Below are 72,089 nucleotides of genomic sequence, written 5' to 3' on the forward strand. Positions count from 1 at the left end.
AGAGTTTTATAGTCCATGCACATTAGATTTGGGTTTATCATTTATGTCTAAAGATGATGTGATAACCCTATGGTTATAGTAATTGCAAGGTGTATTCGTGATTGAAATTTGAAAGTGCGAAGTGTTGATTTGAGATTTGGAATCAAGGTACGTTTAGGTGGCTAGATACCTTTGAAAGTGATTGGCTTGAATAGCATATTTCATATGATTTTAATGATGATTAAATTAAATTGATTTAAATGTTGATTTATGAAATAATTTGAGAATTCATGTTTTGAAATAAAGATGTTGAGAATGGATTTTAATATCATGTTTGAATGGTTTGAATTATTAAAAGGTTTGTTTTAAAAGTATATTGAATTAAATAAAAATAAGTTTGAGTTATTTTATTATAAAGGTTGGTTTTTTTTTTCTAAACAGGAATTTCATAAGAATTATTGAATTATCCATTAAAGCTTTACAAGCATGTTTATGTAATCCTACTATGCGGATTTGGTTGATAAGATAATGGACTTTGTATGACCTAGTCTTTCCTCAAGGATAACCTTTCAATATAAAGATATATATTAAACTTGGGGGTGTGCACACTTAGGAGAGGAAATTGGAATAAAGGAATGGATTTTCAATGCTATGAAAACTATATTGATATTTATTGAATTTTGAGTATTGAGTTATTAGATTTATTTTGAGAATCTTGAGAATTTGTTTTGAATTATGAGGTTTGGAATTATTGAAATAAATATTGAAATTTCATGATTGATTTTAAAGGCATGTTTGCTAATAAATTGAGTTTACTTATCTTGCACTTGTCGTACTTAGCATATTTTCGCTAATTCGTATTTCTTATTTGTTTTGGTTCGCCCTGTTTACCTTAATGGTAAACATTGTTGACTATTTCAGGTGGAGTCATGTTTGAGCATATGGGAGTCCCAAGATTTGCTTCACCTAGATTAGGGAATGTTGGTTTTTGTCTTTATTTTGAGTACTCATAACAATTGTTACTATTTTTATAAGTATTAATAAAGAAAGAGTTTGTTTCCGTTGCAAAGATTTGGTTTTGTTTAGTAGTTTGAGTAGCCTTGCGTAATCACGCGGCGGTAATACGCCTAAATTTATCTCTATGGTATAATTATATGTATTATATTGGTATTTCTGTAGAGGGAGATTTGGGGGTGTTACATTACTACCACCGTGATAAAAACTAAGATATTTTATCAAAGACACATAATTCAAATCATTTTTATTGAATTGAAAATATTTTTTTTGAACTTAAATTATTTTTATTGATATGAAATTAACTTTACTGATTAAACACTTTTTTTTAAAATGATTCTCAATTATATTTTTTCTTTGAAATTATTGATTTTTGTTGATTAAAAATTATTTTTATTGAATTGAACTTATTTCTATTGAACTAAAATCATTTTTATTGATATTTCTTAAGGCGAAGAGAATGACCTTCACCTTACAAAACTATAGAGTAAAAAAGAAAAATTCAATTTAGTAAAAATAATTTCAGTTTAATTAAAATCATTTTTAATCTGTGAAAAAATCCAGGCACTGAACAAATATACTTAGGGAATTAGTAAAAATAATTTCAGTTCAGCAAAAATAATTTCAGATCAATAAAAATAGTTTCCATTCAATAAAATAATTACAATGCCACAAGTATAAGGGATAGAACAGAGCCTTAATCTATTCCAAATTTCCAATTTTTCCATCTAACAAATTTATTTTATTTATTTATTTTTGTATTTTTTTACATGAAGATCCATATAACAAAAAAAAAAAAATAACAAAACAAAACACACTAGACAACAATAACTGATTAGGGGATTTTTATCCACCAATCACCGTCTGACAAGTGGACCAACCAGGTTCCGCCACGGGTCCTTCACGAAGGCCAATAGGAGCCTGCCACGTGTCAATCACAGATACGTCCTCTACGGACCAATCAAGGCACGCCACGTGTCCACCCATGCCAAATGGGAAAACCGGCCATCAAGGCCCAATCCAGTCTAGAGGCCCGATCAGCCCTAGGTTTACCTTAAACCTAGAGAGTAGCACGCTTCTCAAGGCTATAAATACTTAATTAATCCTCATTAGTTAGGGAATCGAGAAATCAAGAAATCAAGCAGAGAAGAACAGAGATATTACGGAACACCAACAACCGGCTAATCTCGCTAACGACGCAGATTACCAACACTAAGCACTCTCACCTAGAGAGATCTTGTTACTTTAATTTCCGTATTAATTACTCCTTAACCAGGTACTAACTTGACCGTTGGAGGCGGAGCTCTCAGGAGTCTCCGTTATTTTGCAGGTACAGGCGTCCGGTTCCAGTCTCGGAATTGTAACTCTCCCGCAGGACATCAGAAAACCCCGAAACATTTGGCGCCGTCTGTGGGGAGAGTACTTCAGAGATGGCATCCAAGTCTGTACCGACTCCAGAAGAGAGGCGTCCCCTAGACGACCCTCAAGTTCAGTCGGACCATGATACCGAAAGTGAATTTGAAGTTGAAACTCATACAGCTCCAGACGGGACCCTAAGGGCCCGACGTACCCGTCATACCGAAAGGAGGGAACGGGAGCATCTTCAAACAGGAAGCGAGCCAGCAGGCGCACCGCTTGCTCGGCAACAGCCGACTGATGGGTCTGCTCCCATCACAAGGAACGAACTCATGACCTTCATGAGGGACTTCAAGGGAGAGATTCAAGAGTTGATCAACAAAAAACCGCCTGCTTCAGTCAAAGAGCAGTCGGCCAAGAAACCTTCCACTTCACTGAAGAGGAAGCCAGTTCAAGGGCGAGAGGCGACTCCTCATCCTAAATCCAAGAAGCGGGAGCCACCTGCTCTTGATTTCACAAAACTCCGTTATCCTACGGGAAATAGGAAACCGGTTCGTCATATTCAGGCGGACGGGTCAAAGCAAACGTTCACAGATGCTCGGCTCCTGCTAGAGCAGAAGAAGAGTGACCGATTATCAGAGTCGGCTTCTACTTCAAATTTTCAAGACAGTTTGCGAAATGCCTCGATGAGGCATACTCAGTCGTACCATGAGAGTCAGTCAGGCGGCACCTCCCGTCAGTCCGGCTTTCATAGTGCCCAGGCGGTACCAAACTTACCATTTGTGCCGCAACAACAGTATTTTATGCAGCCACCTCCATTTGGTGGACCTGCAGCAAAAAACGTCCAACCTATGGACTGGCAGCTACGGCTGCTTAGACTTGGTGAACAGCCGTCGGCCTTCTCCAAGGAAATTACTGAAGCCGCTCAGCCGGCCAAAGTAAAAAATGTTCTAGTAGGCGCCTATGACGGCACTACTAACCCAGAAGACCATCTGATGGCATTCACCAACCTGATGTACCTTCAAGGGTTGGATGATCCCACTTGGTGCAAGTGTTTCCCAGCGACTCTCAAGGGAATTGCACAGCAATGGTTCGGCAACCTGCCGACTGGTTGTGTAAACAGCTTCAGGACGCTTGCTTACTTATTTGCCTCCAACTTCGCTATGAACATCCCTGCGAAGAAAACGACCCTTGATTTGGGAACAATTCAGCAGGGCGAGAAGGAGGGGCTTCGTTCTTACATCAGGCGGTTCAACCTGATGAGAATACAGATTCAAGGGTTACCGGATGAGGTAGCTTATACTGACTTTTTTAGAGGTCTCAAAGACGGGTCTACCTTCAAATTTGATTTAGTTCGAAAAAGGGTGGCGACTCTTCAAGAGGCCTTGATTGAAGCAGAAGCCTATATACAGGCGACTGATCTGTGTACGATAAAACAGTCGGACGGGAAGAGGTTCGACAAAAGAGAGGGACGACAGAAACAGTCGTCCAACAAAGATGAGAAAAGAAAAGAGGTCTGGGCGGCTGATTCCTCTAAACAGCCGGCTCAGAAAAAGAAGAAAGAATTCAAACCATACTCCCCAAAGTATGTGTTTAACAAGGATAACCAGTTTATCCTAAAAGAAATAAAGGGTCGGTTCTCAATTGAGAAGCCGCTCCCCATGAAGGGTTCTGCAAACAACCGGAACCAAGACAAAATCTGTGCTTATCATGATGACGTTGGTCATCACACCAATGACTGCATCAGTCTCATGCGGTACCTAGACCGCTTGGCTGAGCAAGGTGATCTTGACACTTATGTCAAGAAATCTACGGGGAACACTTCCTCAAAAAAGCAGTCGGCCAAAAAGAATCAACAGGCCGACAGTTCTGATACAGATGATGCAGTCGTCTACACCATTGCAGGCGGCTTCTCAGGAGGCGGCCCCACTATTAGGGGCAACAAAGATAATATAAGGCGGTTAGATGTAAATTCCGTTCACCAAGAACGGCCGTCCAAATATACATTTCCTGAGATTGTCATCACTGAAGAGGATCTAGGAGGGGTAAGGGGGCCGCATGACGACCCTCTCGTTATTGAATGTAAAGTGGCCAACCAGAGAGTTGGCCGAATCCTCATAGATACCGGGAGCTCCTCAGATCTCATCAGCAGCAAATGTCTGTCAAAACTGAAATATCAGACGGACTGCATACATCCGGCCTCCCACCCTTTAATAGGGTTTGGAGGAGGAGTCGTCCACCCACTGGGACGAGTAGATTTACCCATTCGCCTGGGCGAAAAAGGGGAAGGACGACACATGGTAGTCCGGTTCCTAGTAGTAGAGGAACTCTCGGCCTACAACATGATTCTGGGTCGACCAACCCTGAATAATTCCAAGGCTGTTATAATCCCGTCACTTATGCTGCTTAAGTTTGAAAGGGATAATGGAACAGTCGGCTCCCTAAGGGGAGATCAGAGGATTGCCCGAGAGTGCTATCTCTCGGATGTCAAGCCCACTGTTATGGCCACTGGGTCAAGTGGAGAAAAAACAGACCTTGACAATGTCAAGGAGAGTGCGCCTGTTCAAGAAACAGGCGACAAAAAGAGAAAGGCGTCCCAGACAGAGTCCGCAAGAAAAGGAAGAAAATAGCAATCATTGGCAGAGGAGCGGCCGGATGAGTTCCGCCCTCAGCCGGCTGGTGAGCATGCGGACCTGATATTAGACGACTCACGTCCTGACCGAACAGTCAAAGTTGGGACGACTGCTCTGAGAAACCTTGGTGACGACTTTCACAACCTGTTGAAAGAATACAAGGACATCTTTGCATTTGAAGTCCATGAAATGCCAGGCATTAGTCCTGATCTGGCGGTACATAAACTCGCTGTGGATCCGAAAAAGAAGCCGGTACGGCAAAAGAAGCGGAACCATGGTGAAGAAAGAAGTCAGGCGGCAGCCGCCGAAGTTAAAAAATTACTTGATGCAGGGTTCATTCGGCAATGTTACTTCCCAGACAGGGTTGCAAATGTGGTGCTTGTTAAAAAGCCGAATGGCACCTGGCGAATGTGTGTAGACTACACAGACTTAAACAAGGCGTGCCCTAAAGACAGTTACCCTCTGCCTAAAATTGATAACCTGGTCGACTCAACAGCCGGCCATGCCTTGATGAGTTTCATGGACGCCTATTCTGGTTTCCATCAAATTCCCTTATGGAAGAAAGATTAGGAGAAGACGGCCTTCGTCACTGATCAGGGGTTATACTGTTACACGGTCATGCCGTTTGGTCTTAAGAATGCCCCGGCTACCTTCCAACGAATGATAAACACAGTGTTCTTTGATCAGATTGGGAGAAACGTCGAGGCATATATTGATGATATGATTGTCAAGACTAAACTTCAGAAAGATCATCTGGCGGACCTCCGAGAAACTTTCGCCACACTCAGGCGGCACCATGTCATGCTCAATCCCAAGAAATGTGTATTTGGAGTTGAGTCTGGGAAATTTCTCGGATTCCTTATCAATCAGAGAGGAATAGAGGCGAACCCTGAGAAGGTACAGGCGGTCATTGACATGCAGTCGCCTCGTACCGTCCGAGAGGTTCAGAAGTTAACAGGTTGTCTGGCGGCCTTGGGGAGATTCCTAAGCCGATCAGGCGACAAATGCCTATACTTTTTCCAGGCAATTAAGAAAAAGGCAAGGTTCGAATGGGGGCCGGATGCTGAGGCCGCCTTCCAGAAATTAAAGGTTCACTTGCATTCCTTGCCGAGGCTGGTCAGCCCTTTGCCCAAAGAAGATCTCTACATGTACCTGGCCGTCTCTGATCATGCGTTAAGCGCTGTGCTCCTTGCTGAAAGGGACGGCTGTCAGCTCCCGGTCTACTTTGTCAGTCACGTACTGAAAAATGCCGAGTTGAGGTATCCCCTAGTGGAGAAATTTGGTCTTGCACTCTTCATGGCTGTTAAAAAATTGAAGCCCTACTTTTTGGCACATGCAGTCGTCGTGTATACCGACCAACCAATCAAGCGGCCCCTTACCATCATGGAGTCGTCAGGACGAATGATCAAATGGGCCATAGAAATACAGAGCCTCGAAGTTACTTTCGAGCCTAGAAAAGCAGTGAAGGGGCAAGCCTTTGCTGACTTTATTGTAGAAATGACTCGTCCTCCTGACTCTCAAGTTCCAGACCAAGTCTGGAAGGTATATGTGGATGGAAGCTCTACTTCAAATGGTTGTGGAGCAGGCGTCGTATGTCAATCTCCAGAGGGCGACAGGTTCGAGTATGCTCTACGCTTCAGTTTTCAGGCTTCAAACAATGAGGCAGAATATGAAGCTTTACTAGCCGGGATCCGCATGTGCAAGGCGGCAGGGGCAAGAAAAATAGACGCCTATTCTGATTCACAATTGATAGTGAGTCAGTACAATGGCGAATACGAAGCAACCCATCCGGCCATGATCAAGTATTTACAGGCGGTCCGACAAGCAGTCGGCTCCCTTGAGGATTTCCATCTGATCCAAGTGCCGAGATCAGAAAACAACCAGGCAGATGCACTGTCAAAATTAGCATCATCCGCCTCCTCAGATACTCCTCGAACTGTTTTTTGGGAAGTAATGGAGAAGAGAAGCATCGAGGAAAACCCTATTGGAATCCTAGACAGAAGCTCAACCTGGATGGATTCAATCAGGGCATATTTGACAAACGGTACACTGCCGGATGATCCTCAACAAGCGGCAACACTGAAAAAACGAGCCTCCTGTTTTGAAATGATACAGGGAGAACTTCACAAGAGGGGGTACCTTCAACCATTCTTAAAGTGTGTTACTCCTGAAAAGGGACGAGAGATACTAGATGATCTTCACTCTGGTTTCTGTGCTTCCCATATAGGTGGTAGGATGCTTGCTCAAAGGGCAAGGCGGCAGGGCTACTTTTGGCCTACTTTGAAAGCAGATGCAATGGAGATGGTGAAAAAATGTGACAAGTGCCAAAGGTTTGGCAAATTAATTCACCGTCCGGCTACTGACCTCACTACCATTCACAGCCCACTACCGTTTGCTAAGTGGGGCATGGACATTCTGGGTCCATATACGCCTGCTACAGGCGGCAGAAGGTATATACTTGTTGCCGTTGACTACTTCACTAAATGGGTAGAGGCGGAGGCTGTAAAGGGAATCAAGACGAAAGATGTAATTTCATTCATTTGGAAAAACGTCATCACTCGGTTCGGGGTTCCCATGTCTATGGTTTTTGATAATGGTCCCCAATTTGAGACGCCTGTTCTCAAAAGCTGGTTGGGAGACCAAGGAATTGCACATTACTTTGCATCTGTCGGTCGTCCACAAGCAAACGGCCAGGTAGAAGCCTTTAATAAAATCATCTCAGACGGTCTCAAGAAAAAGATTGAACGAGCAGGCGGCCTATGGGCGGACGAACTACCACATGTTCTCTGGGCCATTAGGACGACTGAAAAAGGGGCGACTGGAGAAACTCCATTCCTCCTAACTTATGGTGCAGAAGCTGTTCTTCCAATAGAACACTACGAGCCGACTCTTCGAGTAATGCTGTATAACGAAGAGGCAAACTGGGAAGCCATGCGCCTGGCATTAGACTCACTTCCTGAAAAGAGGGGCAATGCTGTTTTGCGCCATGAGATCTATCGCCTGAGGATGACTAGATCATACAACAAAAAAGTACACAGGCGTCCACTCAAAGTAGGGGACTTTGTACTTAGAAAAATGGAAGCAGTAGGTAGGGCTAATGAGTCTGGCAAACTAACTCCCAACTGGGAAGGACCCTACCGAATCTATGAGGAAGTCAGGGACGGTACCTACCGTCTGGAAACACCAGACGGACAACCGTTGCCTCGAACTTGGAATGTAGATAACCTTAAAAAATATTTCTTCTGAGAGATGTAAAGTAAAGAGCTACTTAATAAAGTTTGCACTTACTATTTAATTGTATTACGAGGGGCATGCCGTCTGTACCTTTACAGTCGGCTACTCTCCATTGAGTTTTTCACTCTATCTTCAGAGGGGCATGCCGTCTGTTCCTTTACAATCGGCTACTCTCCATTGAGTTTTTCACTCTATCTTCAGAGGGGCATGCCGTCTGTTCCTTTACAGTCGGCTACTCTCCATTGAGTATTTTACTCACAATACTTAGCTAAAAAGATTAGGGCCTGGCCGACCCTGTGCCTAACAGGCGGCTACCCTTCTTTTACTTAGCACCTACGTTCACCAAGAACTTACCAAGGCCACCGGCCGAATGATCAGACCAGGCGCCAAGCCAACTGATCAAATCTACAAAACTAATACGACCTGTCCCAACATCATAGCAGGCGTCCGACGGCATCCCTCCGGATGAAATTCGTCGCAGAGAGCAGCTCCCTTTTGGGTGGAACATTGTTCTATAAACTAATTACACGGCACCTATACGACTGTCCCCAAGGGCAACCACGTAGCCGTTTTTGAGACAAGGATAACTCTATCACTAACCAAACCAGTGGTAGCAGTTGACATCTGAGTCAGATGACCGCCTGTATTACTTGGGATAAATGCAGGGGGTACCTATTGAGTTAATAGCCAACAAACATTGGCGAATCAAGGGGTCTAGCCGGCCTACGCCGCCTGGCACCTCTACTTCTCAAACAAAAGTGACGGCGACTGAGTAACTCCAACGTTAACTCATAGTCACTCCTTCAAATTTGGTATAAAACCTAAAAAGTTTGAGTCGTCCGCCTGTTTCAAACAAACAAGGGCACTCAAACCCCTATAAGGGCACTCAAACCCCTATTCCTACTAGGTAACCTATTGAGTTAATAGCCAACAAACATTGGCGAATCAAGGGGTCTAGCCGGCCTACGCCGCCTGGTACCTCTACTACTCAATCTAGATTGTGACGAAGACTAAGTAACTCCTAGGTTAATAGTCACTCAAACTTAGTATGGAGCCTAAAAGGTATGAGTCGTCCACCTGTTTTTAATAAACAAGGGCTCTCAACCAATACTCTTGCTAGGTTAACAAATTACGAGTTAAAAGCCAACATTGGCAATAAAGGGAAACAACCGGCACCCGCCGCTTGTTATCTTACTTAATTCCTTGGCAACTAGGAAATACTATTTACTTGGTCAGACCAATTGAATAAATAGTTCGAATACCGATTGAATAAATGGCCGACTGATCATCTACCCTGGAAACAGACCACCAGTCGTCCAGGGGCATAGGCGGCATACTTACTATTTGTACCTGTCTTAACGTTCGGCCATACACAACAGTCGGTCTAGTGAACAAAGGGATATTAGATATGGAATACTTAGACAAATTTGAACCAAAATAAAAATTTGATTAAAAATGAGCCGGTCATTAAAGACCAGCAGAATATTCAAAACCCCGGCCCCCTGGCCGGGTAATTACAAAGCAAACGGCACGCAGGCCGTGGAAAAAATACTTAAAGCTTAAGAAGGGGGCAGTTCAGTATCAGCAGCTGCCGCCTGGTCAGCACTCTTCTTGCTGGACTCGGCTTTAGCTGCACCCTCTTTTGATGCCTTACCCCCAAGTGGCACAAGCGCCACAACCGGCTCTTCCTCCTCCAACGCACCTTCCAATGCCTCTTCTTCAGCAGCCGCCAGGATCTGTTGATTATATGTTTCCGAACACTAGCGGTACGTTCTTTCCCATGAGGCAAAGTCGGCACTGGGGAATAGTCGTTCCCAGGTCATGCGCTGGATTTGAGCGGAGTCTTCCACCATCTCCCGGACGAGCTCTTTCTTCTCTTGCTCGGCCTTTTCCGAGAGCTCTTGGGTAAGACTCTTCTCTTGGTTCACCAGGCGTTCTTTTACGTTGGCCAAAGATTTCTCCATGGCTTCGTAAGAGTGCATTTTTTGGCGAAGAGGTTTCAGCTCGGCCTTAAGGTTTGTGACGGTCGCCTCCAGCTTGTCAACCTTCTTTTGGGCCGCCTCTAACTGAGCCCGAACAGCGGCGGTAGCCTGCGCCTGATAATAAAGAAGATCAATGGTCAGTACTTCATTTTGGGCAATTTGAAACATTGCCTTATCACAGCTGGAGGCGGCCATAGCTTTTGCGGCCTTTACCTCTTTGTTTTTCCGATCAATCTGCTTGCGAAGGCTGTTGACTCGGAGCAGGGCCTAAGTACAAAGAAAAACAGGCGTCAGCTTCTAAACAAAAAAGATAACAGGCGTCCTGGAACTCAAAAACTCAAAAATATGCTAAGTATACCTCAGCAAGGACCCCTGAAATCCCATCAAGGTCAAGGGTGCCGGCACCCCTGACCGCCTCCCTTTCAGATGGAGGAACTACTTTAACCATGGACTTGGCTACCTCAACCAAGTCAAGCCCGTGAGGGCCGGCTGCATTAAGCGAAAGGAAAAAACAAGTTAGACCTAGTCAAGAAGGAAGCAAGTGTGAGTTTTTACAAGTGATTGTCCATACTTCTAGGCGGCCCCGCCGGGGTTTTAGAAGAAGTGGCCGGCTGCTTCTCAGCCGCCACTGTTTTCCTGGAAGACCCAGGAGAGCTTGCAACAGTCGTCCTCCGGGCCTTGGGGTCCGGCTGTTGCGAGGAAGAAGCCCTTGGAGTGCCAGACTGAAAACAAAAAGAGTTAGTATATGCATAAGACAACTAAAAGAGGAAGAGTTTTCGAAGCTTACCAAGGGTGCCCCCTTGTTGGGGGAGTCGGCATAAGACTGTTGCATGAGCGAGGCCCGCAACATGGCCGCCGCAGTCTTGGATGCTGTTATTTTACTCATGGCGTCAGCTGCAAGAAATAAACAGCAAAGTTAGTAAAAATCCTAAGTAAACAAGGCGTGAAAAAACAGAGTATTTGTCAGGCCGGCTACCTCTAGAGCACCGACTGCTGAGGCCACAGGCGGCCAAAAAGTACTCGTCATAGAGCCACTTGAAGCTCGGGACGCAGTTTAGGGGTACTTGCTCTCGTACCCCTGAAGTAGGGTTCACCCTAGTCTCTACTTTGAAGAGTCCTTTGTCTAGGATCTCTCTTTTAGCCTTTGGGGGAACAGGCGGCATGCTGCGGCCGCCTGCGAGAAGAGGCGGATCCCTATTCCACTTGTTAAAACGTTGGTTCAGCTCCGTGTCTGAACCCTCAATGATAAGGAAGGTGTTCCGCCAATCCTTCCATTTGTTCGCCTTACCTCTCGTCATGAGGTAACCCCTATGGCTTGTTAATTGGTACCAGCCGGTACCTCCCGACTTAGGGGTCCGGCTGAGATAGTTCATGTGGGCGAAAGCCTCAAAGCTTGGCTCCACCCCGTACATTTCGCACCCGGCCACATAGCCGAGTACGTTTACCCAAGAGTTGGGGGCTAACTGCCATAACCCCAGATCATACCCATCTAAAATCCGCTGAACAGCCGGATGTAATGGGAAGCGCAGTCCAGCTTTGATGGCCGACACATAGCAGCCAAAGCAGCCGTCACCATAGCTAGTACCAGCCGGCCAGACGACAGTGTCTTCTGGATCCGGCACGAACAGTAAAAATTCCGGGCCCATTCTGTGGTTGGCAATAAAGCTCGCCACGTTGTCTTGCATGGTTGCGATCCGGCCCCGGGGTACCATGCAGTAGTAGGGGGCGTTTTCCTCTCTGTAAGAGGCGGACGGCTCCGCCCAATTGTCCCCCTTCTCAACTGCATGAGAAAGTCTCGCCTCTTGTAGGCGGCTATGTCTTTCTTCTGAGCCTGGAGAACTGTGGCCAGAAGAGCTGAACTCGGACTCGTCCTCTGACGAGTCCGAAGAGGACGACTCCTCCCCTCTCCCAGAGGGGCCCGCCTCCTCTCCCTTAGAAGAGGCAGGAGGAAAATTAGACATGTCAACGGTAAGATGGGAAGGGACCACCTTGGCCCCTCTCTCAGAACTGTCGGCTTGGCAGTCGCCTCGTTTCAATTCTACATCTGGCGCCTGGTCAGATGTTTCACTAAGGAGCACCCTTTGGGAGGAGCCGTCTGAGTTTGATATCATAGCAGTCTGTTTCGTTCTGGCCATCACGTTCTGCATAGACACAGATACAGTCGGACTTTGTATAAAGGGCAAAGATGGGTCCAGAAAAGGGCAGGCGACACTCCTAGTCCTAGATTCAGCCGTCCCCGGTGACCGGCTGATCACTAACTTAGGTCGTGTCGTGTGCTTCCGTGGTGCCATTTCAAAAAATAAAAAGATAATTAAGAGTAAGAGAACTGAGTTACCTGAACGAGTGACGGTTGATGAAGTCTTGGAAGTCCGGTGCAGTCGGCTTGTCAGAACGGGCGGTAGGCAGAAAAGGTTCGAAATGTCAGAGCAAGTTCAGGGGTCCGAGTGTTCTCGCAAAGTTCTCAAATGTGAAAATGACCGAAGTCAGCACTTCCTTTTATAGGCAAAGTGAGAAGGCGAAAGGTCGCTTCCAAATTCAAAATTTGGGCGGGAAAATCTCTCGGCCGTTTGCAAGGTGACACCTGTAGCAGGTCGTCGCCTGTCACCGTGCGACACCTGTCACAGGCGACACGTGACCAGTCACGTGCCACCTGTGAGGGGCAAATGATTAGGGGATTTTTATCCACCAATCACCGTCTGACAAGTGGACCAACCAGGTTCCGCCACGGGTCCTTCACGAAGGCCAATAGGAGCCTGCCACGTGTCAATCACAGATACGTCCTCTACGGACCAATCAAGGCACGCCACGTGTCCACCCATGCCAAATGGGAAAACCGGCCATCAAGGCCCAATCCAGTCTAGAGGCCCGATCAGCCCTAGGTTTACCTTAAACCTAGAGAGTGGCACGCTTCTCAAGGCTATAAATACTTAATTAATCCTCATTAGTTAGGGAATCGAGAAATCAAGAAATCAAGCAGAGAAGAACAGAGATATTACGGAACACCAACAACCGGCTAATCTCGCTAACGACGCAGATTACCAACACTAAGCACTCTCACCTAGAGAGATCTTGTTACTTTAATTTCCGTATTAATTACTCCTTAACCAAGTACTAACTTGACCGTTGGAGGCGGAGCTCTCAGGAGTCTCCGTTATTTTGCAGGTACAGGCGTCCGGTTCCAGTCTCGGAATTGTAACTCTCCCGCAGGACATCAGAAAACCCCGAAACAATAACTACATTAAGTAACAAAACCCCAGGAAGGACCAATGCGAGCACGCTTCACAGAAGCTAACTTGTTGGACTCCACATAAAGAGACAAAGTTGGACATCGCTTTTAGCCGACATGATCGATACTGCAACCTACAAACACCCTATCACAAAACATCTTACCTGTCATCCGAAGACCAGAATAAGAAATAGTCCATTATTGATTTAAGCGAGACGAAACCTTGATTCTTGATGGTAAAAATAAGGAACTTGGAACTCAGGTACCCGAAGACTACCCACAAATCCTAGAACAATTGTCCTTTTTGGCAAACTAACTTGAAATATTTTGGTCGAGATCAACTCTTCTAAAACATGATTTACAACTACATCGGCTGTTGACAATTGAGAAGAAACACTCAATACCTTTTAAGAGGGAACCGCTTGGTGCTTCGAGCCACGAAAAGGAGAAATCGAAGGAATAGAGATATCTGCTTCCCTGGATTTCTCACCTAGGGGGACCTATGTCAGATTTGACTTTTACTTATGACAAACCGTACCTGAAACGTCGTCACTGATATAGACCTCGAATGATAAAAGTTAAACACATCACCATGCATAAGACGCTGCAAATTAGATGATGTAATCTGAAGAGATGAACCAAAACAACCACGGGATCGAAACCGATGCGGGTGCAAACCATTATCTGGTTGTATTGACTTCGAAGTAGAATCAATGTCCAAATCATTATAAAATTTTTTTGTCGGATTAACCCCACTAACAGGTTTTTTAACATCTCATGTTATCCCCATTGGACAACACTTTGGAAATGACCTTCATATCACAAACCCATTGGTTGTTTGAAGAAGCAACTTCCCCTAAAGTGTAATCTACAGAAGAGACATAACCCAAAGAACTCTCAACCTCCTGTAATCCTTTTAATACTTCCATATGCTATTAACTGCCTTAAAAAGGTCAGATTTGGCGGATAGAAGATAACCTAACCCCTTAAAAGTCAAGACTTTCCTAAATAAGCCTTTGGTATGACAGGAATCATACCTCAACACAAACATACATAATTTACTTTAGCATCGAATTTCAGGGCACACGCAACCAAATTGAGATTTAAATTTAAGGCTAAAGATAGAAACATAGCAAAAGCTTCCAGGGTCTCAAACTCCTATAATCCTTTTAATACTTCCATATTCTATTAACTGCTTTAAAAAGGTCAAATTTGGCGGATAGAAGATAATATAACCCCTTAAAAGCCAAGACTCTTCTATATAAGCCTTTGGTATAATAGGAATCATATACCTCAACACAAACTTACATAATTTAATTTCAGTATCAAATTCTTGTAACTTCAGGGCACACGCAGTCAAATTGAGATTTAAAGCCAAGGCTAAAGATCGAAACATAGCAAAAGGTTCCAGGTACATTGACAAACTAAAACATAACACTTTACTCGCTAAATCGTACTTGGAAAAAGCAAGTTTAAACTTGTGTTCCTAAAATAAGGAGTTACCTTCCTCCTTGAAAACTTTAGAACGGACTAATACATCATCAAGACAAACCAAGGAATCTGAAAAACAAACAATATACTTGTCATTTAACTTAGCAAGAAGATGGTTTTTGGCAAAAACACGACACAAATCCATCCACTTCTCAATTGAAAAAAGTACACCTATAGGGTAAACAACCCTCACTAGTCACCACCTACTTACAAAACCAGCCACACACAAGGCCAGCAAGGGTGCCAAAAAAACTCAAGGAAGGGCAACAAACAACCACCCAAGATTAAAAAAAAAAAAATAATAAAAAAAAAAAAAAAAAAAAAAAACTACTGTAAAAGCCAACCAAATTTAATAAAATCAAACTTTAATTAACAAAGCAAAGTAGAACGATAGAACCTTTGATCTAACAAATTTACTTTTCACTCAATACCATCATCAAATCACCTCCCCAAAATTTCATTAACGATCTTTTCAGATTATTTGACATTTCCTCAAACAAAGGTGGAAGAGAGAGAAATTGTGTTGTGAAGAAAGAGAGCAGAAACAATGATCGGAGTAGGGAAGATCAAGCAATACTCAAATGTTCTCGACAAACCCTTAAGCAAGGGAAAACAAGAGGTGCTTCACTTTAATATCTCCGATATATTTTAATTTTATTTATGCTTAATTCAATATTGTTGATTGATTGATTGATCCCATTTTCAGCATTTCAATTTTTAATTTTGAGGCTGTTTTTGTATTCGTGGAAGTTTGATTAATTAATTAATTGATACTTGGATTTATTATTCGATTGCAGGTTAGCTTAAGTGCTTTTGCGTTCTTGTTTTCGGAGCTTGTACAATATAATCAGACTCAGGTTGATAATATTGCCGAACTCGAACGAAGGTGGTGGTGTTGTTAATTTTGCATCTACTTAGTATTAGTTGTTGTTTTTGTTCATATAAGCTATGTTACTCGGACTTTTCATTTTGCTCTAGACTAGATATATCTAAGTACCCAAGTCAAGTATTTGACATGGGTATAAACACATTTCAAATAACATTTTAATTCGGACCAAAATCATGGAAAGTAACAAAAAAAATTAGTATGACAGTTGAACATGTACCAGTATTTGGCACCGATAACTGGAGTGTGAGTAGCATAGGAATAAGGATTTACCTTATTTGCCTGACAAAAGCCGGTATTAATCTTTGTGTAGGCTAGAAGATGCTGGCTATTCTGTTGGAGCACGAGTTCTTGAACTTCTTTGCCATAGGGATAAGGTAAGCAGCAATTACACTGTCAATCAATGACTTTTACCTACATTTGCTTTGATTACATGAAACCTTCCTCATTTAATTTTTATGGAAAAATGGTTCGGCGAGCTGTCTTGTCTGAAATAGTTGCAACTGGGTATATGAATAACTGTTGTTGGTGCATTTTGGATGGAAATAAGTAACCGTGTGGAATTCCATGATTGTTTTTTTACATACCTTTTGAATTATTGTATTTAGAGTTGGATTTTTTTTTTTATTAAAAAAAAATGTAAATAGATTTGACATTTGAGTTACACATTATTATGCAATTTAACAATTTGATACATATGAATAACCTTTTACATTCCTTGATATTTGTAAATTTTGCAGGGTAACAGAAGGGAGACACGCTTGCTTGGTATTCTATCTTTTGTACACAGCACTGTGTGGAAGGTGTTGTTTGGAAAGGTGTGTATGTCTCAAGTTCATTATATGACATTGTTGCTCTTTTGAGATGATAAGATTCATTTGCTATTTCCTCCATTTTGTAAAAATTGCAACACTTTGCCTAAAAGCTCTCACATTTTTAGTCAAAGTGTTGCAATCTTTTTGAAACGGAGCAAGTATTAGTTGGTGAGGAATATATATTTGGTTTTGAAGGATTCTGGACCCTTCTACTGCCTCTGTTTTTTTTTTTAAAGATTTGACACTTTTATTTTTCATTAACAGTCTCCAATTGACTTAGTTTATGATCAAATAGTAAATGTTAAATGTTGAACATAAATGAAATTCCTACTAAGTTTTTTTTATCTTTCGTTATAGAGTTTAAACACCTTTAAATAGCTGAGGCAGGCAGCTAGAGTAATTGAAAAGCAAATCTCCACCTACACGTTACACTGGCTCTGGTAGCCTTGCCATGCCAAGATATTCTGTATTTAGCATTTATTATATCAAGAACACTTAGGAAGAATAAAAAATAAGCCCAGTAGGTGTGGGCTTTCTAAAGAGCATAATTCACCAACTGGCATCTCCCTGCATGAGATGATGCCCAAGATCCCCACAAACAAAATCGCACTGTAATTCTGTCAGCCAATGGCACTATCTGAGATATAGCTTTGTACTAGAAACATTAACCCAAACTTCCTTAACCTTTTCTGCTTGTCTATGTTATACTGTTGCTTGCATACTGAGGTCTCATGTGCCAATTTTTTTGCAATCTTTACACCATGCTGGCTTCCTTTTATAATGTATATATGGAACCCAAGTGCTCCCATGTTCAGTCTCAAATGAGACTTGTGAAAGACGTTACTGGTCTACTCTGATTTCCACCTTGTATCAAGGTTCTCTACTTTTGTTGAGTGGCAGTGTCTGGTTTAATAGGATTCCAAATTAAGTCTCGATCCTAGGCAAACAATTTTGCCCCCAATCTCTCACAGGAGCCCTGGAAACCAAATAAATTGGTATCTTGGGCACTTTCAATTAGAACAACTTCATGGATTTACTGCAGGTTTTTGCTGTTTTGTACATGAGCATGGATGCCATGAAGGATTTGCACATCTGACTCAATGCTAAAAGTATAAGAAAGAAGCACTGTTATAGACTAGGAAATTCAATTAATAATTGTAAATTTGTAATTGTAAACATGACAATGAAGATGGAAGCTTGAATGCTTGATTTGATTAACACTGGCAACGGTTACAAAAGGGGTTTCAATAGCTTGAGGCTATCACTCTCACGGTAGCTTTAGGCTACTAATCACTCTCAAGAATTCTCTAAAAAATTTCTGCATTAAAACTTACTGTTCTATTACAACCTCTTTATATACTCAAGCTCCATTTACAGAAGGTTACCTAATTCTTAATTGCTTTTGTCTTCTACTGCTTCTCCTAACCAACAGCATCTCAGACCAAGGTTGCCACTCTCTTAGTTGTTCTTAATTGTTTTTGTCACGGTGTGCTGAAGTGTCACCTGCTGCTTGATTCTTGTCCCCTTCTTTTGCTCTTTTCTTCCTTGCATACACCTTCAAGGGTGGTGGACACCGGGTCTATAACACCAATCTATTTTTGTCATTTATAATGAACTCTCCCCTCCCTCCTCCCTCCCCTATCGTTGTGCTGTAAGAGTGTGTTTGGATTGAAGGAAATGGAGGGAAAGGAAAGGAAGGGAAGGGAAGGGAAATGGAGGGATGGAGTATCTTTCATATGGATAACAAATGAAGGATGAAGGGAATTGGAGGGGGATAGAAATGGAGGGATTAAATTGTAAGATATTGGTCTCTCCAACAATGGAGAGATTTGAAGAAAAACTTGTTATTATTCCCTCCCCTCCCCTCCCTTTCCCTTCTCTCCTTTTCCCCTACCTCCCCTTCATTTCCTTCCCTTTTCATTACCCAAACAAACTGTAAAGGTTTTTATACATGATGATGTATTGGGATTTTGATTAGCTGAGTGATACTTATTGCTGTATAACCTCTTGGTTAGGGATGTCATACTTTCTTGGTTATATCCTTTGCTGACTTTCTACATTCCACTTTATCAATGGCAGGTTGCTGATTCACTTGAAAAGGGCACTGAACATGAAGATGAATATATGATCAGTGAGAAAGAGCTCCTTGTGAACAGGTAAGATTAATTTTCTTGTGCTGGATAACATTTTCTCTAGCTCACCTGCCAAGCCTAGATCTATCATTTGCGCTGTGACATCTCAGGTTTATATCAATACCAAAAGATATGGGAACTTTCAACTGTGGTGCATTTGTTGCTGGAATAGTGCGGGTATCTAGTCTAACTTTGTCCACTACTCTACTTGATGACTACTTTTTAACAGTTTGAATGTTCTACTGACAAGTGGTACCCAATGAAGGGTGTCTTGGATAGTGCAGGTTTTCCAGCTGTTGTGACTGCTCATTTTGTTCCAGTGGAGGGGCAGTTGCGGCCAAGGACGACCATATTGATAAAGTTTGCTGAAGAGGTACTTGCTATGCTAGATTTTACCACACTCTTTCATTCATTTAGTTTGAATGTCACATTTTTCAAGAATTTTGCTTGATCATATTGAAAGATTTCTGTAGGACCGAGCAATAAATATTAATATCAAGGCTAAACTTAAAGATGCATAATAATTTATTATGTTACCAACGCTATAATTCATAGGCTGCTTTGCGTATTAAGACTTTTAACTCTTGTTGCTGATACATTGGTCTTCCCATCTGGTATATCATTACACTTCTCTTGCTTAGCTGGCAAGGTTCCTTGACATAATAAAAGCTTGCTTAAAAATGCAGAGTGACAATTATACTTCTAATTTAAAACCACATGCTTAATTTTGGTGGAGAGGCTTCATAAATGTTCAGGGTTTGCTGCCCACTATCTGATGTTCTCTCTCCATATTTTAGTTCCTCTGTAACTTTGGTCCTGTAACAATTGCTGTTATTGCATAGATGTATCATATGAATTTGAAACTCTTTATGTGATTTACTTATATGAAACTTGTACTGAAGCTCTAGTAAAACCTGATTGAACAACATATTCAATATTCATTGAGAAAAAGATATAAAAAGAGCAAGATAGAGGATAAACTTACACGGTCTATGCTTATAAATGTGCTTGAGCTCAGAATATCAACTAGAACTAGCAAACAAATCATATATATATAAAGGCGAGTTTTTTCCCGAGTTTTTAGAGAGCCACGTAGATTAAAATTTCTTAACGCGCCATGTAGGATTATAAATTTTAGTTATAGTCAATTGAATAAGAGATTTGTAAATTCTTTTATAATTTAATTTCAAATGCCACATAAGCAAAATTGGCGATGAGATTTTAAAGTTTAAATTAATTAAATATCAAATATTATCTTTTGGTATTCGGAATTTTATCTAAATATATAATGAATGAGAGGAAATTCACAATTTATTTTAAAATAAAAATATTAAATGATATACTACGTATAACGAATAAAAATAACAAATTTTATCACATACATACAAAAAATATTTGTTTTAAACAAATACAAACAAACCGTGCATTGCACGGACTTCATCTAGTCAACTTGAAAGGTATATGTTGGATATGTTTCTTACATGAAGGCGTATACACATTCAATACTATGTTTCATAGCACCATGCCTTAGTACCCATGTCCAATATAGAATCATGTCCACAAATTCTAATAACGTGTCTTACCCTTGGATATGTACTTGTATCTAACAGTGTCTGAGTCTGAGTCTTGAGGTGTAAATGATAAATGAAAGGATTAACGAATGTGCTAGCTAATTTGTGATTAACAACAATTAATAATAACGAAGGCGGAAAAAAAAAGCAACAAACAAGACAAGGAGAATTTACCGTGAGAAACCCGAGAATCGGGAGAAAAACCCACCAATCCACTATAGAGTAATACTTTGAGGAATTACAATGTAGATTATAAGCTTTCAAACACCATGAAAGCTCCCACCCCAAACTCACCTTCTTAAACACTCAAACCCTAAGTGTTTGGGTTTTACATTGAGGCCCTCTCTTTCACTCTCTACATTTTTCCCCTTTTTCGTAATACATGACGGCTATGAGCATATATATACTCGAGCATAAATGAAACATCAACGCCTAATAATATAACGCGTGGCAGAAATCGGGCTACAGCAGCACCTTGCGCGAACGCGCTATGCTTACCTTGTGCGGACAGGCAAAGTCTTCTGACTCCCATCAAAACATGCATTTCCAGCCCCCTTTTGCGCGGGCGCGCAAACCTGGAAAGCTTGACATCACTTCGTAAAATGATCATAGCTTTCTCATTTCTTCTTCAAAACGAGCTTATAGCCAAGCTATCACCTTTAACTTGAATCACCTCAAAATCATCTATAGATTTTGAGATACACTCATCCGAAGTCAGCCCTTTGCCACCCACCATTGCTTAACACCGAGCAATAGCCCATAGCTTAAACTCCTAAGTTGTGCATCATTATGCCTTGAACCGATCTCCACACTTTGCCAAACCCAAAAATCTACCACTTGGAGATCGGTTCAAGCGTGAGAACAAGCACACTCGAAACATGCTCAAACCACATCCATTGTCATGCAACTTCTCTAAATAACCATCCAATCTCCCAACCCGGAAATACCCTATCTCCAAGAGTCCACACATAACCAATGAAAGAACCATCAACATTATCAACACTAAACACACCATCCACCTCCTAAACACCAAGGAAGCTAGGCACATCCTCTACATCAAGGATCCAACATCAAGATCTACACCAACCCTGACTAACAAACACAGCCAAAGGAATTTGCTTTGTTCACACCGAACACGCCCTCCATAATAACTCTCAAGCCAAAGGAATTAATCTTTGCTCCTGGAACAACTCACCATGCTCCCACCCGAACAAAACATCTTTTACTCCACTTGCTTTCCCACACACAATGCCCTTGTGTGCAATACGAATCCTCTTCACCGAGGAACACACCAAAGTCTACACCAACTTCGACACAACTATTTCCTCTTCACCAAGGAAATACCATCTCCTCTTCAAAGGAGACCAAACACCAAGATCACCAATCTTGATAAAACCACTTTCTCCTAACCAAGAAAGCAACACTTCTTCTACCCCAAGGAAGCAAACCAGAGTCTACACCAACTCCAACACACCACCTTCTCAACCCCAAGAAGGCAAACATTGAGATTTTCACCCGACAATATATCCATTTTCTCTACACCTAGGAAATAACACCTCCTCTCAACCAAGGAAGCAAACTTCAAAGTCTACACCAACTTTGATAAGCATCACGTTATCTAAGGGACTTTCCTAGTTCTCTGAGCACTCCTACCATGCTCCACACGAACTCACCCTCCGTGACAAACACAAGCCTTTGGGCATTTTTTTTTTTTTGTTGATGGAACACTCCTACCATGCTCCCCCCCTCAACAAGCACCTATACTTGCCTTTCTTCACACACGCCAAACCTACATGTGCATTCACTACTCACAACCACCATGTGAGATTCCATGATACACCTTCACTTGGCACGTCTTTTCCGGTCTTCTTCTATCATTGAAACACCAAACACCACAGCTTTTCTATAATGACAATCCAACCAACAATACCTACCACAAAGATTCACATCACCTCACAAAACCCATGTGAGTCCCCTTCACTTAACTTGTTTTTCCCGGCCATCTTCCACCATTTAAACCGAAACCACGGCTCCCCTTCAATGGAAATCCAACCAAGCCATGCCTCCTCAAAGAACACACCCCTCATGACTACCCATGTGTTTTCCATGGTTTCAAGGCACCACTCAATTATCCCATAAACTTCAAACCGAGTTCCCTGAACAATTTCTCCATGGCCCTCCCTCACACACAACATGTTGCCATCAATGTTGAGCTTACTACCAGACATCAAGATGGGGAAATCCTTGATATCCTTCAACTCCAACATCAACACTCCATAGGTTTCAATCTCCTACTCCGTCTTCCATTGTTAATTAAACACAAATTTCAAGACTTTTCAATTCCAATAACAACCAACTGAAATCCCTACTACACACTCAAACTTTGAACACCCACAACACCAAAATTGAAAATTTAACACCAAATATTCAATTTTTGGACTTTCCAATCACAAACAACAAGCATACCACACAAACTAACCCTTAAAAACCGCCAAAATAACCTTGGCTCTAATACCAATTGAAAGGATTGACGAATGTGCTAGCTAATTTGTGATTAACGACCATTAACAATAACAAATACGAAAAAAACAAGCAACAAACAAGACAAGGAGAATTTACCATGGGAAACCCGAGAACCGGGAGAAAAACCCACCAATCCACTATGGAGTAATACTTTGAGGAATTACAATGTAGATTACAAGCTTTCAAACACCATGAAAGCTCCCACCCCAAACTCACCCCCTCAAACACTCAAACCCTAAGTGTGTGGGTTTTACATTAAGGCTCTCTTTCACTCTCTACATTTACTATGAGCATATATACCCCCGAGCATAAATAAAACATCAACGGCTAATAATATAACGCGTGGCAGAAATCGGGCTACAGCAGCACCTTGCGCGGATGGGCAAAGTCTTCTGACTCCCATCAAAACACACATTTCCAGCCCCCTTTTGCGCGGACGCGCAAACCTGGCAGGCGTGACAGCAATTTGTAAAACGATAATAACTTTCTCGTTTCTTCTCCAAAACAAGCTTATGACCAGTCGTTGGAAAGCTATTGAGCCAAGCTATCACCTTTAACTTGAATCACTTCAAAATGATCTCTAGATTTTGAGATACTCTCATCCGAAGTCAGCCCTTTGCCACCCACCATTGCTTAACACCAAGCAATAGCCCATAGCTTAAACTCCTAAGCTATGCATCATTATGCCTTGAACCGTTCTCTACACTTTGCCAAACCCGACATTAAAAATCTCTCGCCGCCTCGTTCTTTAATTGATATGAAGTATAACTTAGACACTTTAATGTTTTACTCCCATCTCTTCTTAATACTTGGGCTAACTTGTTAGCCACTAAACACAACATGATATAATTGAAATGTGAGTTTTCTCTCCCTTTATCCTTCTTCAACCTTTGCTTTACTTTCTTCAAGGACTTGTTTTCAATATGTTTGGTTTTAGTTCTCCAACAATACAGATGTATAGTTTTTCTTTCTGCATGCAAACCTTGATGAATTAACCCTCCGAGTATTGAGACTAGGTGCAAATTGCTGAAGTTTGACCACAATATTATTTCTGATATAATATTATGGTCCTAATTAATCTGTTTACTTGTCTCAATGCAGGTGCTTAGAAGGGAAGCAAGATTAGGTTGATTTCTGTTAAGGTTACAGGTTAAGGGGCAGGTGAAGTATCCTGTCCAGTTGATCCATCTTCTCTATAAGTCGCATGCGTAGTTGGCTTCCTAGTGTTTCAAGGAGGTTTACATTCTTTTCATTGCACTCCTGATGTTTAAGCAGAAGCATATTTAGTTTTCTTACTACATCTAGTGCAATATGTTTTTCATGGAAGACCTCATCTGTAGGCAGATTAATGGATTGTCATTTGTCAGAGTAGCTTCTGTTTTTGAGAAGCTATTTAAGGGATGATACATTTGGCAAAAGTTGACTGTAATTTACGACGTAACAGAAATTTGGTTATTATGTCAAATAGAACATATTTGACAACAGGGCTATATGGAGAGAAGAATGAAGTGTTGTGCATCTTTAAATGGAAAGTGAGGGAGGCTTTGTTGCTCATCTTTATTTTGCAGTACATATTGCTTAGGAACAATTCCAGATGGAAATTGGTTCATCTGGTTCAAGTTTGTATCGTATTTGGTCAAATCAGATATATTGTCGAGTAGTTTAGTCTTTTTGATTTTTGGATGGGGTTAATTTTATCTTGCTGGGATCATTTAAGCCAGGTTATTTAGGGCTCAGAAAATCAACTCAATTAAACACAAGAATACGCAAATTCAAGAAAACAATCGTATTCATTTCACTAGCAAATATCAGGTAAACTGCGTATAATTTGAGAGACAAGTAGCTAAGTTAATTCACTAATTTGCATTATCGTATTGTATCAAACTTCCAGAGAGATAACAAAATAATAACAAATGTACAAGCAACTGATTTTTACAATGTATATATTAACACAATCATCTATTTCTTTGCTCCGAGTATAGGGCAAGAGGTGATACCAGGCTCAGAACGTAATTCACTGCTTGCCATTTGGTAACAAAACCAATATGCAAATACTCTGGAGGATCACGGCTGAAGTCAGCAAGCAGTAGCTCATCTTGACAGTTTAAAACGAAACAGCTTAGTCCATGATTCCTGCATTACATATTCTTTCATCATCCACATCTCTACATCTCCATCACCATAATTCGCCCAAGCGCACAAGCAATCATCCATACAGCACAAACTAAAAGCAGAGTTACCGAGTACAACTTCCCCAAAATTGGCATACGGCAATATCATTGATTTACAATTGTCCTGAGTAGCCAAATCAAAGGTAGCAATGCATTCTCGACTCGTTTCTATCGTAATACCCCAATGTAAAGTTTCTTTCACCAATGTTCCAATTTTACAGTACCAGGCATCCTGTAATTTCCTTGACAGTCTCTGTTTCTTATTATTTTGCGATGTTCCCATGCACTTCCATAGTCTGGAATTACAAGAACATACAAAGACAATTATCTCAGGAAAATCCGAGATCATAGGAAAATTAATGGCAGCAATTCAGTAATCATCAAGGGACGAAACATAACAAACCCAAAACTATATTCAAGCGACGAAAATGCATTAGTCGCAATAAGAAATTGATCAGGATTCTGAATCTCAATAAAAGCATCAAAACCAAGAACAGGGTTATATACCAGAAAATGAAAATCACAAAAAGCAAGTTCTAAGTGACCACATTCACAATTACCTTATGAACAAATTAGCAATGCTAAACCATTACAAGAACCAACCAACCATTTACTCATTTCAGTAAAATTTTCGCCGAATTCGGTGGAATCAAGATTGGAATCTCTGTAATCAAGAGCCTCAAAAAGGGAGTTATCGTCATGGATAAGAACAGAGGTAGAGGAGAGAGAAGAAAGATACAGAGCACGGGTTTTGGCGAATTGGGTAGTTGAGATGAAGGAATTACATTGATGAGAGACGCATTTGAATCGGAAGAGAGTTTTGGCGGGAAGTCCTCCGGAATCTCTCTCATTTGGGTTTTTGTGGCAGCGGTTGCGGCGGAGAGGAGATGGGGAAGTGGAGAGAGAATTGGAGGTGATGAGTGTGGCGGAGAGAGGAAATGGAGATGGTTTTGGGGTTATTAAATGGCGGTAACACTAGCAGATTATGATTTTATGAATGAATGGGAGAAGGGATTTGGCGGGGAGTTTTTGGAGGATTTGTGGAAGTTTAGACAAAGAAAAGTTGCCTAAAATATATTTGTTTCATCTTATTTTAAATAAGTAATAATCTCATCAAAAAATAAGCTTAGAAAGAGTTGGCAACTTCTGACATGTTACGAAAACATGACTAAAATCGGCAGAACACAAACATGAAATTGCAAAGACAAATTACGGAGTCGACATGAAATTAACTCGAGCATGAGATGTTTTTGATAAATTGGTCAAATTATGCAATTATTCTACGTTTTATACGAACTATAATTTTTGATAGATTTTGTGTACAACATGAAATGAACACGAAACCAAATATGAACATGACACGACATGACTTTTTCCCAATTCTAGCTTAAACAAAACCATTTATGATCAAATAATTTTGAAAAATACTTGTAAAAAAATAAAAGACAAAATAAGTTCAAAAAACTCAAATAAATTAAAAGAAGTTTTTACAAAATAGAATAAGTTAAGATAACGGACAATTTTGCAATAGTTACAATAAAATTGTAGCCACCACAAAAATGAAATCTACACCCTTGATTATCACTATGTAAATTAGGACCATTGATTTAAGTTGACCATAAAAAAAACCCAAAAAATTTTTTTTAACTGTTTTTCCATAATCCTCTACATAATAAACTACTCCATTGATGATTTTCTGCAAATTATGAATAACAAAACAAGCCACTTAACATGAAATCCATCAATTAGTGCAAGAAATCGATCAAGTAGCAACTTGATACTTCGTTCACGACAACAACAACAACAACAAGTAGTTCCCTAATGCGGTGCTTTTGATGTGTGTCACCGTGTGACCGGGATTATTTATTCAAGGATTACTTATTTAGGGGTTACTTAATCGGTCAAAGATCACTTATTCTGGGGTTACTCAGTCGGTTAGCGCATTTACGTCGAGGTTACTTATTCAGAGGTTATATATTTAGGAATTACTCAATCGGTCAAGAAATACTTATTCTGGGGTTACTCAGTCGGTTAGCACTTGTTCTGCGTGAGAGTAACCCTTAACCGACCGAGTAACCCCTGAATAAGTATCCCCTGACCGATCGAGTAATGCCTGATCGACCGAGTAACCCTTGAATAAGTAAGCCCAGAGTAAGTACCCTTTAATAAGTAATCCCAGTTATACGGTGTGGCCAGCCAAATATAAAAATATGTGTCCTTAATATATTTATATTCTCATTAGTATAGTTTTTTTTTTTTTTATTATTTTTTTTAACACGAAGAAGTACTTAAAGCTAGATTTTTAATACTGTAGAAAATAGCCATTGCTAAACATTCCATATTGACTAAATTTTAATTTATTATTTATTTATGTACTAATTTAAAGATCCAAACATGGGTCGGGAATTACATACTATAATATGTATCGGACAAGGAATTTGATGGGGTGTTTACATGAACCTATATATGTTCCACGAATTTGCTATTGGTGTCAGTCTATCAGACACTAGAACATGTCTAAGTGTCAAACATGACTTCATATACTTGGTCGGAATCGAAGTGTCAAATGTACATATCTATATTAGAGAGTACATGATGGTGCAAAAAGATTCAAAGTAATTGTTGCCATGACTAGGATCGAGGCATGCATGGTCCGACTTATATATAGGAAAGTGTTTCACACTAAGATTTGGAAAGTGCATACACCATAAATTATTAGCCAGGAATCGATCAACTCGCTACCTAATATAAGTGTTAACCGATTTGCCTTTATGTCACATGAAAAACCTATTCCTTAAGGTCAAGGTCTTTTAGCTCATACATGTCAATAACATTTCGAAAAAGCACATCAATTTTTCTCTCGCACCTCAAATATCCTAGAGAATGACACATTAATCTTTCTCCTGCACTTAAGTGTTACAAGTATTTCGAAACAAAAGAAGTATAATTAAATTATTTGTCACCAACATTACATTACGATAGACGTGTCAATTTAGGTCGTTGGTCAAATTTAGTTGGGTAGCTAAATTATTATGCATATGCAAATCAATTCTGGATTGGATTACTCTAGGTTAGCTCGAGTTGTTTCGGGTTAAGTCAGTTTTGATTGACACACCAAGAATTCCATACAGCTTAATATATGTGACTTTCTTTATATTTTAATTGTCAGTTGTACATAACGAGTGTAGTACTGTATATATCAAACGAGATTTTTGTTGCAAAAAAATAAAATCAAACTGAAGTTTAGTTTCATTACATCCATGATTGATTACCTACCAAACAAGATAGTAAGGTCACAAATTAATTCATTGTTTTGAGACGAGTTGAGCAATGATACAACCACTAATGTACAAAAACATCATGCACAACTTGCTAATAATAGTCAAGCATTAATGTAAAGCATAACGTTGTACAAGGTTTATCCCTTATCTTTCTTTACAATAAATATTGGGGGATGACTAGGTGAGAATGAGGTGGTAGACAAGGATTGGTTCATTCTAATCCCCAATTTCTATGAATTTGTAAAATTGAAAAAAAAAAGTCGGTTGTTGGAAATGACATGACACCCAATTGTTTTTCTTTCTTTCTTTTTTTTTTTCCAATGAGTGCTACTCCCATTTTATTTTTATTTATTTTATTTTTTTATTTTTTTATTTTTACGATAAGATACGGAAAGTCCCCTCTTATCACAGGAGGGGGATGAGGATTAACCCCCGTCTTTCGAGGGGAGATGGAAGGACTAATCAATTAACCATCTTTCAACGCCTTGATCCTAGTGTTATAGGGTTCCTCGGTCAATTTTACATGGGTTACTTCATCAGTGCTATAGGGGTTACTCGGTCAATATTATAAGGGTTACTCAGTATTATAGGGTTATTTTGTTAATTTACAAGCGGCCATATGGTGTGGCCAACCACACACAAGACGTGCTGAATTGCTTATATAGGAAGTGGTCACACCATGTGACTAACCACGTATAAGAATTTGTGTAACCCAATATAATCATCCCCTTGTGTTGTATTATATTTATAACAAAGTACGTAGTAAATTTTTACATGAAGTAATTATGGATTTATCTACTACCCTTTGTGACTTTGTGAGTTATGACTCTGTATACACCATTGTGGCACTCAAAACTCATGATCAAATTTTGTTAACCTGTCATCAAATTTTTGTTACACAAACTATTGGGTGCGGCAGTCCGCACCCAATAGTTTGTACGGCGGAGAAGGTAGCGACAATGAGAGTGGTAGCGACAGCGGCAACGACCTCCATCCTTCCACCACCTGCAAAATTAAACACATTGAACCACAATCCAGATCTACATCCCCGAAATCCCCAAATAATAATCCCCAAAATCAAAACAAATCATAAATTAAAACAAATAAATAACCCTAAATCGAAAAAAAACTTACAATTGGAGGTGTTAATGGCGCGGCGTCGGCGTCGGTGGTTGGTGATTTGCGGCTGGTGATGTGGTGGTTGGTGGGTTCGGTGCGTGGTTGGCGATTTGCGACTGGTGGGATTCGGTGGTTGGTGGTTCGGCTGGTGATGTGGTGGTTGGTGGTTTCGGTGAATGGCGGCTGCAAAAACAGCGTGGAGAGGGTCGGTGGCCGGAATGATTTGTCGAGGGAAGGGAAGTGAGGAACGAAGGAGAAGGAGGGTGGCGTGAGAAGCTGCTAACAGGAGAGAGAAAGAAAGAGAGGAAGAGGATGAGGGGGAAAGAGGAGAGAGAAGGAAATAAAAATAGTTTGTACTTGTATATACTTTGTATATTAGCCAATAAAAGTAACATATAAGCCAATTGATGTCTGATATTAGTCAACATTAAGGACATATCAGACATTAATAAAAACGTATCAGCCAACAAAAGGAATATATCAACCAACAAAAGATACATATCTGCCAACAAGATGAGTATATTAGTCAACAAAAAGGTACTTATCAGCCAACAAAAAGAACATATCAGCCAACACATGAAGCATATCAGCCAACAAAAGGATGAATTCAGCAGACAAAAGCAATAAGTAAGCCAACAAAATAAACATACCAGCCAACAAAATGAAACATATAGGCCAACAATTAAAATATACATATTAGCTAACAAAATAAAGATATCAGCCAACTAAAGAAACATATCAGCCAACTGATGTCTGATAGCAGCCAACAAAAGGAATATATAAAAAAATAACAAAAAAACATATCAGCCAACAAAAGGAATATATTAGCCAACACAAAAACCATATTATCCAACAAATGAAACATATCAGCCAACACATGAAACATATCAGCCAATAAGTGAAACATATCAGCCAAGCCTGCCGCACGCAAATTTGCGTGCGGTACTCCGCACTCAATACCTTCTCTCTTTGTTAACATCATTGTAGAGGTGATAAAAAAATTGAGCCAGGTCGGGCCTTAACATGATACGTCGTGTCTAAACCCGCAAAAAAGTAGCGGGCTTGTCGGGCCAAAGCGGGCTTTTCGGGCTGGGTTCGGGCTTTTAACTAAAAAAGCATTTTTAGGATTGCCCAACTCCGTCCTATTTTCGAGCCGGATCGGGCCGATGTTGATCACCTCTACATCATTGCCTTTTAAAACTCTGTATAGACTTGCTTAAAAAAAAAAAAAGACTTTTCGTCTTTTGACTTTTTAGTCTTTGTAGACGAAAAAAATATGAAGTACTCCCTCCATCTTCAAATATAGTTCATGTTTGTATTTTTCACGGTATTTAAGAAATATGTGGAGAAAGTGGATGAGGTACATTAAAAAAAAAGTGAAAAGTATAATTATAGATAAAAGTTAGAGAGAGAAAATGAAAAAAAGTACAAGGAGTGAGAAATTCAAGGGTAATTTAGAAAATACAATGAATAAAAATATAAAAAAAATGAGGGTATAATAATTTTTACATACTATCCAAATATAGAAATAGAAACAAACCCATTTTGGATCTACAAATAGAAAACAGTGAATATAATATGGGACGGAGGGAGTAAATTGTTATTAATTAGAGTAATAAATTACTACTAACAGCATAACTTGGCGGCAAAGTGAAGAGTTGAAGAAGACCACTTCCTAGTGACCACCGCCCGTTTTCGAACATTCTCGCACTCCTGCCGACCCACGCGCACTTACCACAACCTCTCCCCGCCCACCCAAACACCCACCTACTGCCGTCTCAACTCACTGCTTCTCCGGCCATTCTGCTTCCTGCTTTTGTAAGTCATAAATTTTCCAATTTACCATTTTTTTTTTGTGGGAAATTGGATAATAATATAGTCTTATAAATGGGTATTTTCTTTTTTTCCTTTTCTTCATTTTAAAAAAAAAATTTGGGGGAAGAATGGTTATGGCTGTATTTTGTTATAAATTTTTTGAAAAATTTGTATGTTTTAGTACTGAATTTATTAATTTGTTATTGTAATTGTGTTGGGTTTCTCCATATTTTACCTCATTTGTAACCAAATTATTAGAGATTATGGGTGAATTATAAATGGAAAATTAAGCAATTAATTACAAGTAATTAAAGATTTGATGATAAAAAACTGAATGTTTAACTGAACTGTTCTTAGTCAATTAAGCTTTTCTTATTAAATCTGTTTATTCTTATTTTGATTTGCAGGATTACAAAGATACCCGAACCCGAATGTGGGTAGTTTAATCATTTGTGTAATGGAAGCATAATTAAGGGTATTTGTTGTATTGTAGACATGGGTTCTAATGAAGGAAGTGTTGGGTGGAGTGTATTTGATACTGTGAAGTTTCTGCCTTCGTCGCCGGATGCTCTTATGGCAGAGATAAATGCAGCTATAGCTGCATTAGAATATACTCAGGTTACTGCACGCCTCGGTTCTTCGTTAATGAGGGGTAATGGCTCGGTTCGAGGTTCAGTTTCTGTGTATGATGCAGACATTGCTGAGGAAGCTTATCAGTTGGGGTGTGCAGCATTGTCTGAGGGTAAGGTTGATGCAGGGCTTGAATCTTTGCATATTTCTCTGTCAAAATGTCCTCCTGATCAAATTGATGCTGTTGCCAAAATTCGGTCGCTTATCTCTTTTACTGCACAAAAGCTTCAGAAGTCTTCCAAGTGAAATTTTCGCACCATGTTAATTAGGATATGTGTTTCTTGGCTGCTTGTTTTGGTGACTGCTTAGCTAGAATATTGCATTTGTACTACCAGTCAAAATTGACAATTAGTATTGCTTTACAGGATGATAGTGATGTGAAATTCCATTATTTACACATGATCTTTAGATTTTATCTGCAACAATCTGTTTCTTGTGTATACTTATTAGAGAGGCCGTGACTCTTGTTTAGCAGTAATAAATTGAAAAACAAGAAGAATTTGTAGCATTTTGGTTGATATTCTGGAAACTATTTTGTAGCCTGTCCCCAAGTTATATCCCTAGTGAGTGTGTAGTTTCTGTTTCTTGTATATATAGAGGCTGCGGCTCTAGCTGAGCTGCAATATCTGACCTGAAGATGAGCGAGGAATATATAGCATTTTGCTTGATAATCTAGAATTACTTCATCATCTTGTTTATAACTTCTTCCAATAGGACCAATAGTGGTATTTTCTTTGTTATTATTGCCGAATAAGTTTCGCTCTGCGTCTGTGTTTTCACATGATTTATGGATTCTGAAAACCACAGTATCTTGTATATATAGAGAGGCTGTGACTCTAATTGAGCTACAGTACATGAAATGAAGATGAAAGAGGAGTGCATAGCATTTTACTTGATAATCTGGCAATTACCTCATCAGTTTATTTGCAACTTTTTATCCTTAGTGCGTATGAGTATTTTCTTTGCTGTATTTGTCATATATGTTTCATCTGGAATATATGACTCTGATTGACTTGGAGGACTTGTAGAATATGGAGAAAAAGAACTTGTAGAATTTTTGCTTGATATACTGACAACTACTCTGTCGGCTTGTTTGCTTTATTCTGTAGTGTACATTCCTTTTCTTGGAGTCAGGACGTTTACCTGCGCAAAATATTTTGGGAGTTTGGAAATGATAAAACCTATATTGTTATTTGGTTACCAGTGCCTTGTTAGACGGTCTCCTAGAATTGATCGGAAATTACAGATGGTTTTATTGTCTTGTTAGCAGTTAAAAACGTATCTGGTTGCAAAAAAATTAATTTCACTTTGGATTTCTTTTGGTCACTTACAGAAACAGGTCATGACTAACTATTGTAGATATAATGGGGTTAAGCATGTAATAAAAGCATAGATAGCTTTACAGAATCATATTGGAATATATTTCTGCACCCAAGGAAGGTTGTTCTTATGAAACATTTCATGATTGCTCTTCCTGAAATATCATATGCAGCTTCAGCTAAAGTATCTTGAGCAGAGTGGATAATATATGTGCAAAATATGAATAATTTCGTGATTCAGGACTTATTTCTGAAATATTCCAGGATTCCTTTCCATTTAAATCTCATACCTTCAGTTAAAGCAACTCGAACATAGTGGATTCTTATTTGTGCTTATTTTTGTGTCTTTAAATATACGAGAAATTAGTTTATTAGAGGTGACTGGCATTTTCATGGAGCCAGTTTGAATCAAGCTGCTGTTTCTTAATGGACAGTGCATCAGTGTATGGAGTCTGCTGGTAGGTCTGCAATCAAGGTCTAGAAGTCTGATCAGTCTCAGATGAAGTTTAGGGAAAAGCTGTCCTTGTTCATCCTTATAAAAGTTCACGTACATGCTCAACCTATGTTACATGAATCTGGCTATTGGTGTCTGACACTATTATTATGCATCCAAGTGTCAGACGTGATAATATACTTGGTTGAAATCGAAGTGTCAAGTGTACATACCTGTATCAGGGAGCTGAAGATCTGAGATATATTGTTCAACATAATGGTCCAAAAAGATTCAATCTACCCTTTGAACTTCTGTCAATTTTCCCATTATATGGTTGTTGTAGTGGTTAGTCATTGTCAAAACAAAATTTATCTGGGTTGTTGTAATGGTAATGTCTTACTGATTATTTTTAATTCTAGATAATTTACATAAATGGTGTACCTGTACCACTTAGGAAAAACCCAACAAAATACAAATAGACTGTTAGGTACCTTGTCTTATTGTAACATTTAACTTTACCTTGAAGTTTAGAGATGAAAACTGCACATATATACAGATCAACTTAGAAGTAACTGTTCCAAGAAATATACGTATTAGGCTTTATGCAATTTTCAGCTGATACATTAATGGTCAGAAAAAGGTTAAGGTGAACTATTTAGATATAAATCCGTCATTTTCGTTAATACTTTGTCTTTACACCAAAGGATTGGACATTTCAAGATTCTGAATAAGACTAGCAGTTACATTTCAACATTCAGAAGATGGTTTATATTAAACTGTCATGAACCTTAGCTGAGCAGGTAGTATTTCCTTCAACTTGAAAGCCTCATTCCCAGAATACAAGCCAGAAAGAAATGGCGATATTCTGTCTGGAACATCTATCGAATTCTGCTAAGAGGTGCAGATTGTTCTCTTCAATCTTGAAGGATCCGTTTTCCAATTGCTGTAATTGCAACCAAAGCAGTCTATCTTGCTCCGTTCCTGAAGAAGAAGAGGCTCCCATCACTGATTTCAACGATGTGCAGGAAGTACATAGTAGCTGCATTATATCCTATATTTTCATTCTAATTTTTATGCAATGGCTTATATGTCATAGTTACTAGCTTTCTTTTTGTTTTAATTGTATCTCTTTTGGGGTATTTTATGTGCAGGTAGTAGTCTCAATGATCCGTAGCCGTGCAATGGAGGCCAGGTTTAAAAGAAAAGGAAGCATGCTGAACGATAACTACTCATTCGTTCTTCATCCAAAATCCGGAGTGCTCTTTGTCAGCAAAGCAAAACAACAGGCGCATGATGATCATTCTGCACAGCAGGAAAACAGTAAAGATAACGAAGAAATGGATGATTTTGCATCTGTCAACAGCCACTTCTCCCCGTGCTTTGCAACTGCTGTTGATGATAGTGAAGTTTATTTCTCGGTGAAAACCGATTTCTCATGCTGCTCAACCTTGAAAGACCCGGATTTAGCAGAAAGTAGGTGGTGGGTTTCAGAAACTTTGGATAGTTCTGAAGTTAAGAGGCGTGCAATCATCCAGGAAGTCTGTCATTGTGAGGGCTGGCCATTTGGTCTCTGTCGAAAGGCATTGTTACTTCCACCTTTGCCAAAATCCCCCTCAGAATCTTGGTCATGGTGTAAAAGCTTTCCAAAATTCATGAAGACGATTTGATAGCCTCCTGATTAAGAAATATAAACTGACGAACACTGATGAAATTCCTGCGGGACTGCAATTTTGTATTTGCAGTTAACCTAAATGTAGTTAAGACACTTGAGGAATGTCCTTGTAAAATCAGTACTGCAGAAATTCGATGCCTGTGACATACCAGTGTGGCAGAGCAAGAGGCTACTGGTATTAGCAAGTATGAGGTCTCATCACTTAGAATGTTAAAGAGTTGTAATAGCACCCATATTCATTTTGATTTTCATAGTTAATAAAAATTTGTACAAATAAAAGCATAGTGATAAGTAAAAATCAGAAACAAAATTACACTGGTTTATATACATATAAAACCACGGGTTGTTTTCCAGATAGACAATGTTTCAGATCATTATCCATGATGATATGCAGCTCCACTTAGGGTTCTTTACTAAGGATGCTACAATCCAATCCCCGGAAAGTTTTAAGTATTTCGCTACTGCTGTCCTATTTACTCAACATATGAGCCAGAAATTACAGAAGTATTTCAAGAACTGTGACTTACATATGTGAACGGATGATAAAAATAAATCTGAATGTAAATATGTATTAGGGGTGTTTATAATTGATCATGAGATATAGTTTTAGTGAAGTGACCACTATTCTCAATCTTTAGATTAGGCTCTTCAACTGAAAGTATACTTTAAAATTGATTGTTTCCTAGCAAAGTAACTATAAATCATGGTTGCTTTAAGGGTCTGGATTTCCCTACACGGATTGACACGTTTGAGCCAGTTTGGCAAATAGGGTTGATATTTTCTTTAATTGATGGGAACATATTAAGGGAAAAAGTAAGGAGCCGCCAACAAGTTTTAAGATTTTGCATGCAAGTAAACCGTTAACCGATCACACAAATAAGGGATAAATCCAATGACAACCACAAAAAGTTGTTGGAATAAAGAAAAGTAAGAAATTGACTGTCGAGCATTTGCCCGATCGGGCTAGCTGTGCCCAATCAGGCACGAAAAGAGACGTACAAATTGGAGCCCCGCTCGCTTAGTCGGGCGCAAGAGCGGGTTCGGAAATAGACGTTGCTCTCACCTGGTCGAGTGCGAGGGCGTTGTCTTTGGATGCTTGCTCGATCGGGCCAGGCCGCCCGATCGGGCGTGGGGTCGACCGTTAGACTCCAACGGTTTTCTCCTTGGATACTCTCTTTGGATTCTTCTTGATTTGTAACCTCTTGTGTAACTCCCTCCTTTATGAAGGTGTTCATGGTGATTAATTTTTATCTTTATTCTGATTAATTCAATTGTCGGAGAGGTTACATTTGCCTCTTTATCTTCCTTACATAGTCTATAAATTTGGAATTCTTTCACAAAAGATATACTACACACATTATACATATCTACAAAAGTGTTAAACACATTTCTTCTTTTTTGGGCATAAGTTTATATGACTCCAACCTGTCGCTATTCACTTAAAAGTGTCTTTGTGTGAGAGTAATTTGTGAACCTTAGGGAATATGCCGACGAATACAATTAAGCACAATGGTTGCATCGAAATTTCGTTTTTAAGTCAATGATTTGCATCACGGCACACCGAATTTGTTCCTTTGATTATAAGATTAACTTTTCAATCTTATTATTTATATCTTACATGTAGCCTAGAAAACAACTTAATTTACAACAATTTAAAAACAAAATTATCTATTTTCAATGGCTTTACAGCGGGTATTGGTTGAAAGATTGTATGGTGTGAAAAAAAAAAAATATTTTTTGAAAAATATTTTTGTTCACGTTTTCCTGGGAACAGTCTTGAAGATGACCCCCGATTGAAAGTTATCCATGGTCGGTTTTTGCTGAAATTTTGGGAGCTTGTTTGAAACATATAAGGCTTCATTTTCAACGGTCGGATCGTTGATAGTTGCTCACATTTGAGAATTATGACCACATCTTTAAGCTACGTTTTTGGAGAGGATGTTTGGGCGTCATGAGGAAGCTCATTTAAATAACTTGATTTAATTCAAGGGAGGTTGATCTTAAACTAAATCTTTTAATGGTTATGTTTAGCATGTGGTTTGATTTCTAATATCTTCTTGACAAATATATGCTTTGTGGTTTTTGTCAATCATGAATGATTATGAGAATGAATCTTATATTTAATCCATGTTATATACATGTGATACTACATGGTATGTTTATCTCTTTTCTTGGTTTAATACTTGTGTTTGGACTTAGTATTTAGAGATACCCCTAATTGTTTTAATTATCAATTTTATTGGAGTTTTGAAGCAATGTATTGTTATTCATTATGAAAGTTTTTGTTATGCTCTTGCTTTTATAATAAACTTTATTAGCAAGTTGTTTCTTCATAATGTTTACATGCTTCTATGTTGTATGTATGTATTACCATGAATTTTGCGTTAATTAGGTTGAGTATGATATCAAAGTCTATTACTTATAGCGCAAATATGTTGATAAATATATGTCTTGCTCTGTGTAAACTTTGTTCATGCTCAAATGCTAAATGCTTACTTTGTATATTTCCATTTTTCATGAACTTGTGTTACTTTTATCAACTCAAGTGAGTGAAGTTTTTGAATGGAAAATATGTGATACTCCGTACTATTTATGAAGAGAATGATTTTATCCCTAGAAGAATATTTTGATTATATATTATTACTTCTTGTGACATTTAGTTGTGTGATATAACTCTCGTTGGCTACAAATTAAAATGTTTAATTTTTATTTTACTTTTGAATTTTCTTTGGTGGCTATCATTTCGATGTTTTGATGTGTTAACAAATAAGTTGTGTTAATCTTGTGGTGTAATATTTTGAATTATTTTTCTTTTAATTTAAAGATCAGATTATTCGCCCTTTAGTTCCCACCTTAAGAGGGTTTTTTCAAGCGTTCATTGTTAAATATATTATTTCATGTTTTTGTACCTAAATATTCTTACGTGGTTCAATTTGGATTATTCTTGGTATTTGTTTGTAGAAACCAATATCGGTTTCTCGATCTATTATGTGGAAAGTACCTTTTAAGGAAATTTTATTTTTCTTTTTGTGCTTAGCAAATTTCTACACGATGCCAACACGAATCTAAGCTTGTGAAAAACAAGGGTCCAAATGTGTTTATAAAGTTCAAAATACTTAGTGGATGCACATACAATCCAAGTGGCGATCATTGGGTTGCTCTTTGTCGATCACTAAGGTAACTTCCTAGAGGTATCATGGAGATATGTTTACACATTTCTTTTTTCCAAGTTTGACTATGTTTTGAATTTGGACTTAATGCTTTCATGTTAGGGGGGAAGGGGGGAGGTTATTATTCTATGTGTTATAGAATTTCCTTGTAGGATTTTATTATTATATGTTCCTGAAGGATTTATGTCTTTGTCAAGTGCAATTACCAGATATATAATGGATCAAATTATGGAGATAATTAAGTTCGTTCTTTTGGGTCGTCGTTATATCATAGTTAGAGGTACTAACGATCTTTGTGTTAGGTTTTGTAGTGTCCAACACTACGCGGAATGAAACCCTCCGCACACAAATTAAAGTAACTAAACATGCATATTAATTACCAATCACATAATTAATTAACAAAGAGAGAGAGAAAGACGATCATACCCTTGATGCGTGCTTCGCTCCTTTTAGAGCTTTTTCCCCAAACTTGAAAGCGTAAAGCTCTACAAATGCGCAAGCCTCCAACGACTCTCACCCTCGAGACCCAACCCGAACGGTCCCTACCCCGAAGCTTAGTTGGGGCTAGACCAAAAGAACTTAGAGTATTAGAACAAAGGTTTTCTCTTCTCGGAGATCCCTTAAAGTTCACAATTCAAGTGTCCCTTCCCAATGCCAAATGATTGATATTTATAGGGAAGGGAGCCCTTGAATTCCAATCTCCCATCAACGTGGGAGAGTTGGTAAAATACATTTTATTCAATTTAATTTAATGTAAAAATCAAATTGAAATGCAAATGAATCAACAAACGACAAGTGTCAAGTGGTGAGCAAGGGGTTAGGTGAGGACTACAAGGCGGGGACCACCCTCCCCTTGCTCCCCAAGAAAACCTACACACACATGCTTCCACATGCATAGGCTCTCACACGCACAAGCAGTGGCTGGGCATTGGCGCAAGGCCTGGCTGGCTGCCAGCCTTGCTGTGCGGCACAACCAGCACACGCACAGGCTAGCTTACGTGCCGGGCCTCGTGCTGTGCGGCTTTGCTGCTCGCATGGCCTAGCAGGCTAGCTAGACCCTCGCTGCCTATAAGACACGTTCTGCCACGCCCTTACTAGCCCAACCACGAGCGCTGGTGCTAGCTTGCGAGCAACTAGGCGCACCAGCCCCGCAAGCATGCTCGGCCAGCAAGCCTAGCACGCACATGCATGTTTGGCTTGCGGCACAGCCATGCGATGCGGTAGGTGCCCTATGCTAGCCTAGACTTCGCATGGCTAGGCCAATGCGAAGCTACGACTTAGCTTAAAATTGTCGTTTGCTTGATTTCTCGTCTCGTCGAATTCTAAATTCGACTCGACTTACGACGCTCGGTTTCGACGCTCTAAGCTTGATATCTGACGTCTTTGTTCGTAATACTCTAATGACTCATTTAGTCCTTTGTATTAATTCGTTGTTACGGTTTGGTTACTCGATTGGGTGTGACTCGAAGGGTTCAGTCAAAATTAACCTGTAATATTAATTATGCATTAATATTACTGATTGGAAGCGGCCTCTAGCTAGGCATTCCGATCACTTGACCTCATTGAATAATTAGCTTTCTAATAATTCCGAGCCCTCTATCGGGATAATAGACTTGTTCGAAGGACACCATTCCTTTCAATCTCCAATCTCCCACTTGTCCTTCCGGACAAGTGCGCTATTAGTGTATAGCCTATTTCCTATGTCACTTAATGTCTCTTCATGAACTATAAGGTAAGATTCTTCGTCATCTTTATTACGTCCAGACGTGTTTCTCGATTTCTGAGTTCGACTGTCAATAAGCAGATGATTTCTAAAATCCATCACGGCCATGCATTTTCACAGTCTCGCTCTTCGAGAGGCCTTGTAAACAACAAAGACATGTTCCCTATTGTTAATAGGGGGACATTCCCAGTCTTGCATTGTTAGCTTCCCTTACTAAGAGGACCTAGGCACCCGAGTGTTGCCGTTATAATCCCCATTTATGGCAAACGTTTGACAACATCAAAATGGACTAGTACTTAAACAAGAGAACTTACAATACTCATGGTCGAGGAAAGAAGTTCCGATAGTTATAATGAGCGATATACAATTAGGGGATTTTTCCCCGCCACGTGGACCAATGAAGCCCTGCCACGTGTCATCCACGTGGACCAACCAAAGCCCACCACGTGTCACCTTGTGAGGGGTCCAAGGTGGAGCAATCAGGTCACGACACGTGGCAGGCAGAATTTCCAACTAGGAAAGTGGCCTACCACAACCTAAATTCCTAGGCAAGGCCCAGTCAGCCCTAGGTTTACTAAAACCTAATACTGGGCACGTTTTCCAACACCCTATAAAAGGGAGTTGTTTCCCTTTGAGGGACATTCATTTAGAAATACTTAATTCACGCTAACTCTCCATCAGAGAAAGTCAGACACCTGACACCTTGAACTGAGCAATTACACATTGCAGATACTCTCTTGGAATCCGAGAGAAACCTTTACTTTCCTCACTTTACTCCTCATACATGTTCTAACTTGATCGTCGGAGGCGGAACTCCCACCCACCGGAGTCTCCGTTGTTTTGCAGGTACAGGCGACCAGAAGTCAGTCTTGGAATTGTAACTCTCCCGCAGGACATCAAAAAACCCCAAAACATTTGGCGCTGTCTGTGGGGAGAGTACTTCTGAAATGACTTCACAAGAACCAGTACCGCATGTAAATGAGAAACGGCCTATGGCCGATGTCCAAGTCTACTCAGACCAGGATACAGATGACGACTATGAATTCGCCACCCACACGGCCCCTGATGGATCCCTGAGAACAAGGCGCATCCGTCCCACTGAAAGGAGGGAACGGAACACCGACCAGGTGGCTGAAGGATCCACCCCCATCACTAGAAACAAGCTCATGACTCTCATGACAAGTTTCAAAGGGGAGATAAAGGATCTTATTGATAAACGGACGGCTGTCCCTACCAAGGAACAGTTGGCCAAGAAGCCCTCTCATTCTGGGAGGAAAATGCCGGTCAAGGACCGAGAGACCACTCCTTACCCTAAACCAAGTGAGGGACATAAGCCCTTGATAAACTTGGCTGGACTTCGGTTCCTGAGCCAGGGAAGAGGAAGGCCATCCGGTATATACAGCCGGATGGTTCCAAGAAAACATATTCTGATGCTCGGATGATAATCCAGCAAAAGAAGAATATGCAACTGTCAGAGTCGGCCTCCACGTCAAACTTCAATGACAGCTTTTAGAGTGCCTCAATGAGGTATTCTCAATCAAACCAAGAGAACCAGACAGGCGGCATGTTCGCTCACTCTAGTCCCCAGATGTTCCAGGCGGCCCCGTATGCGCCTCCACAGCCATACATGCCGTATGGACCACCTTGTATGAAGTCTACCCTCTTCGGGGGGCAGGCGGCACAAAATATCCAGCCTTTGGATTGGCAGCTCCGACTGCTAAGACTTGGGGAACAACCTTCGGCTTTCTCCAAGGAAATAACTGAGGCCGCACAGCCGGCCAAGGTAAAAAATGTGTTGGTTGGTACTTATGATGGTACCACCAATCCTGAAGACCACCTGATGGCGTACACCAACCTTATGTATCTATAAGGGTTGGATGATGAGACATGGTGTAGATGCTTCCCGGCCACATTGATGATGCGACAACCTGCCAGCCAGATGCATCAATAACTTTAAGATGCTTGCATACTTGTTTGCGTCAAACTTCTCAATGAATATCCCTGCGAAGAAAACAAGTCTTGACTTGGGATCCGTACAACAGGGAGAGAAGGAGGGGCTACGCTCATATATCAGGCGGTTTAATCTGATGAAAATTCAGATTCAAGGACTGTGTGATGAGGTAGCTTACACAGACTTTTTCAAAGGTCTAAAGGACGGGTCGGCCTTCAAGTTCGACCTCGTCAGAAAGAGGGTGGCTACCCTCCAAGAGGCACTGATGGAGGCGGACGCCTATATACAGGCAGCCGAGCTCTGCAACATCAGTAAGTAGTCGGACTCAAAGAGGTCTGACAAAAAAGAGAGTCGGCCATCACAGCCGGCTAAGAAAGAAGAAAAGAAAAGAAAACAAGTCTGGGTGACTGAAACTTCTGAACAACCATCCCAGAAGAAAAAGAGAAGCGAAGACGTACTTCCTAAAGTACGAATTCAATAAAGACTGTTACTCCATCCTCATAGAGATTAAGGACCGGGTCTCTATTGACAAGCCGACTCCTGTAAAAGATTCCGCCAAAAATCGGAACAAAAACAAATACTGCCACTACCATGAGGATATTGGCCACGACACCAACGAATGCTATAGCCTCAAGCGGCTGTTGGACTGTATGGCTGATAAAGGAGTCCTCAAGTCTTATATCTTGAGGTCCAAGGTTACCTTGCAGACTAACCCTGGACAGTCGTCCAAAAAGAAGCCCCACTCTGCTAATAGCTCGGATATGGATGAAACTCCGATTTATGCAATAGCAGGCGGCTTTGCTGGAGGCGGCCCTACCATCCGGGGCAATAAAGACTATGTCAGGCGGGTCGATGTCAACTCAGTCGACGAGGGACAGGCGTCTAAGGACTACTTCCCCGAAGTCGTTATTACTGAGAATGACAAGGGAAAAATCAGGAGGCCGCATGATGACCCTATTGTCATCGAATGCAAAGTAGCCAACCAAAGAGTTGGCCGGATCCTCATTGACATTGGGAGCTCGTCTGATCTCATCAGTCACAAGTGCCTGGCCAAGCTAAGGTACAAGCCTGAGAGTATGCACCAGGTCTCTCATCCCTTAGTGGGATTGGGGGGTAGTGTGGTACATCCGGTAGGTCGAATAGACTTACCCATTCGTCTAAGCAAGAAAGGGGAGGGACGTCACATGGTGGTCCGATTCTTAGTTGTTGAAGAACTGACGGCCTACAACATGATTTTGGGGCACCCCACCCTGAATGAATCCAAGGCTGTTATCATCCCTTCTCTTATGCTTCTCAAGTTTGAGAGGGATGATGGAACAGTCGGCTCCCTACGGGGAGATTAGAAGATGGCCAGGGAGTGCTATCTCTCTGATTTCAAGCCCACTATGGTCGCAGCCGGCCCCAGTGGAGAAACTATTAACCTTTTCCAAGTTAAGGAAGCCGCACCTGCTCTGACAGTAGCCGGCAAGAAGAGAAAGGCCAACCAAGTGGTGGCCGAGAAAAAAGACAGGCAATAGCAATCACTGATCGGTCAAAGGCTGGATGAACTCCGTCCCCATCCGGCTGGTGAACATATGGACATTGTCATAGATGACTCTCGTCCTGACTGGACTGTTAAGGTTGGGATGACTGCTTTTGCTGAACTCGGTGCAGACTAGCACCACTTGTGAAGGAATTCAAAGACATCTTTGCCTTTGAAGTGGACGAGATGCTAGGCATCAGCCCGGATCTAGCCGTCCACAAACTTGCTGTGGATCCTAAAAAGAAGCCGGTAAGGCAAAAGAAAAGGAACTATGGTGAAGAAAGAAGCCAGGCGGCAGCCATCGAGGTGAAAAAATTGTTAGATGCTGAGTTCATTCGGTAATGCTACTTCCCTGATTGGGTTGCCAAGGTTGTCCTAGTAAAGAATCCGAATGGAACCTGGCGCATGTGTGTAGACTACAAAAACTTGAACAAGGCATGTCCAAAGGATAGCTATCCTCTCCCAAAGATCGACAGTCTGGTCGACTCTACAGCCGGCCATGCCTTGATGAGCTTCATGGACGCCTATTCAGGATTTCACCAGATACCCTTGTGGAAGAAAGATCAAGAAAAGACGGCATTCGTCACTGATCAGGGGTTAATCTGCTATACTGTGATGCCGTTTGGTTTAAAGAACGCGCCTGCTACCTTCCAGAGAATGATTAATACAGTCTTCGTTAATCAAATACGAAGGAATGTGAAGGCATATATTGATGATATGATTGTTAAATCCAAACTCTAGACGGACCATCTTACAGATCTCCGAGAAACATTCGCCACACTTAGGCGGAACCAGGTCATGCTAAATCCCAAGAAATGTGTTTTTGGTGTTGAGTGTGGGAAGTTCCTCGGATTTTTGATTGATCAAAAGGGGATAGAGGCCAATCCAGAGAAAATACAGGCGGTCATAGACATGCAGTCGCCCCGCACTGTAAAGGAAGTTCAAAAATTAACAGGTTGTCTGGCGGCATTGGGGGGATTCCTCAGTCGGTCAGGCGACAAGTGCCTCTATTTCTTCCAAGCAATCAAGAAGAAGACTATGTTTGAATGGGGGACGAATGCAAAGGCGGCCTTCCAAAAGTTGAAGGAACACTTGCACTCTTTGCCAAGGCTCGTTAGCCCTCTGTCAAAGGAAGTGTTATACATGTACTTGGCCATCTCTGATCATGCTCTCAGTGCCGTTCTTCTTGCTGAAAGAGATGGCTGCCAGCTCCCCGTCTATTTCATCAGCCATGTCCTAAAGAATGCTGAGTTACGGTACCCCATGGTTGAAAATTTTGGCTTGGCCCTCTTCATGGAAGTTAAGAAGCTGAAGCCTTACTTCTTGGCACATCCAGTCGTGGTCTACACTGACCAACCAATCAAGCGGCCACTGACAACCATGGAATCATCCGACCGAATGATTAAATGGGCAATTGAAATGCAAAAGCCTAGAAATTACTTTTGAGCCAAGGAAAGCAGTGAAGGGGCAGGCACTTGCCGACTTCATTGTTGAAATGACTGCGCCGGCTGATCTTCAAAATCCTGACCAAGTCTGGAAGGTATATGTGGACGAAAGCTCCACGATGAACGGTTGTGGTGCAGGCGTCATATGTCAGTCTCCTCAGGGAGACAAGTATGAGTATGCACTAAGTTTCAAGTTCCAAGCCTCAAACAATGAGGCAGAATATGAAGCCCTACTATTCGGCATCCGCATGTGCAAGGCGGACGGGGCAAAGAAAGTGGACGCCTGTTCTGATTCACAACTGATTGTTAGCCAATATCATGGTGACTATGAAGCCACACATCCGGCTATGATCAAGTATCTACAGGAAGTAAAAGAAGAGGCCGGGACACTTGAAGAATTCCACCTAAGTTAAGTGCCCATGTTCGAGAATAACCAGGCGGATGCCATCTCCAAATTAGCGTCATCCGCCTCCTATGACACACCAAGGTCTGTTTTCTGGGAGGTGATGGAAAAAAGGAGCATTGAGTAGGAACCTATTGGATTCCTTGATCGAAGCTCAACCTGGATGGATGGCATCCGGGCATACTTAACAGACGGCACCCTGCCGGACACTTACCCAAAGATGATTGTAATGAAAAAGCGTGCGTCTAACTTTGAGATTCATAAAGGGGAACTTTTCAAAAAAGGCTATCTACAACCTCTTTTGAAGTGTGTTACCCCAAAAAAGGGCCGAGAGGTCCTCGAAGACTTGCATTCAAGGTTCTACGCCTCCCACATAGGCGGTAGGACCCTAGCAAAGAGAGCTAGGCGGCAAGGCTACTTCTGGCCTACCCTAGAAGCAGACGCCATGGAGATGGTTAAAAACTGTGACAAGTGCCAAAGGTTTGGCAAGCTCATCCATCGTTTGGCCACTAACTTGACGGCTATCCATAGCCCAGTACCATTCGCCAAATGGGGCATGGACATTCTGGATCCCTATACGCTTGCTACCGGCGGACGGAGATATATTTTGGTAGCAGTCAACTACTTTACCAAGTGGGTAGAAGCGGAGGTAGTCAAAGGCACAAAAACCAAAGATGTCATCTCCTTCATCTGGAGAAATTTCATCACTCGGTATGGGGTGCCCATGTCTATGGTCTTTGACAATGGACCTCATTTGAGACGCTTGCTCTCAAGAACTGGTTGGGAGACCAAGGGATCTCTCATTGTTTTGCATTAGTCGGCCGCCCCCAAGCAAACGGCCACGTTGAAGCATTCAACAAGTTAATCTCTGATGGCATTCAAAAGAAAATTAAAAGAGCCGGCGGCCTATGGGCTGGTGAGCTACCGCATGTTCTGTGGGCCATCAGGACGCTTGAAAAAGGGGCGAATGGTGAAACTCCATTTCTCATGGTTTATGGGGCAGAGGCTGTTCTGCCTATTGAGCACTATGAGCCGACTCTTCGAGTCATGCTTTATGACGAAGAGGCCAACTGGGAAGCCATGCTGTTTGGGGGTTTTCTGTGTCCTTCGGGAGAGTTACAATTTCCTAGCAGACTTCCTTCTTACGCCTGTACCTGCACCTAGCCGACTTCCTTCTTGCGCCTGTACCTGCACAAGTAACGGAGACTCCGGATGGGGGGTGGGAGTTCCGCCTCCGAAGATTAAGTTAGTATCTTTTCGAAGTGGAATAAGAACAGCAAAAGCTTCTCGGTTCGAGAGCGTTTCCGTAGGTTTGGACTTTGTTTGTTTTTTTTTGTGGTTGCAATTAATGTATGTGTCTCATAAATGAGGTCTACCCTTACTATTTATAGTAAGGGAGAACTGTACCTCAATTAGGGTATAAGGGACACGTGTCTGCAAAGGAAATGGGCCTTTCCAGACTGCTGAAAGATTGACACGTGTCAAGCATTTATTGGGCCACGTGTCTTAGGGTATTTTCACCCTAAACACATGCAGCTAGCATTATATTCACTTCTAGAACGCAGGGGTAATGCAGCCTTGCGCCATGAGATCTATCGTCTGAGAATGACGAGAGCTTACAATAAAAGAGTGCACAAGCGGCCCCTAAAAGTAGGGGACTTTGTGTTACGAAAGATGGAAGCAGTCGGTAGGGCCAACGAGCTGGGAAAGCTGACTCCTAACTGGGATGGCCCCTACCGAATCTATGAAGAAGTTAGAGGCGGCACCTACCGCTTGGAAACACTAGACGGAAGGCAGCTAGCCAGAACTTGGAATGTAGACAACTTAAAAAAGTACTACTTCTGAGATTTGTAAATTATTTTTAAACATATCAATAAAGTTTGCAATTTATTTTAATTATTGTGCAAGTCTCCTCAGTGGGGCAAGCCGCTTGTGCAGAGCACAGTCGGCCTTATTTCTTTTAAATACTTGAGTAAAAACGTTAAGTCTAGATAACTTAACAATCTGTTCTTTTCTGAACAATCTAATGAGGCCACAGATCGGATGATCTTCCTACGGCCCATTGCTGGATTATCTTTTTAAAAATTAAATTAATACGACTGTCCCAAGAAAAGAGCAGGCGTCCGGCGACATTCATCCGGGTGAATTCGCCGCAGAGAGCATCTCCTATTTGGGTGGCACATTGCTTTATAAACCAAAAACAAACGGCCCTACCGAGTGTTTCTTAACTAAACCTCGTAGTCGTTTGGCCTGAGACAAAGATAAACGTACTGCTATACTGTAAACACGTGGTAGACAGTTAAAATCTAAGTCAGAAACCGCCTTTTATTACTTGGGACAATACAGAGAGGTACCATGCGGCTAAAGCCTCCTGTTTCTTCTACTCACTCAAATCAAAGTGACAGAGATTGATAACCCAAGGGTTAACTCATAGTCACTCCGACAAACATGAGATGGAACCTAAACGGTGCGAACCAAGCCGCCTGTTTTTTGGCAAACAGACGGTACTCGACCACTAATCCTCTAAGTTTCAAGCACAACATACGGCCACATCTGACTATTTCTTCTGATTACTCAAGTGCACGTGACGGAGATTGATCAACCTAAAAAAGTTAACTCATAGTCACTCAACAATCTACAATTGGAATTTAAAAGGTACAAATGAGACCGCCTGTTTGTTGGCAAACAGACGGCATTCGACCACTATTCCTATTATACTTTGATTGAAAACATCCAGATTGGCACCTGTTCTATACAAGCACCAAGCAGACGGACTTTTTACAATCAACAAAATAAACTAAGTACAAAACTTAATGACAAAACTGAGGTTCGTCAAAGAACTCTTTTGAGGCCGAGAGCTGGATAATGTTGAGTGTCCGCCAGTCGAATAGCCACCTGTCCACCTGGTTAGGGGCAATCACCATAGTGATTGATTGACTTAAAAATCAGTCACACTAAAAAAAAGTATCAAAGATTTGTTAGTCAATCCATCAACCTTAGAAAACCAGGCGCACAGCCGGCCAGGGGCAAGAACAGTCGGTATACCAAAATAGTCGGCACTTGAAAACATACAAAAAGGCAAGCTACATACACTTAGCAAAAAGTGAAAAGCAAAAATTCAAAAACTTCAACAATGGAAGAATACCGGCGAAAACACCCGGATGATTGATATAAACAGTCGGCCAGGTGACCGATTGGAAATGTTAATATTTGAAATTATCAATAAACCCCGACCCCTTGGTCGGGTAATGATACAGAACAAGCGGCACACAGGCTGAAGAAAGTTGACATAAAAAAATTGGAATTCAAGTAGCTGGAGGAGGACCTTCAGTGTCGGGAGCGGCTTGATTTTGATCATCAACTAGCGGCTGTTCTTTATGGGCATCCGCCTCCTCCTGCAGCGGCTCCTCATCACCATCTGCCTCCTGCTTGACATCCTCTTCCTGGTCCGACTCCCCGGAAGTGGATTCGGATGCCTCATCCTCCGCCTCCTCCTCGCCGTCTGCATGCCCCTTGATCTTCTTGTTGTATTGATCAGTACAGACGGCAAATTGGCTTCCCCATTTTTCATAGCCGGTATCAGGGAAAAGGGCCACCCAGGTCATCTTCATAATGGCGTTGCAGTCATCCATCATGTCCTGAACAAGAGCCATCTTCTCCTCGCCAGCTTTCTCATTAAGTTTCTGGGTGAGGTCAGCCTCTTGATTCTGCAGGCGGCCCTTGAGCTTGTTCACCCTGTCTGCCTCCTTTAGAGGCGCCATCTCAGCTTTGAGGTCCTTTATAGGCTTCTCCAGCTCCAAGATCTTCTTCCTGGCCGCCTCTAAGTCCTTCTTGACCTGCAAAGTTGCGAACGCCTGGTAATACAGTATGTCAGTGGTCAGAATATCATTTTGAGCTATCTGGAACATAGCTTTATCAGAATCAGAGGCGGACATGGCTTTCGCAGCTTTTACCTCTTTGTTCTTCTCGGTGATGGGTTTGCGGAGACCATACACTCGCAGCATAGACTGCAATCGGCCAAAAACAGTCGTCAGTTACAGGCGATCAGGCAAATGTTAAAATAAAATGATAGAGAACTTTTTTACTTAGTATACCTCGGCAAAAATAGCCAGGATGGCCTCAAGGTTAAGGGTGCCGACTCCTTTAACAGACTTCCTGTCCTCAGCAGGGATGGCCTTCAGCATGGCCTTAGCCATCTGAACCAGGTCCGGCTCTTGAGGGGCATCTGCAAGGTAGACCCTGATTAATACGTGGCATGAAAACAGAAAACCAGCCGCCTGAAATCAGAGGACTCAGTTGCTTGATGATATTTTGAAGATTTGAACAAATTATACCTCTCGCCGCCTCCTTTTCTCTTGGAGGTCGGCTGCTCCTAGGGGTGGTCGGAGTCCTTGCCCCGCTTTGGGGAGTCCTTCCTTGCCTTTCGGCCGTTTGTCTCCTGGTGTTGCCAGGAGTTGACACATCCCCAGTCGTCTGCTTACTGACCGTTGGGTCCGGCTGGAAAGAGGAGGAAGGTCTAACAGTGTCGCTCTGCAACAAGTCATTAAGTCAAAAACATGCGATCGATAAAAAGGGAGAGAAAATTGTGCTAAGGTAAGGTAGCTCACCTTAGGCGCCTGTTTGGCAGGCGACTCTTCAGTGGACCGCATGCCAAGAATGGCTGCACGGAGTTTGCCGGCTACTTTCTTGGAGGCCGAGATTTTGTCCATAGCTTTGTCTGCAAAAGATGAATCAAATGGTTAGACACAAAATCAGTCAAATCTATCACGACACTCTAAACAGGCGGCCCCCTACCTCTCGGCATCTCCTCTCTAAGGTCGCAGGCGGCCAGGTATGTCCCATCGTATAACCAATTATACTTTGGGATGTAATTTTGAGGGACGAACTCCCTCACCCTAGTCTCGGGGTTCGCCTGTATTATAACTTTGAAGAGCCCTCGGTCAAGGATCTCTTCTTTTGCTCTTCGAGGGACAGGCGGCAGGTCAGATCCGCCTGTCAAGTAAGGTGGATCCCTGGTCCACCTATTGAATTTTTTGTTCTTAACTTTGTCAGGGTGGGAGATGTAGGGTTTCGTAGTGACCCGACACTACGCGGAAGGAAACCCACCAAGACCCGTTCCTTAATTAAAACAATTAACAAGCATATTAAACTTAATCAAACAAGATTAAGAACAAGAATTATACCTTTGACGCGTGCTTCGCTCCCAAAGAGCTCTTACTTCAAAATTTCGAAAACACGAGATCTCCGACGGATCGTACCCTCGACCCGACCCGAGCGTCCTAAGTCTTGAAGGTTAGTCAAGACCCGGACAAAATAACTATGAGTTTTACGAATCAAAGGTTTACTCTTACTTAAGAGTTGCCTTTTTAATTCCACTCAAGGTTGTTTATTTCCCAATACCCAAGCATGGTATTTATAGGGAAATGAACCCTTGGTTTTTCATCCTCCACTAATGTGGGAGTGTTGTAAATCAATCATTTATTTAATTTCCAAATTAAATAAATAATCAAGTTAATCATATTGCGACAAGTGGCATGTTCTCATGCAAAAGGAGTGGTGGCCAAGGTTAGGTGGGGGACCATATGCCTTGCTCCCCAAGGGCTTGATTTGGTCCCCACAACCTTGCACAAAACCGGGTTAAGGGAGGGCTAGCTGGCTGCTAGCTAGCAGTGCCTTGCTGCCCAGCACCCAGCCAGCCAGCCAGTGCGTGCTGCTGCTGGGCTGGTGCTGGTGCTTGTGTGCTGGCGCTGGGCGCTGCTAGCACATAGTGCTGACACTGGCCCCCAGCAGCCCACACACACTCTCCTTGCGCGCCATTGCTAGCACAACCAGCATGCGTGCTGCTAGCAAGCCATACATGCTGGCCCTTCCCTCGCATCATCCTACGCACCACGCACGTAGCACGCTACGCACCATGCACCACGCAACGCTCGCACACGCATCAGCCAGTGCCTAGCACTGCTATGCTTGGTGCGAGGCACGCACACATATAGGTGCGCTGTGCTTGGTGCGTGGCCTGCGATGGTGCCCACACACGCAAGGCCAGCTGCTTGCTAGCTCGCTGTGCTTGGTGCTGCCATGCGAAGGCACACACACAAGCACACAGCTGCGTGCTGCTGGGCGATGGTGCACATGAACACGCACGGACGCATGTGCCTAGCACTGCGATGGTGCTGTGCGTGGTGCTATGGTGCCGCGATAGCCTGCCATGCGCACCCAGGCACCCAGGCTATTACGCTGCTAGTTGCGATGGGCTGCCTGGTGCTTGTGGCGCTTGCGATAGGCTGTCATGTGCACGCCTAGGCTGCGATGGTGTGCCTTGAGCTTGCGATGGTGCGCCTAGCACACCTAGTGTGCTTAGGCTTGCGCCTAGACATGCTAGGTGCATGCTAGCTCGAACTAGCCTAGCATCCACATGGTTAGACCATTGTGGTGCTACGGCTACACTTGTACTTGTCGCTTGTGATTTTGCGACGCTCGGTCTCGACGCCCTAGGCTCGATTTCCGACGTCTGTATTCGTAAAAATCTGCTGACTCATGAAATCCTTTCGGATTAATTCGTCGTCTCGGATCGGTGGTTCGATTGGGTTCGACCCGAAGGGTTCAGTTAAGATTAAGCTATAACATCAATTGTACATTGATATTACTGATCGGAAGCGGCCTCCACCTAGGCATTCTGATCACTTGACCTTACTGAAGAATTAGCTCCGTAATAATTATGAACCCTCTATCGGAAGAATACACTTGTTGGAAGGACAGCATTCCTTTCAATCTCCCACTTGTTCTTCCGGACAAGTGTGCATATAGTGTATAGCCCATTTCCTATGTCACTTAATGTTTCTTCATGAACTATAAGGTAAGATTCTTTGTCATTCTACTTAAGTTTAGAAGTGTTTCTCGATCTCCGAGTGACTGTCAATAAGCAGATGATTTCTAAAATCCATCTGAGCACGGCCATGCATTTTCACAGTCTCGCTCTTCGAGCGGCCTTGTAAACAACAAAACATTTTCCCTATTGTTAGTAGGGGGACAATCCGAGTCTTGTATTGTAAGTTCCTCTTACTAAGAGGACATAGTCTCTTGAGTGTTCCCGTTATGATCCCCAGTTACGGCAAACGTTAGGAAACATCAAAGAGTATAGTACTCAAACAAGAAAACTTCACAGTACTCATGGTCTTGATACCCTGTTTTGAATATTTGCGTAAATCATACTACACACTAATCTATGGCGGTCATCAATCGTCCATCTGTTAGATGGCCTCGATTAGGGACAAATTTTGATTTAATATTCAATGTTCACTTAACAGGTGTTTCTTTATCCAAGACATGGTCTTGATACCCTGTTTTGAATATTTGCGTAAATCGAATGGACTCATTATTTAATTCTAAACCACAATTAAATAGTAATGGAGTGAATGATAATTTTGCACAAAATTAATTACTCCATTAATGAATGGTTTTAATATAGTGTCTTACATTAAATGTCCTATTTAATGGCTTGTCATAGCTTGCTTGTATGTCGCCGGCTCATCACCATCCATGACAAGGATGTCCTGATCATCGGTTAAGACGATACCGAGGTATCTGTCTGGTTGAGATCTTTGCCGTTGCGACCTACGAAGGGTAATCGGTTGAGCATTTTCATTGTCTGTTTGATTCTGACCAATCTTCTTAGATGCTTCCAAAGTATCTAGATTTTCAGTTTTGTCAGGTTGACATTGTTACTCGTCCTCTCGAACTTTGTCGAGTTCGATTTTTCTCCCACTTGTCATTTTGGAAAGGTGATCCTTCTCCTAAAAGACACCATCACGAGCAACAAATACTTTGTTCTCGGATTTATTGTAGAAGTAATACCCTTTGGTTTCTTTTGGATATCCCACAAAGAAACACTTATCCGATTTGGGGTGAAGTTTGTCCGAAATTAATCGCTTGACATATGCTTCGCATCCCTAAATCTTGAGAAAAGACAACCTAGGAGGTTTCTTAGTCCATAATTCATATGGAGTCTTTTCAACAGCTTTTGACGGAGGTCTATTCAGTGTTAGTGCTGCAGTTTGTGGCGCATGTCCCCAGAAAGAGATAGGGAGTTCACTAAGATCCATCATTGATCGAACCATATCTAATAAGGTTCGATTCCTGCGTTCGGACACTCCGTTCCATTGAGGAGTTCCGGGAGGTGTCAACTCTGAAAGAATGCCATTTTCTTTCAAGTGATCGTCGAATTCATGGCTCAAATATTTGCCACCTCGATCCGATCGAAGTGCTTTAATTTTCTCGCCAAGTTGATTTTTATCTTCTTTATGAAATTCTTTGAATTTCTCAAAGGATTCAGGTTTATTCAACATTAAGTAAATATAGCCATATTTACTATAATCGTCGGTGAAAGTGATGAAATATCGGGAACCTTGTCTTGCGGGTGTGCTCATTGGTCCACATACATCCGTGTGTATTAGACCTAATAGGTCACTTTCCCTTTCTTCCAACTTGGAGAATGACTGTTTTATCATCTTGCCTAATAAGCATCCTTCGCAATTTTCAAACGACTCTAAGTCGAATGAGTCAAGAACACCTTTTTGAAGAAGTTTCTTAATGCGTTTGATGTTAATATGGCCAAGACGACAATTCCACAAGTAGGTTTGATTCGACTTGATGGTCTTAGCTAGTTGTATCAACTTTTGTCTAATCATATGTAAAAACATGCAATTTAATTGAACATAAATTTGTAAGACAAACTTGAAACAGCTATTGTCAAAGTCTTACATCCAAAATTCCTAGGTGTCCAACATCGTGGATCATAGTATGTTCAAAGGCATGATGAAAAACTAGAATTAGTTTAATTACATGTCATAGACAAAATAATGCATGCAAGCACGACCGAAAAACCATCTTCGTCGTCTTTTTGTCCATGCACCAACACTTGATAAGCTTCTCACTTAGTTCCTGAAAAGGCAACATAGAGTGAGTCATACTTGGTATCCAATACCTTAAGATAAGCTTAATTTACAAGTGTTTAGGAAGATACCTGAGGTAGTCGGAGTGATCCCCTCTTCCTTGAAGAGCATGCATTCTCTCTTCTAGTGGCCTTGCATGCCACAATGGAAGCATCTCATCTTTGCCTTGACCTTCTTGAACTCCTTCTTCTTAGCTCTCAAGGGCCTTTTGGTCATTCCATAGGTGGTGGCTTGGCTAAGAAGTTGCACCACCTCCTTGAGGGAGTGTGTCTCCTTTCTCGCAGCGATATGCACGCTATGTGCATCATAGCCCGAGTGGAGAGAAGCAAGCAAGATATGCCCCGCCATCTCATTTTCCAATGGGACTCCGAGAAGCTGCATGTGTTTGAAGAGTCTAGTCATTCAAAGCACATGAGGTCGGAGGGGCATGCCGGGTCTTAATTTGGCATTGTAGACCTTTGTCCAAAGCCGGTGCTTTCCTTAGCAAGACATCCCACGTTTGGTGGCTTTATCCTCATGTTTGAAAGTTACCTAGTCAAGTCAAACACGAGGCCATCAAAGTTTCCGTTGTCACTCTTGGTGACTCTTACATTGACAACGTCCTCAAGGGCTTTGAGGAACATGTCCGGGAGATGGGAGGTAAGACTTTCCTTCCAATCTTCCGGGATGGAATTTTCCATAAGTTGTGAGACCTTTTTGCAATTGGAAGACCATTCTTCATGAGCCTCATCGGTCATGATTCCTTTGGCAAAGAAGCTTGGAATGGGAGTATCAAGAGTATACTCCAAGGAACAATTTCGGAGAGTTCTCCTGAGTTCCTCCTCCCATTCCTTGAAGTTGACAAAGTTTAAGGAAAAGGCCAACTTCTCGGGGAGTTCCGGGCACATATGGTCGTTGTTTGAGTTACTAGCAGACATGATTCTACAATTGAAAGAATTTGAAGTGAAAAACCATTCATACATCAATAAGTTGAAATTTAAAACGTTCATGCATATATTCAATCTTATTGAGCATTTTATCCACGCATTTGAAATTGTCCCTTATGGGCGAGAATAAAATGATTCCGAGATCCCAAAGATCAAGAAATGGTTAAGCATGCTTTGGCTTGTCTTAATCATTAAATATCTTAAGGTAAGCAATCCAATTGCTAATAGCTCCAAGCTACTCTCGGTTTGATAAAATGTCGCATCTAATGCATTCTTGACATTTTATCTCTTTTGCCACGACATCTAAGGACTCCTTACTGATATTGTTGAGCTTAACCAAGACAACTTGTATACCTAGTATACCTTACGTTCCTAGGGAAGTAGTGATGCCTCGCTTTGGCGTAATCCATCATGTACGCGCATTAGTTCGGTAAGTGTTGTTCTTGGAATGATAAATTTTAGCTCAATATTATTAAGGGACCTAGGGTTTCTATGTTGGTTGATTTAAGTGAACTTAACTAATCGTCGCAACATAATAGAAAGCCTAGACATGCATCTAGAAATCATATATAACAATAATATATATTTATAAGGCATTAAATAGATGTATTTGGCAACTAGCATGACCCCTTGAAATCTTCAATTTCCATGGGTCTTCATCTTGGCTCGTCTTCGTCGAAACACCGTCTTGAGACATCTTGGCCAAAATGAAATAAAAGAAGATAACTAGAACGACTAAGATTAATCTAATAGTACAAAAATACTAAACGGTTCGCAGACCGTATTTAGACTTACAAAAATACATAACGGAACGCAGTCCGTATTTTCTATCCTAGTCGGGCCCCACTAGTTGCCATTTTCAAAGACCTGTTTTGAAAACAATCTTCCATTCACCCATTCACTATATGTGAATGGCCCATGTAATTTTACGAAATACATAATTAAACACGCAAAACTAGTAACTAACTTAGGTGGTTAATCCAATTAACGCGCCTAATTAAACTAGTTAAAGTTGTTTAATCCATTATTTCTAAATGCAAAATGTGAACGCACTTAATTAAGCTCCCACTAAATTCCGCATCCGTACTTAATTAATCCGATTAATTAAGTTGGCATAACCCATAATTTGTCAAAATTTTGCAAAATTGAAAATCGAGGTTTTTAGCCTCGTTAAAATAATTATATAAAATTATCAAAATGGTAAAAAATATCGCAAAAACATAGCTCAAACTTAAGCAAAACGTCCCACAAAAACCTTTGAGGGTGCGCACCATGACTGCTAGGCAGCCCATGGCCCTGCGCCATGGTGCGTGGTGCTGGCAGCTAGGAAGTGTGCCTAGCACAGCCTGCCTTGCTAGCTAGCACCAGCAGCATGCTACGCATGCTAGCAGCTTGCTGGCGCAGGCAGCAGTGGGCTGGCTGGCTGGGGCTTGCTGCCTCGCTGCCCAGCAGCAACACAAGTGCACCAGTAGCCTAAGGCCCACGCACCAGCACATGCACTACACAGCAGGCGCCTCCTCGCCACACAGCCACGCACCAGCGATGCATAGCCATATGCGCACCACAGGCAGCCTACATGTGGGCTGCTAGGCAGCCCGGCTAGCCTTGGTGACGCTTGCGGTTTTGCATCGATTTGCGTGCTTTTCTCGGGATTTTGATTCCGATTTATGTGTGGCATAAATTAATTCAAAATTACATTTTAGAATCAATTTGAGGAAAAATAAAATAAAATAAAATAAAGTCCTACTTAAATAAAATTTATTTTATTGGTGCACAAGCCTAAATTATCCAAAATTTCAATTTTGAACAAAATTAGGTCTAATTTTATGCTTAAAATAAAATGAGCTATGTCCAAAATTAATCTTGCCAATATGCAAATTAATAATGGATTTGACAAATGGGAGTTGGAAAAATAAATTAACCATCCAATGAAAAAAAAATTTCCAACTTGCATACTTGTGTAAATAACAAGATTACATCTTCTAACATGAAGATTAATCAAATTTTACTCACAAGTAATTGAACTTGATGGATTTTAATCAACCAAACATGAAAAAATCCAAATTTTGTTCAACATGGAATTTAGGGTTAGGGTTCCAATCATTTAAACCATTAAAGATTAGAACTTTAACATTACTTGGGAACTTAAAATTACAAAATCACAACAAGTTTTCACACTTTATTGCAATTTATTTGCAAAATTTGTGAAAAACAAGTTTATGTGAAAAATTGGTATATCAACTTAAGCACTAATAAAAACTCCATTATTACGCTCAAGGATAGTTTAAAACCAGTAGATTAGTGATGCAAATGTGCATTTAATCTAACCTTGTAATGATTGCATTAATCAAGGAATTAAAATTTTCGTTAAAAAACGAAAAACCCCAGAAAAAATGGGTTTCTGGTTCGAATTTGGCTTCTGGACTGTTCTAAAAGGGTTGAATCTGTTCCAGAATGTCGATTCACCCAAAAATCACTATTTTTGAGCCAAAATCTGGGTTCGACAGCCAAATCGAAAATAAAATCGAGTTTTAAAATTAATTAAAATGAGCATCTAACCTAATTAGAAGAACATGAACCAGAAAATTAAATTCTTTTAAAACACCTTAATTAAAAAATAATTGCAAAAACTAAAAGGAGCGTGGCTCCGATACCGCTGTAGGGTTTCGTAATGACCCACCACTACGCGGAAGGAAACCCACCAAGACCCGCCCCTTAATTAAAACAATTAACAATATATTAAACTTAATCAAACAAGATTAAGAACAAGAATTATACCTTTGACGCATGCTTCGCTCCCAAAGAGCTCTTACTTCAAAATCCCGAAAACACGAGATCTCCGACGGATCGTACCCTCGACACGACCCGAGCGTCCTAAGTCTTGAAGGTTAGTCAAGACCCGGACAAAATAACTATGAGTTTTACGAATCAAAGGTTTACTCTTACTTAGAGTAGCCTTTTTAATTCCACTAAAGGTTGTTTATTTCCCAATACCCAAGCATGGTATTTATAGGGAAATGAACCCTTGGTTTTTCATCCTCCACTAATGTGGGAGTGTTGAAAATCAATCATTTATTTAATTTCCAAATTAAATAAATAATCAAGTTAATGATATTGCGACAAGTGGCATGTTCTCATGCAAAAGGAGTGGTGGCCAAGGTTAGGTGGGGGACCATATGCCTTGCTCCCAAGGGCTTGATTTGGTCCCCACAACCTTGCACAAAACCGGGTTAAGGGAAGGCTAGCTAGCTTCCAGGTAGCAGTGCCTTCCTGCCCAGCACCCAGCTAGCCAGCCAGTGCGTGCTGCTGCTGGGCTGGTGCTGGTGCTTGTGTGCTGGCGCTGGGCGCTGCTAGCACATAGTGCTGACACTGGCCCCAAGCAGCCCACGCACACTCTCCTTGCGCGCCATTTCTAGCACAGCCAGCATGCGTGCTGCTAGCGAGCCACGCATAATCCTACGCACCACGCACGTAGCACGCTACGCACCATGCACCACGCAACGCTCGCACACGCATCAGCCAGTGCCTAGCACTGCTATGCTTGGTGCGAGGCACGCACACATATAGGTGTGTTGTGCTTGGTGCGTGGCCTGCGATGGTGCCCACACACGCAAGGCTAGCGTTGCTTGCCAGCTCGCTGTGCTTGGTGCTGCCATGCGAAGGCACGCACACAGGCACACAGCTGCGTGCTGCTGGGCGATGGTGCACACGGACACGCACGCACGCATGTGCCTAGCACTGCGATGGTTTGTGCGTGGTGCTACGGTGCTGCGATAGCCTGCCATGAGCACCCAGGCACCCAGGCTAGCACGCTCCTAGCTGCGATGGGCTGCTTGGTGCTTGTGTCGCTTGCGATAGGCTGTCATGTGCACGCCTAGGCTGCGATGGTGCGCCTTGAGCTTGCGATGGTGCGCCTAGCACACCTAGTTTGCTTAGGCTTGCGCCTAGCCATTCTAGGTGTATGCTAGCTCGAACTAGCCTAGCATCCACATGGTTAGACCATTGTGGTGCTACGGCTACACTCGTACTTGTCGCTTGTGATTTTGCGACGCTCGGTCTCGACGCCCTAGGCTCTATTTATGACGTTTGTATTCGTAAAACTCTGCTGACTCATTAAATCCTTTCGGATTAATTCGTCGTCTCGGATCGGTGGTTCGATTGGGTTCGACCCGAAGGGTTCAGTTAAGATTAAGCTGTAACATCAATTGTACATTGATATTACTGATCGGAAGCGGCCTCCACCTAGGCATTTCGATCACTTGACCTTACTGAAGAATTAGCTTCGTAATAATTCTGAACCCTCTATCGGAAGAATACACTTGTTGGAAGGACACCATTCCTTTCAGGAGACAATGTATAAGGTGTTCCTCCAATCCTTCCACTTGTTCTCCTTCCCTATAGTCATCATGTGAGCAAAAGCTTCAATGCTTGGCTCCACCTCGTACATCTCACAGTCGGCAACATAGCCCAAGATGTTGAACAATGAGTTTAGGGCCAGTTGCCAGAGACCTAGCTGGTACCCATCCAAAATCCTCTCTACAGCCAGATGTAGAGGAAATCTTAAACCTGCTTTAATGGCCGCCTCATAGCAGCCAAAATACTCATCCCTATAGCTAGACTTCTCTGGCCAGACTACCGTATCCTCGACATCCTGCACTGTAAGAATGTAACCATGACCTATGACATGGTCAGCCCTAAAACTCCCAATCTTTTTAGACATGGAATTGCGCCTGCCTTTGGGAACATGGCAAAAGTAGGGGGGGTATACATTTCTCTTTGGGTTGCAGCCGGCTCTGCCCATTTGTCTCCTTTTTCCACCTCATGGCTTTCTCTCGCTGTATGTAGCCGACAGTGCTTCTTCTCCGAGTCGCCAGAGTGCCGACTGGAGGTGCTGGGCTCAGAGTCATCGCTCGAGCTCTCAAGCAAAGCAGCCGCTTGCCCGGATAGATCAATGATAGGAGGGTCATTCTGAACCTCCTCCCCTGATCTACCAAAATAGAATCACTTGGGGTGCTTGGGGCGCCTGTTGGCACGTCCGAGATCTCGCTAATGGGCGCGTAGAATGAGGAGCCGTCTAAATTTTTTATCCTGGCCGTCCTCTTTGTTCTGGCCATGGTGTCTTGCACAGACACATAAACAGTCGGACTCTGGGAAGTTCGCAAAGGGTGGTCCAGCATGGGGCAGGCGACACTCCTAGTTTTAGATTCAGCCGTTTCGGTTACCGGCTGATCACTAACCTAGGTCGTTCCGGGTGCTTTTGGGCTACCATTTTTTTAAAAAAAGAAAAAACAAAGAGAAAGTGAAAAAGGGAACATGCAGTTACCTTTGAGTAAAGAAGTCTTGGAGCTTTTGAAAAACTGAGCGGCTGAAGAAGCAGGCGGTCTGGGAACAGGCGGTCTGTAAACAAGCGGCAGTCGTCTAAAGTGTCAGAGCAAACGTCCAAAGTTCTGTCTTAAAAAAGTTTCTAGAATGTCCAAATGATTTGGACATCCCCTATTTATAGTGAAAAAGGGTTAAAAAAAAACGGTAAAAATCGTTAGCCAATCATGGCGGGACACCTGCCTCAGGCGCCACGTGGCATGCCACGTCACCCCTGTGAGCGGCAAATGATTAGGAGATTTTCTCCCGCCACGTTGACCAATAAAGCCCTGCCACATGTCATCCACGTGGACCAACCAGAGCCCACCACGTGTCACCTTGTGAGGGGTCCAAGGTGGACCAATCAGGCCACGACACATGGCAGGCAGAATTGCCAACTAGGAAAGTGGCCTCCCACAGCCCAAATTCCTAGGCAAGGCCCAGTCAGCCCTAGGTTTACTAAAACCTAGTATTGGGCACGTTTTCCAACACCATATAAAAGGGAGTTGTTTCTCTCTGAGGGACATTCATTCAGAAATACTTAATTCACATTAACTCTCCATTAGAGAAAGTCAGACACCTGATACCTCGAACTGAGAAATTACACATTGCAGATACTCTCTTAGAATGCGAGAGAGACCTTTACTTTCCGCACTTTACTCCTCATACACGTTCTAACTTGATCATCAAAGGCGGAACACCCACCCACCGGAGTCTCTGTTGTTTTACAGGTACAGGCGTCCAGAAGTTAGTCTTGGAATTGTAACTCCTTATACACGTTCTAACTTGATCGTCAGAGGCGGAACTCCCACCCACCGGAGTCTCTGTTGTTTTGCAGGTACAGGCGTCCAGAAGTTAGTCTTGGAATTATAACTCTCCCGTAGGACATCAAAAAACCCCGAAACACTTATGACGATTGTTAAATCTCTTAAAGTATTCTCAAAGGTCAATCCGGTATAGTTCCAAACTAATACCTGTGCAAATGATTTATGACAATCATGTCCTTGTAGCACAAGAAACGGTGCTATAAATCATACTACACGCTAATCTTACGTGGTCATTAGTCGTCCAACTTTCAAATGACCTCGATTAGGGATGATTTCGATATGATATTCAATGTTCACTTAATAGGTGTTTCTTTATCCAAGACATGGCCTTGATACCCTATTTTGAATGTTTAAATCGAATGGACTCATTATTAAATTCTAAACCACAATTAAATAGAAATGGAATAATAATTTACAGAAAAATTAAATTACTCCATAAATGAATGGTTTTAACATGGTGTTTTACATTAAGATCTCCACAACTTAATTCCCATTGCTTGCTTCAATGTGCTTGATTCCCATTGCCTGCTTGTTGTGTTTCACTTAAGGCAAAGGTTTAGTGAGTGGATCGGCTACATTGTCGTCCGTTCCAATCTTGCAAATTCTGATTTCACCCTTGGACTTCCATTCCGTTATCATGTGAAATCGCCTCATGACATGTTTGACTTTCTGATGCTCCTTTGGCTCCCTGGCCTGAGCAATAGCTCCATTGTTATCACAATAGAGGTCTACTAGACCCTTAATGGAGGGTACAACACCAAGTTCACTAACGAACTTACGAATCCAAACTGCCTCCTTAGCTGCTTCCGAAGCTGCCAAGTATCCGACTTCAATTGTAGTGTCTGCAATTGTGCTTTGCTTAGCACTCTTCCAACTAAACTTTCCTCCATTGAGACAAAACAAATATCTTGATTGTGACTTGAATTCGTCTTTATCAGTTTGGATGCTTGGGTCGGTATAACCTTCAACAACCAAATCATTACTCCCACCATAGACCAGAAATTTATCCTTGTTCCTTTTCAGGTACTTTAGGATATTCTTGATCGTAGTCCAATGCGCCTTTCCTAGGTCTGATTGGTAGGCTCATTGCACTCAAGGCATACGATACATCCGGCCTAGTACATATCATGGCATACATGATTGATCCAATAAGCGAAGCATATGGAATTAAACTCATCCTCTCTCGCTCATCAGGTGTCATCGAACATTGTTTCTTACTGAGAGTTATGCCATGTGACATGGGTAGGTGGTCTCTCTTGGCTTCCTCCATTTTGAATTGTGCCAGTACCTTATCAATATAAGTACTTTGGCTCAATCCAATCATCCTTATAGATCTATCCCGATAGATCTTGATGCCTAATATGTACTGTGCCTCTTCCAAGTCCTTTATTGAAAAACACTTTCCAAGACAAGTCTTTACAAACTCCAACATTGGAATGCTGTTTCCAATGAGCAATATGTCATCGACATATATGACAAGGAATACGATGTCACTCCCACTGACCTTCTTGTAAACACAAGAATCATCTGGATTCTTGATAAAACCAAACTTACTAATGGCTTCATCGAATCACAGATTCCAACTTCTGCTTGCCTGCTTTTATCCATAAATGTATTTCTCAAGCTTGCATACCTTTTCAGCATTATTTGGATCTAGAAAACCTTCTGGCTGTGTCATGAACACAGTTTCTTCCAAAATCCCATTAAGGAAGGCGGTTTTGACGTCCATTTGCCATATCTCATAATCATTATATGCGGCAATTGCTAGGATAATCCGTACGGGCTTAAGCATGGCGGCTGGCGAAAAGGTTTCATCATAATCAACGTCGTGAATTTTCCTGTAACCTTTTGCCACCAATCTAACTTTGTATACATATACATTTCCATCTTTGTCGATTTTCAATTTGAAAATCCATTTGCAACCGATAGGTGTGTAACCTTCGGGCAAATCAACCAAGTCGCAGACTTGATTTTCAAACATGGAGTCCATCTCGAATTTCATGGCTTCTTGCCATTTTGCAGAGTCGGGGCTCGTCATAGCTTGTTTGTATGTCGCTGGCTCATCTCCTTCCACAACTAGGATATCTTGATCTTCGGTTAAGACAACACCGAGGTATCTGTCTGGTTGAGATCTTGGCCTTTGCGACCTACGGAGGGTAATAGGTTGAGTATTTGCATTGTCATTTTGACTTTGCACATTGTCGGTTTGACTTTGACCAATGTCAACAGCTGCTTCTAAAGCACTTTGATTGTCAGTTTTGTTAAGTTGAATTTGTTGCTCACCTTCTCGAATTTCATCAAGTTCGATTTTCCTTTCACTTGTCATTTTGGAAAGATACTCCTTTTCCAAAAAGACACCGTCTCAAGCAACAAATATCTTGTTCTCAGGCTGGTTGTAGAAGTAATACCCCTTGGATTATTTTGGATACCCCACAAAGAAACACCTATCAGATTTTGGGTGAAGTTTGTCGGAAATTAATCTTTTGACATATGCTTCGCAACTCCAAATCTTAAGAAAAGACAACCTTGGAGGTTTCTTCATCCATAATTCATATGGAGTCTTTTCGACAGCTTTTGACGGAGCTCGGTTTAGTGTGAGTGCCGCGGTTAGAAGTGTGTGTCCCCAGAATGAGATAGGAAGATTGCTAAGACCCATCATTGATCAAACCATGTCTAACAAAGTTTGATTTCTCCTTTCGGACACTATTCCATTGCGGAGTTCCAGGAGGTGTCAACTATGAGAGAATACCATGTTCTTTTAGGTGATCGTCAAATATTCGTGGCTCAAAGTGATAAAATAGCGATATCCATTTCTTGCGCTTATGCTCATTGTTCCACATACATTCATGTGTATAAGACCCAATAAGTCACTAGCCCTTTCTCCCAATTTGGAGAATGACTGCTTTATCATCTTGCCTAGTAAGCATCCTTCACAATTTTCAAACGACTCTAAGTCAAATGAGTCAAGAATCCCTTCAGGATTTGTGCGACATTAGGTAGACATAGCCATATCTACTATAAGCGTCTGTGAATGTAATAGAATAGCGATTAAAAAAAATAACTGTTTCTTGTGGTTGTGCTCATCGGTCCGCATACATCCGTGTGTATTAGACCTAATAAGTCACTAGCCCTTTCTCCTAACTTGGAGAATGGCTGTTTTATCATCTTGCCAAGTAGACATCCTTCGCAGTTTTCAAATGACTCTAAGTCGAATGAATCAAGAATCCCTTCATATAGAAGTTTCATGATGCGTTTGATGTTTATATGGCCTAGACGACAATGCCACAAGTGGGTTTGATTCGAGTCATTGGTCTTAACCCTTTTGGTGGTATTGTTAACATTATAAACCTTTTTGTCTAATAAAATCACATTATGAATATGAAATACCATAGAACATTTAATCAAAAAATGTACAACAACCATTGTCATTGTCTTGTGATTAAAGACTACCCGGCGTCCAACGCCAAAGATCATAATATGTTCAACGATAAATTATAATAAAACAAAATAAGTTCTATTACATCTCAAAAGACAAATATTGTGTCTACAAACACGGCAGAAGGACTATCTTCATCGTCCGGTTGTAGTCGCACATTCACTTGTGAAGCCTCTCACTTGGTCCCAGAAATAGGAGCATAAAGTGAGTAATACATGGTATCCAATACCTATGAATTGCTTATACATAAGTGTTAATTTATAATGACGATATCTGAGGTGGATGGAGTATTCCCTTTTTCCTTATCTTTTTGGAAGATCTTGCATTCCCTTTTGTAGTGGCCTTGCCCACCACAATAGAAGCATCGCACCTTCGCTTTGTTCTTGAACTCCTTGTTCTTCACTCTCAAGGGCATCTTGGTAGCTCCATAGGAGTGCACCACCTCATTCAATGAGTGTGACTCCTTCCCGGCTGCCATATGCATCCTAAATGTATCATAACTTGAGTGGATTGAGCCAAGCAAGATATGACCCACCATCTCATCCTCTAATGGGATTTCAAGAAGCTCCATATGCTTGAAGAGCCTAGTCATTCTAAGCACATGGGGTTGGAGGGGATACTGGGTCTTAGTTTGGTATTGTAGACCCTAGACCAAACTGGGTACCTTTCCTTGGCAAGGCAACCTTCCTCTGGGGCCTTGATTTTCATGTTCACAAATGACCTAGTCAAGTTATGAACATTCAAGTTCCGAGTCTTGGAAGACATATTGACTAGGTCCTTAAGACTATTAAGAAGCATGTTCGGAAGGTATGTGGTGAACTTCCTCTTCAAATCCTCCGGAAGGGAGTTCCTCATGAATTTTGTGACCTTGTAACAATCTAAGGACCAAGTTTCATGAGTTTCCTCACTCATGAGTCCCTTAGAGAAGAAGCTTGGAATGGGAGTGTCCAATATGTACTCCATGGAACTATTCCGTAGAGTTCTCCGGAGTTCCTCTTCCCATTCCTTGAAATTGACCAAATTTAGGCTAAAAGTCAACTTGTAGGGGAGTTCCAGGAACATGTTATTGTTGTTAATTGCAGACATTTAGCTACAAATGAAAGAATTTGCAATGAAAAACCATTCACACAACCAATAAGTTTGAAATTTAAAGCATACATGGAAACTTTCAATCTTATTAAACGTTTTATCCACGCATTTAAATTTTGTCTCTTTTAGGCGAGAATAAAACGATTCCAAGACCCCAAAAATAAAAAAGTGATTAAGCATGCTTTGGCTTGTCTTAATACTTAATATTTTAAGGTAAGAAATCCAATTGCTAATAGCTCTAAGCTATTATTGGTTCGATAAAACGTCGCATCTAATGCTTTCTTGACGTATATCTCCATTGCCACGACATCTAAGGACTCCTTACCGATATCGTTGAGTTTAACGAAAACTAACGTGTATACCTAGTGTACCTTACGTCCCTAGGAAAGTAGTAATGCCTTGCTTTGGCATAACCCAGTACTATTCTCATTAGTTCAGTAAGTGTCATCTTGGAATGGCAAATTTTAACTCAATTTTATAGGGACTTAGGGTTTCTATGTTGGTTGATTTAAGTGAACTAAATTATTCATTCAACATTCGAAATCTTAAACATGCATCTAATATCGCAATTATATACGTAAGCAAATATATATAAAAGATAATTAAAGATGCATTGCCAAACTAGCATGACCCTTTAAAACTTGAAGCATCCAATCTTCAAGGCCATCATTGCATCTTCTTGGCTTCGTCTTTTAGAAACCCCGTCTTGAGACTTCACCACCAATTATGCAATTACTATTGACTAGGACTAATCTAAATAATAAGTACAAAAATACTTAACGGCAAGTAGTCCGTATTTAGATTTACAAAAATATGAAACGACACGCAGTTCGTATTTATACTAGTTGCCTTTTGTAAAACTTGCATAAGAACATTTATAAAATTCCATTCATCCATTCACTTCTAAAGTGAATGGCCCATGCATTTTACAAATAATTCAAGCAACGATACAAAACATTGTATCAAAACGAGTGCATACTAGTTACTAACTTAGGTGGTTAATCCGATTAACACGCCTAACTAAAACTAGTCAAGTGTTTATCTGATTATGTGAACTAACACAATTACAAAAGCACAATCAAGGCTAAATTAAGCTCAAAACGATTAATGAATCTCACACTAAATTCCACATCCAACTTAATTAAAATTATTCCAATTAAAATTAATTAAGCTGATCAAAAAAAATTTTGTCAAAATTTTGCAAATGCGTGAATAACCGAGGCCTAGCCTGGTTTAAAAACAAAATGGCAATATTAAAAAAAATGAGAAAAATAATGGCAGAACTAAACAGGGTCGTTAGCACCATGCTAAGGCCACGACCTAGCCTTACCTAGATGCCCCAGCCCCTCGTATGTACGCAAGTGATGGGCGTTGCCTAGTAGCCCCGGCCTTGCATGCCGAGCTGCTGCTGGGCGCTGCCTGGTAGCTAGCACACACATGGCGCGTGCACGCAAGCTGCTGTTGCTGTGCTTGCCACGCCATGCCTTGCATCCTAGCATGCTCGCATCCACAATCTCACTTACACACACGCACACACCTAGCCTCGGCAGCAACATGCTGGGCTGTGCGAGCAGCCCATGCTAGCCGAGCTGGTGCCCATGCTCGAAGCTTAAAGCTTCGATTTTTGTGCTCGTGCTTCGGAATTTAATTCGGATTTTTGAGTTACTCTAAATTAATTCTAAATTGGATTTTAGAACTAATATTCGAGCAATATTAAAATTAAAACAATTCTAACTTAATTAAATTCAATTTTAGTGCACAAACCAAAATTAATTCAAGAACCATTCTTTTGATTATTTTGGCTCAACTTGATGCAACAAAAATTGAGGGCTAGTCTCATAATTAATTTAACCAACATAAATTAATATTGAGATTTGACAAAATTAGTTGAATAAATAATCAATCATCCAATGAAATAATTTATCCAACACTTACTCATGCATCTTTGAATATTACAACCTTCTAATATGAAGAATAATATTTCAAGCACAAGTATGAACATTTAAGATTTTAATCAACTTTTAAAATGATTAAAACCAATATTTGTTCATCATGGATTTTAGCAAGTTAAGATTCAACCATTTAAACCATTAAAGATTGAATCTTTAACTCTTTTGGGGCTTCAAAAATCATATTCACCATAAACTTTCACACTACAAGCAATTTATTTGCAAGAATGAGAAATTCCAAGTTTATGTGACATTAAGAGCTATCCAAATTAAGAAACTAATTTACAACATAAACATTCTTAATAAGGAGTAAAATTGCAGAAGATTAATTGTATAATCAAACACATAATCCAACAATTGTATGCCATAATTAATCAAGGTTTAAAGATTTAAAATTTTTCGTTCCAAACGGAAAAACCCCTCGAAAAACCATTTTTGGGCAGATTTTGGCTTCTGGAAGCCATTTTTTAACACTTGTGGGTAAAGGTTGACTTAGAACATCAATTCCTCCTAAAATTCACTATTTTTGGAGACAAAATCTGGGTTTGTAGTCATAAATTAGCAATAATACGATTTTAAACAAATTAATACCGGGGTCCTAATCTAATTAGGTTGCTAATCCATAATTTAAATCCATTTAAAATCACCTTAATTAATTTTTAGTTGTAAAAATTAAATGCAAGAGGCTCTGATACCACAATTGGGTTTTGCGCTGTCCAACACCGCACGAAAAAAAACATGCAAAAGGATCGCATGCATAATAATTACAACATAACAACATAGCATGCAATTAAAGAAAACAAAACACATAAAGAGAAGAGTGAGAAAGAAAGGATAAGAGTAGCTCATCCTTGACGCGTGCTTCGCTCGTATCACGAGCTCGGACTTGGAAAACCTCGAGACTCGCAAGTGAAAGCCCTCCAATGTCTCACACCCCCGTGCCCGAACCGGCCCTACCCCGTAGCTTAGACGGGGCTAGACCAAATAAAACTAGAGATTTACGAACTTAAGGCTTTCTCACTCTTTTAGGGAGATACATTTTGAGTTCCACTCAAGTGAGAAATTCCAATACCTAAGGTGGGTATTTATAGGGAAATGCTCTCAAAAACTTCAATCAACTTTCCATGTGGGAGAGTTGTTGAAATGAAAAACTAAGCAATTAAATTAATTCCTAATTAAATTAAATAGCATGAACAAATAATTAAACAACGCTTGGCACAAAACTAAGGAGGGAGTAGCTAAGGACCAAAAAGGAGGAGGACCACTTCTTCCTCCCTTGCTCACCAAGAATACCCGACCTCCCCTCAATCTCGGCCAACTGACCACCCCTAGCCTTGGGCTCCAAGGCACGCTGGCTGCTGCTAACCCAGCGCATGCGTTTGGCTGGTGGGCTGGTGCGCGTACCGGCCTTCTAGCTAGTTGCCAGCGTGCGGGCTGGAACACACACGCAGCACAACGCTGCTAGCCATGCCCTGCATGGTGTGCTGGGCTGACTGTCATGTTGTGCGCACGACTAGCAGGCCTAGCTGTTATGTTTGCGGCATTGGCTAGCCATCCTTGGCCTTCCCCCACATGGTAGCTAGACCTATGCGGGGCTAGGACCAAGGTTTTAACCCTCATGTTGTTTAAATTACTTTTTCTTGTCTTTGTTGATTCCGAAAATCGACTCGATGCTTAACGCTCGCCTTCGACGCTCTAAGCTTGGAATCCGATGTCGTAGTTCATAAAATCTCTATTGCCTTGTTTAATCCTACGGATTAATTCTTTGCCTTGGTTCGGTTACACGATTGGGTGTGACCCGAAGGGTTTAGTCAAGAGCAAGCTGTAATATAAATTATACATTAATGTTACTGATCGGAATTGGCCTCTAGCTAAGCATTCCGCTCACTTGACCTCATTGTATAATTATTTTTCCTAATTAGTTCCGAACCCTCTATCGGAATAATACACTTGTTCGAAGGACACCATTCCTTTCAAAATTATTTTTATTGGATGATTGATTATTTATTCAATTAATTTTGTCAAACTCATTATTAATATTAATCTTTGGTTAAAATAATCATGAGACAAACCCTCAATTTTTATTGCATCAAGTTAACCTAAAATTACTTAAGAATAGTTCTTAGAGTAATTTTGGTTGGTGCACTAAAATTGGATTGATTAGGTTAGACTTTATGTTAGTTCTAAATTTCAGTTTAAAATAAACTAAAAGTCACACTAAAAAATTAGATTAAAATTCAGATGCATACCCCAAAATCGAGGCATGATACCTCGATGCTAGCCTCGGCCACCAGGGCTGCTTGTGCAACTACGTTAAGCTGCTGACCGAGCTGAGGATTGGTGCGGTGTGTGCGGGGAGTGTGTGCGAGAAAATGGTGCGGAGGGTGTTGTGCGTCTGCTGTGCGGGTTTCTAGGCAGCACCAAGCAGTGCGGTGGGCATGAGCTGCTATGCGCCCAGCACTAGACGCCAGCCCAGGGCTCGCTAGGCAGCACCTGGTGCCAGCACTAGCGCGCATAAAGGGCGCTTCTAGCACCAGCAGCAGCACCCAAGCATGCTAGGCATGCTATGTGGTTGCGATGCTTGCAGCTTGGTGCGCTGCTAGGGCTATGCGGCCAGCCACACACATATGCCTTGCTAGGATGGCTAGCCGCTCTTAGCCTTTGGCCTGGGAGCTAGGCACTTGGTTCGGTTTTGCGATTTTGTTTAAAACGAAGCTAGACCTAGGTTTTTAACGTATTTGCAAAATTTCTGACAAAATTTTACTCAATCGGCTTAATTAATATTTAATTGGATTAATTTAATTAATTTGGATGTGGAATTTAGTGAGACCTTCATTAATCGGTTTTGAGCTTGTTAAGCCTTAATTGTGCTTTTCATTATTGCGTTAGTTCACATTATTAGATAAACACTTGCCTAATTTTAATTTGGCATGTTAATCGGATTAACCACCTAAGTTAGTAGCTAGTACGCACTTGTTTGATGCAAGGTTTTTTATTGTTTCTCGTATTATTTGTAAAAATGCATGGGCCATTCATTTTAGAAGTGAATGGGTGAATGGAATATTATAAATGTTCTTATTCAAGTTCTTACAAAAAGCAACTAGTATGGTCCAACTGGGATAGTAAATACAGACTTCGTTCTGTTATGTATTTTTGTAAATCTAAATACGGACTGCGTGCCATTAAGTATTTTTGTACTTAGATTATTTAGATTACTCTTAGTTACTAGTAGTTTCATGCTTGATGGTGAAGTCTAAAGACGGCGTTTCTAAAAAGACGGAGCCAAAAGATGTGATGGTGCCCTTAAAGATTGGATGCTTGTGTTTCAAGGGGTCATGCTAGTTTACCATGCGTCTTTAATTATCTTTTATATATTTTCTTATATATAATTGCGATATTACATGCATATTTTAGGATTTTGAATGTTGAATATTAAATTTAGTTTACTTAAATCAACCAACATAGAAACCCTAAGTCCCTATAAAACTGTATTAAAATTTGCCATTCCAAAATGACACTTACCGAAACATTGAGAGTAGTTATTGGGCTATGCCCAAAGCAAGGCATTACAACTTTTCTAGGGAAGTAAGGTATACTAGGTATACGCGTTAATTTTGGTTAAACTCAACGATATCGGTAAGAAGTCCTTAGATGTCGTGGCAAAAGAGATAATCGTCAACAAAGCATTAGATGCGACGATTTATCAAACCAAGAATTAATAGCTTAGAGCTATTAGCAATTAGATTGCTTACTTTAAAATAATAAGTGTTAAGACAAGCCAAAGCATGCTTAATCACTTGTTTATTTTTGGGGTCTTGGAATCGTTTTATTCTCGCCTAAAAGGGACAAATTTTAAATGTGTGGATAAAACGCTAAATAAGATTGAAAATTTACATTTATGCTTTAAATTTCAAACTTATTGGTTTTATGAATGGTTTTTCATTGCCAATTCTTTTCATTTGTAGTAACATGTCTGCAACTAACACCAACAAGAACCAGTTTTCACTCCGCTCAATTCTCGACAAAGAGAAATTGAGTGGGCCAAACTTCCTTGATT

At 41.2% G+C, this 72,089-nt stretch overlaps 4 protein-coding genes and 1 long non-coding RNA gene across 5 annotated transcripts; 3 read left to right on the top strand and 2 right to left on the bottom strand.

The window, feature by feature from the left end:
- Positions 1-14,954: 14,954 nt before the first annotated feature.
- Positions 14,955-24,517, top strand: LOC110696571 (trafficking protein particle complex subunit 5-like). The gene is made up of 8 exons (XM_021873908.1): positions 14,955-15,534; positions 15,713-15,801; positions 16,115-16,178; positions 16,542-16,619; positions 18,696-18,772; positions 18,859-18,925; positions 19,014-19,121; positions 23,944-24,517. Exons 1-8 carry the CDS (start codon positions 15,463-15,465, stop codon positions 23,971-23,973), a joined length of 585 nt encoding a protein of 194 aa, XP_021729600.1. The 5' UTR covers positions 14,955-15,462; the 3' UTR covers positions 23,974-24,517.
- A 416-nt stretch (positions 24,518-24,933) lies between these two features.
- On the bottom strand, positions 24,934-25,864 carry LOC110696690. Its single transcript, XM_021874043.1, has 3 exons — positions 25,753-25,864; positions 25,417-25,573; positions 24,934-25,309 (listed from the first exon to the last, which is right to left on the bottom strand). The coding sequence occupies exons 1-3, from the start codon at positions 25,862-25,864 to the stop codon at positions 24,934-24,936; spliced, it is 645 nt and encodes a 214-aa protein (XP_021729735.1).
- A 3,138-nt stretch (positions 25,865-29,002) lies between these two features.
- Positions 29,003-30,116, bottom strand: LOC110696572. Its single transcript, XR_002506330.1, has 2 exons — positions 29,429-30,116; positions 29,003-29,299 (listed from the first exon to the last, which is right to left on the bottom strand). It is a non-coding gene; the product is annotated as an uncharacterized LOC110696572 (long non-coding RNA).
- Positions 30,117-30,471: 355 nt separating this feature from the next.
- Positions 30,472-32,376, top strand: LOC110696573. Its single transcript, XM_021873910.1, has 2 exons — positions 30,472-31,231; positions 31,636-32,376. Exon 2 carries the CDS (start codon positions 31,724-31,726, stop codon positions 32,102-32,104), a length of 381 nt encoding a protein of 126 aa, XP_021729602.1. The 5' UTR covers positions 30,472-31,231; positions 31,636-31,723; the 3' UTR covers positions 32,105-32,376.
- A 453-nt stretch (positions 32,377-32,829) lies between these two features.
- Positions 32,830-35,838, top strand: LOC110696574. Its single transcript, XM_021873911.1, has 2 exons — positions 32,830-34,638; positions 34,762-35,838. Exons 1-2 carry the CDS (start codon positions 34,465-34,467, stop codon positions 35,275-35,277), a joined length of 690 nt encoding a protein of 229 aa, XP_021729603.1. The 5' UTR covers positions 32,830-34,464; the 3' UTR covers positions 35,278-35,838.
- Positions 35,839-72,089: the final 36,251 nt, after the last annotated feature.

This window comes from Chenopodium quinoa, unplaced genomic scaffold (assembly GCF_001683475.1).
Source record: "Chenopodium quinoa cultivar QQ74 unplaced genomic scaffold, ASM168347v1, whole genome shotgun sequence".
NCBI classification, from domain to species: domain Eukaryota; kingdom Viridiplantae; phylum Streptophyta; class Magnoliopsida; order Caryophyllales; family Amaranthaceae; genus Chenopodium; species Chenopodium quinoa.

Bases quoted from the DNA above. Each gene is read 5' to 3' on its own strand.
- LOC110696690 (XM_021874043.1), bottom strand. From the start codon at position 25,864: ATGAGAGAGATTCCGGAGGACTTCCCGCCAAAACTCTCTTCCGATTCA. The intron at 25,574-25,752 runs GTATCTTTCTTC...TTTGTTCATAAG, and splicing joins TTCGCCAAAACCCGTGCTCT to GTAATTGTGAATGTGGTCAC. The intron at 25,310-25,416 runs GTTTGTTATGTT...TTGTAATTCCAG, and splicing joins TCGCTTGAATATAGTTTTGG to ACTATGGAAGTGCATGGGAA.
- LOC110696574 (XM_021873911.1), top strand. From the start codon at position 34,465: ATGGCGATATTCTGTCTGGAACATCTATCGAATTCTGCTAAGAGGTGC. The intron at 34,639-34,761 runs GTACATAGTAGC...TTTTATGTGCAG, and splicing joins ATTTCAACGATGTGCAGGAA to GTAGTAGTCTCAATGATCCG.
- LOC110696573 (XM_021873910.1), top strand. From the start codon at position 31,724: ATGGGTTCTAATGAAGGAAGTGTTGGGTGGAGTGTATTTGATACTGTG.
- LOC110696571 (XM_021873908.1), top strand. From the start codon at position 15,463: ATGATCGGAGTAGGGAAGATCAAGCAATACTCAAATGTTCTCGACAAA. The intron at 15,535-15,712 runs GTGCTTCACTTT...ATTCGATTGCAG, and splicing joins TAAGCAAGGGAAAACAAGAG to GTTAGCTTAAGTGCTTTTGC. The intron at 18,926-19,013 runs GTATCTAGTCTA...TACCCAATGAAG, and splicing joins TTGTTGCTGGAATAGTGCGG to GGTGTCTTGGATAGTGCAGG.